The 72,089-nt window shown below is 34.9% G+C and overlaps 5 protein-coding genes across 15 annotated transcripts; 1 reads left to right on the forward strand and 4 right to left on the reverse strand.

Annotated features, from left to right (window-relative positions):
- Positions 1-6,344: 6,344 nt before the first annotated feature.
- On the reverse strand, positions 6,345-7,595 carry LOC108320945 (uncharacterized). Its single transcript, XM_017552541.2, has one exon. The coding sequence runs from the start codon at positions 7,593-7,595 to the stop codon at positions 6,345-6,347; it is 1,251 nt and encodes a 416-aa protein (XP_017408030.2).
- Positions 7,596-13,086: 5,491 nt separating this feature from the next.
- LOC108325246 (uncharacterized) lies at positions 13,087-14,687 on the reverse strand. Its single transcript, XM_017558285.2, has 2 exons — positions 13,980-14,687; positions 13,087-13,741 (listed from the first exon to the last, which is right to left on the reverse strand). Exons 1-2 carry the CDS (start codon positions 14,416-14,418, stop codon positions 13,500-13,502), a joined length of 681 nt encoding a protein of 226 aa, XP_017413774.1. The 5' UTR covers positions 14,419-14,687; the 3' UTR covers positions 13,087-13,499.
- Positions 14,688-20,971: 6,284 nt separating this feature from the next.
- Positions 20,972-38,230, reverse strand: LOC108326303 (pseudouridine kinase). 11 transcript variants are annotated; one of them, XM_017559718.2, is made up of 9 exons: positions 38,103-38,230; positions 32,395-32,520; positions 32,114-32,216; positions 23,565-23,612; positions 23,378-23,475; positions 23,115-23,229; positions 22,925-23,007; positions 21,827-22,388; positions 20,972-21,336 (listed from the first exon to the last, which is right to left on the reverse strand). In XM_017559718.2, exons 1-9 carry the CDS (start codon positions 38,151-38,153, stop codon positions 21,278-21,280), a joined length of 1,245 nt encoding a protein of 414 aa, XP_017415207.1. In that variant the 5' UTR covers positions 38,154-38,230; the 3' UTR covers positions 20,972-21,277. The 11 variants fall into 11 exon arrangements, 6 of the variants coding, with proteins under 6 accessions (XP_017415207.1, XP_017415206.1, XP_052730594.1 ...); XM_017559717.2 differs by having other exon boundaries at positions 23,378-23,478; XM_052874634.1 differs by lacking the exon at positions 38,103-38,230 and adding an exon at positions 34,064-34,347.
- A 6,635-nt stretch (positions 38,231-44,865) lies between these two features.
- LOC108325071 (glycine cleavage system H protein 2, mitochondrial) lies at positions 44,866-46,998 on the forward strand. The gene is made up of 3 exons (XM_017558067.2): positions 44,866-45,021; positions 46,190-46,449; positions 46,673-46,998. Exons 1-3 carry the CDS (start codon positions 44,943-44,945, stop codon positions 46,796-46,798), a joined length of 465 nt encoding a protein of 154 aa, XP_017413556.1. The 5' UTR covers positions 44,866-44,942; the 3' UTR covers positions 46,799-46,998.
- An 8,036-nt stretch (positions 46,999-55,034) lies between these two features.
- Positions 55,035-58,073, reverse strand: LOC108324492 (receptor-like protein EIX2). Its single transcript, XM_017557438.2, has one exon. It carries the CDS (start codon positions 58,071-58,073, stop codon positions 55,074-55,076), a length of 3,000 nt encoding a protein of 999 aa, XP_017412927.2. The 3' UTR covers positions 55,035-55,073.
- Positions 58,074-72,089: the final 14,016 nt, after the last annotated feature.

Consider the following 72,089-nt stretch of genomic DNA (forward strand, 5'->3'; position numbering starts at 1 on the left):
TTTTCTGAATTTCTTTGTTTTTTGCAGAACTAATGACGACTCCGGGCCCCCGCAAATCCAACTTCCTCACCATCAGAAAGAAATCCGGGGCCAGCTCGTCAACCGCCCGGCCAACTAGTGTTCCAAAAGTGCCGCGCCCGCCTCCTGCCGGCGCTTCGACTGGACGAGTCCCCCCCACTGATAAGGCCGGGGGTTCAGGCGTGAAGGTTTCGGGTTCTAGCCTCCCACCTGAATTGGCGGCCGTTCAGGTAGGTCCAACCTCTGGGGCGGCCATGACTTCCGCGGATCCTACTCGAAAGAGAAAAGATCCTACTGCTGAGGGACGCAAAGACAAAGAGGGTTCTTCGTCTCGGTCAGCTTCAAAGAAGGCCCGGAAGGACAAGGGCAAAGAGAAGGATCGGGAGAGGGTATTGGCCGTCCCCCTACCTGGCGGCGTTTTCAGCCCGGATTTCAGCATGAGCAACCGGACAAAATTCCACATGAGCTCTTCTCAACGGGCGCTCATTGAACCCCTCTCCGAGCTGGAGCTAACCAACGCCATGCTAGAGATGTCTACCCGGACGTCCGCTCTAGCGTGGTATCTGAGGAACTTTGCTGACCGCCCTGGAGTGGCGGAGGTCCGGGCCGAGCTTGACAAGGAGAAGAAAAACGCAGCCTCCCTTCAGGTGACTTTGGAAGAGATGGTCCTCAACCAAGATGAATATGATAAGAGGATCGAGCAGCTGGAGGCCGACCTAGAGAAAGCCAAAAGGGAGTCCGCCGAAAGGTTGGCAGCCGCCCGGATCGAGCAGGAGCGTTTGGCGGAAGAGAGTCGCCAGAAAATCGATCTGCTGGAGGCGGAGGTAACCCGCGTGAAGGAGGCCGAATCGTGCCGGGCCAAGGCTAATGAGGAGCTCACTCTTGAAGTGGCTAAGGCCAAGGAGCAAATTGCCGAGTTGGAGTCCACCATCTTGTTTGAACATGAGGAGGGCTTCAACAAAGCCCTTCGTCAAGTGACTCTTCTGGCGGGCGTCCAGGATCCCTTTGCTCTTGGCGTGGATATAGAGAAGGACATTTTTAACGGCGTCCTTATGGATTTGAATGTCGTCGCGGAGAACGAGCCGACTGTGGAGGCCGCCGGCGGGGGCAAGAATTAGGATTTCTCTTTGAATTTTTTGGACGTGTATCTTTCGACAGTCCGTCCAACGTTTGGGGTTGTCCAGATGTTGGCCGGGCGGTCTTTTTGTAAATCTTGGCGCCTTTATGCGCAAATGATTAATACACAGTTGTCTTTCGAATTTTGCATGTCTTTTTATGCGGCTTTACTCTTGTCGAGTTTTAATAATGGGCCGGCCGGGGTGGGGATTGCTCTTGCTTTTCCTGGGCGGATGGTCCTTCGCTTTATTGCCCGGCCAAGCTGAGAATCGTTCTCTTTGGAACACTCTTTTTCACCAGCTTGGTCTTACTGGGATGGGCGACCCTTCGCTTTAATGCCCGGCCAAGCTGAGAGTAGTTCTCTTTGGAACACTCTTTTTCACCAGCTTGGTCTTACTGGGATGGGCGGCCCTTCGCTTTGATGCCCGGCCAAGCTGAGAGTAGTTCTCTTTGGAACACTCTTTTTCACCAGCTTGGTCTTACTGGGATGGGCGGCCCTTCGCTTTGATGCCCGGCCAAGCTGAGAGTAGTTCTCTTTGGAACACTCTTTTTCACCAGCTTGGTCTTACTGGGATGGGCGGCCCTTCGCTTTAATGCCCGGCCAAGCTGAGAGTAGTTCTCTTCGGAACACTCTTTTTCACCAGCTTGGTCTTACTGGGATGGGCGGCCCTTCGCTTTGATGCCCGGCCAAGCTGAGAGTAGTTCTCTTCGGAACACTCTTTTTCACCAGCTTGGTCTTACTGGGATGGGCGGCCCTTCGCTTTGATGCCCGGCCAAGCTGAGAGTAGTTCTCTTTGGAACACTCTTTTTCACCAGCTTGGTCTTACTGGGATGGGCGGCCCTTCGCTTTAATGCCCGGCCAAGCTGAGAGTAGTTCTCTTCGGAACACTCTTTTTCACCAGCTTGGTCTTACTGGGATGGGCGGCCCTTCGCTTTGATGCCCGGCTAAGCTGAGAGTAGTTCTCTTTGGAACACTCTTTTTCACCAGCTTGGTCTTACTGGGATGGGCGGCCCTTCGCTTTAATGCCCGGCCAAGCTGAGAGTAGTTCTCTTCGGAACACTCTTTTTCACCAGCTTGGTCTTACTGGGATGGGCGGCCCTTCGCTTTGATGCCCGGCCAAGCTGAGAGTAGTTCTCTTCGGAACACTCTTTTAGAAATCTACAAAATGAAGTTAGTCTCATAGGAGAAAAATGGACATCTTGATTCATTAATCATGGGGGTGTAATACATCGATTCATTAACTGAAGTAAAACTTTAAGTGCGTGGCGTTCCAGGTGTTGGGGATTGGATGTCCGTTCATGCGTTGTAGCCTGTAAGCCCCGTTTCCCAGAGTCTCCCCTACGCGGAACGACCCTTCCCACTTTGCTGCAAATTTTCCGTGGGCTGGGTTTCGGCAGGCGTCCCCTGCTTTTCTCCATACTAGATCCCCCTCCTGGAAGCTTCTTGGCCGGACCTTGGAGTTGTACTTTCTTTCAACCATGCGCTTGCAGGCTTCGGCCCTCAATGCGGCCTGGTCTCGTCGTTCATCCAGGGAGTCCAATTCGATCCTCAGCTCTTGGTCGTTGAGGTTCAGGTCATCGACTTGACGCCTAAGGGACGGCTCCCCCAGTTCGACTGGTAACATGGCGTCAGTGCCATAGGTTAAGTTGAAAGGTGTTTCACCAGTGGTTCCATGGGGCGTGCATCTGTATGCCCATAGGACCTCGGGTAACTCGTCCACCCACGCTCCCTTCTTTTCTCCTAGGCGCCGTTTAAGCTCCGAGACTATGGTCTTATTCATTGCTTCCGCTTGCCCATTCGTCTGGGGGTGCTCGACCGAGCTGGTGACGTGCCTAATCCCCAGCCCTTTGAAGAATTCGGCCAGTTTCTTGTCAATGAACTGTCGGCCGTTATCAGTGATGATCGACCGAGGGAGGCCGAAACGACATACCAATTTCCAGCAAAACTTCTGGACTTGGGCGGCTGTAATGGTTGCCAGGGGCTCGGCTTCTACCCATTTCGTGAAGTAATCCACCGCCACCAGGAGGAATTTCTTCTGTGCCTGTCCTAATGGGAACGGTCCAACGATATCCATACCCCATTGGGCGAACGGCCACGGGGATGTCATTGAGTGGAGAGCGTGTGGAGGTAGGTGGGAGCTATTGGAATGCTCTTGGCAGCGAACGCATTTTTGGACGAACGTTTTTGTGTCGGCTTCCACAGTAGGCCAGTAGTATCCGGCTCTCAGTATCCGGGCTTTTAACGCTCGCCATCCTGTGTGAAGACCGCAAATGCCATTATGGAGTTCGTCCATAACGTAAAGTGCCTCTGCCTCTCCCAAGCATTTAAGGAGAGGGGAGGAGAATCCTCTGCGATACAGGTCGTCACCCACCTCAAGATATCGGGCGGCCTTCTTAGCCTCTCTTGGTCCTACCGTCCGCCCTTCATCCTGGCGGGTCATGATTTCTCGGATTTCTGCTCTCCAATCTTTTCCTCCGTCAGACACCGCCGAACATTCAACTGAAGGTTGGAGTAGAACTTGTCGCACGACAGTGGTTAACTGCCCCTTCTCCTTTCCCGAACTAAGCTTGGACAGTACGTCCGCCCGTGTGTTCTGTTCCCTGGGAATGTGCTGTATGTCCAACTTATCAAAGGCTTTCGCGAGGTCTGTTGCTCGCTGGAAGTATCTTAATAGACGCTCCTCTCGAACTTGGAAGTTGCCATTCATCTGACCCACCACCAGCTCTGAGTCCGTCCGGCAGGTGATTCTTCTGGCTCCCATGTCTTTCGCCAGCTCGAGGCCGGCCACTAAGGCCTCATACTCGGCCTGATTGTTGGATACCTTGAATTTGAAGATCAAGGAATGCTCCAGTAGGAATCCGTTGGGGCCCTCGAGTACGATGCCGGCCCCGCTGACCGATCGACCGGACGCTTCGTCCACATACAAACTCCACTCGTCCTGGCCGGACGGGGGTAACTCGGCCGCGAAATCTGCTAAGTGTTGACCCTTGACCGATCCTCTCGGCTCATACCGCAAACCGAACTCTGAAAGCTCAACCGCCCAAGCGACCATCCGTCCGGCCAAGTCCGGCTTCCTTAGGATCTTGGAGATGGGGAAATCGGTCCTGACTATCACCTGATGGCTTTGGAAGTAAGGCCGGAGCCTTCGGGAGGCGTGCAGCAAAGCTAAGGCCACCTTTTCCACCCGTTGGTATCGGGTTTCGGCGTCGAGGAGCGTGCGACTCACAAAATAAATTAACCTCGGCTGAGGCCGTTCTTGCATTAACACGGCACTAATGGCCGTCTCTGACACTCCCAGGAAGATGTGCAGATCTCCTCCTGGGACTGGGCGATTCATGACCGGCGGGTTAACAAGGATTGTTTTTACGTCCTGAAACGCTTGTTCGCACTCGTCGTCACAGGTCGGGCCGGCCCCTTTTTTCAATTTCCGGAGGACCGGTCTCAGCCTATCCGCCAGGTTGGGGATAAAGCGGGACAAAGCGGTGAGGCGTCCGACCAGTCTTTGGATCTCTTTCAGGGTTGTCGGACTTGGCATCTGTAATATCGCTTCGCACTTGTCCGGGTTGGCCTCGATTCCCCGGGATGTTAACATGAAGCCCAAGAACTTTCCGGCAGCTACCCCAAATGTACATTTGGCGGGGTTTAGGCGCATGCCGAACTTCCTTACTTGTCGAAACACCTCCTCAAGGTCTCTGATGTGTCCCTCTCCTTCCGCGGACCGGACGACCATGTCGTCGACATAGACGTCCATGCACCGGCCTATCTGGTCTCGGAAAATCCTGTCCATCAGGCGCTGATACGTCGCCCCGGCATTCTTCAGACCGAACGACATGACTTCGTAACAGAAGTTGGACTTCTCCGTTATGAATGCCGTCTTCTCGACGTCTGGCCCGTACATGGGTATCTGGTTGTACCCGGAATATGCATCTAGAAAGCTTAGGACCCGATGCCCAGAAGCGCCGTCCACCAGGGCGTCTATACTGGGTAGGGGGTGCGAATCTTTCGGGCAGGCTTTGTTCAGGTCCGTGTAGTCTGTGCACATGCGCCACTTTCCATTGGCCTTTTTTACCATGACCACGTTAGCCAGCCACGTGGTGTACGTGACTTCCCGAACAAAACCAGCTTTCTTCAGCTTTCCTACTTCCTCCTCGACAGCTTGTCGTTTTTCCTCGCCCATTCTTCTCTTTTTCTGTGCGACTGGGCGGGCGTTCTGGAAAAGGGAGAGCTTGTGGCACATCACCGCGGGATGGATGCCCGGCATATCCGCTGTCGTCCACGCAAATAAATCCCGGTTCTTCCATAGTAGTGCCCTTAGCTCCTTTTCCACTTCAGGGTTCAGCTCCCTGGCGATGAGGGTGGTCTGAGCGGGTTCCCTTCCTATCAGGATGGGTTGGGTTTCTCCAATGGGCTCCAGCCGGTCCTCGGTATTCGTCCTCGGGTCGAGGTCTGCCATGGCAACCTCGGAGCCGGCCGCCCTTCTTTTCACAGGCCGAGCGTGCAGTTTCAACCCCGCCGCGTAGCATTCCCGGGCCGTCTTCTGGTCCGCCCGAACCGTGCAAATTGCTCCATTTTCGGAGGGATACTTCATTGTGAGGTGAGGGGTAGAGACAATTGCCCCAAACGCGTTTAGGCACGGTCTTCCGAGCAGCACGTTGTACGACGTGTTGGCCTCTACCAGCAGGTACCGGACCCTCTTCTCTTCGCTAGAGCGTCCGGTTCCTAACCTTGTTCTTAACTCCACGTACCCCCTCGTATCCACCCTTTCTCCTGCAAAGCCTACTATCTGCCCATCATAAGGAACGATGAGGTCCTCGGAGATATCCATCTGCAAGAAGGTCTTCCAGTAGAGGATGTTGACCGAACTCCCCTGGTCAACCAGAACTTTGCTGATTCCATACCGCGCTATCTCTGCAGTGATGACCATTGGGTCATCCTGGTCAGGATCAGGGGCGTGGAAGTCTTCGTCCGAAAAGGTGATGGGCGGCATGGAGCGGCGAGGCTTGTCCACTAAATGCACGGACTGGAGGGCTCGGACATGGCGTTTACGAGCGGAGGAGGATGACCCTCCCCCCGCGAATCCTCCAGAAATGGTATTGATATGCCCTCTCAAGGGGCGTTCCCTGCTGCGGCTTCGGCTTCGGCTTGGTCGCCTCTCTGAGCGGGGTCGCTCCACCCTCGTGCTCGGCTTATCTTTTCGATAGGCCGGCCTCTAAGTAGGCCGACCGATTGATTGTGGTGGGTGCTCATTGCGGACGTATTTTTTAAGCTTTCCCGCCCGGATGAGCTCTTCTATCTTATCCCGGAGGGTCCAGCAATCCTCGGTGGTATGACCCATATTTTTATGGTACGCACAGTGTTTGCTCCAATCAGCATTCTTCGGAGTCGGGTTCGCTTCCCGCTCTGGTATCAATTCCGCACTCAGGGCCTCTCGGAGAATTTTCTCCCTCGAGGCATTTAGAGGTGTATACTGTGGGAAACGGGGCCCCTTTCTCTGCTCCCGGGGCCTAGGACCGGACGTTTTTCCCGTCGAAGAGCCGGGCTTATTACCGTCCGTCCTTGCTTCCCTGGCTTCTTGATTTTCTTTTTTGTAGGAGAGCTTCATCTCCTCCACCCTTATCTCATCTGCAGCCCGTTCCCTCAACTCTTCCATCGTTTTGGGCGCTCGCCTGCAGACGTTATCCTTAAACGGTCCCGGCTTTAGAGCCGGCAGGATGTAGTGAAGGGCGAGCTCTGGGGTCAGGCTTTTCACGCGCCGGACCGTCTTCTGATACCGGTCCATGAATGATCGCAGCGCTTCGTCCTTCCCCTGTTTGAGAGTCATCAATTCGAATACGGTCAGGTCTTGGGTACTACTGGCCGCAAATTGTTTAATGAATAGTTGCTTTAAACCGGTAAAGTTTTCTATTGAATTGGGGGGGAGGGTGTTAAACCATTCCAAAGCTTCTTCCTCTAGTGAGAGCGAGAACGCTCGGCACCAAATGGCGTCATTGCCCGTTCGGAACGCCATGGCGTTCGAGAACGTCTGGATATGGGACGCCGGATCTGTCGTCCCGTTATACATTTTGAACTGCGGAGCCATGAATTGCTCCGAGATTTGGACGTTCATTATGTTCTGGGTGAATGGAAGTAATAAAGTGGATGAAGGCTCCGACTTGACTACCATCCGCCCGTCCTCGGCAGCGCTCTCCGCATGCACCGATTTAACCTTGCTTTCTTCTGCCTCCGATCCGGAAGGCCTCCAAGTCTTGTCGCCCTCGGTATCTGGGGGCGGGCGTTCTCCTTCCACCCCCTTTCCCTTATCCTTCACTCGCTCTCCCCCGTCCATCCGTCCAATCTCCCGGGCTATCCGGGCTTCGCAGTCGGCCTTTACGGCCGCCATCTCTTCTTCGTGACGTTGCTGCATCTCGTCCATTTTTTGTTGTAGCACGCGCATCATCTCAGCGGGATCGTCCATGCTCATGTTTCTCGTGGTCACCATTGGGTTTTTTAAATCACACGGCCCCACGGTGGGCGCCAAATGTTTCGGATGTGTAGGGCTGTGCGGTTCTAAACCTTCCAGTTCTCCTTCGATCTTGTCTCAGCGGCGGATCTTCTTCCCAAGCTTTGACTTTCCTCTTGATCTGGAGGGGTGGAGACCTACAAAAGATTCTCCGATGCCAAAGTCAGTTTCAGAGCAATGGCTTTTCTCAAGGGATAGCAATAAATGTGCATTCAATGTAACCTATCTACCACTCACCGTGAACCTGTATTTATAGTTTTCGCTATGGGCTTTGGGATTAGTGAAAGGTTAATCACGGCCCAATCAGCCCAATAGCTCCTAATTTCTACTTACCTCTAAACCAGGTCAATTTACTTGAGCCACAGTGATTAGTGATTTGGCCGGTCAGTGTGATATGGGCGTCCGCCCAAGTGATACGGGCGTTCGTCTTTCCTATGGACGACTCGGGCACTACATTGGGCGGACGATCCTCTACGCGGTCGCCCGGCACTTCGTTGGGCGGACGATCTTCTATGCGGTCGCCCGGCACTTCGTTGGGCGGACGATCTTCTATGCGGTCGCCCGACACTTCATGATACCAAACGTTCGTCTCTCGGCGTCATCCTGTAGAACAGTTTTTGTGAGCATGGAGAGTGCGGCGCTGTCTCGTGGTGATGGAATTCCTTGTGAGTTCTTCAAAGTTTCTCTTAGAGACAGAGGTTCTACCCAGGTGGTCGGCGTAGGCACCGAGATGGTCGGCCGACCTCATTAGTGGGCGTCCATACGTGCGACGCCGGACATTAGCTGGTGTAGGAGAGTTTGTACGGTCTAGGTTCAATCCGTACCTACTTGGGCGGCCAAGACTTGGGCGGTCGAGCATTCGTCTGTGGCGGGTGTGACATGGGCGTCCTTTGGGCGGCGCCCGTCGCCTCACGGGCGTCCTTTGTACGGCGCCCGGCTCTCCCTGGTACAATTATGTTTAGACTAAAGTTTGTTTTTAATCTATAAAAATGTCATTTAACGGTAGAATAGACATAATTCTAGTTTTAGATCAAATTTCAACACCCTTCAATTTGATTTTAATTATGTGTCTGAAGTATAAAACATAATCTTATAGCCATCAAGTTTTGTTAAACGTAAATGTCTTATTAAGCTATTAAACACAAGTTGTAAGTTGTGTGGTTGAATAGACAATAGTACTTTTTTATTATGCTTTTCGCTTTATAAGTTTTTGTTTGAATATATATAAATTTATGAATTTATATATATGAATTTATATATGTCTATTCGCGAAATATAAATGTGTTTTTAGGCTTTTCGCTTTATATGAATTTATATTCAAACAAAAATTTATATATAAATGAATATATATAAGCTTTTCGCGAATATTTTTGGCTTTTAACTATGAATTCGCGAAAGACATTATATTTGGAGATGTTAAATTTACGTCGAATTTAAAAAATTCAACTTTAAACTTAACGTTGAATTTTTAATCAATTTTCTTAGTTTTATTTAATTAATTGTGATTCTTTTTACAACGACCTGAAAAATAAAAAAAAACAACAAATTTCAGTTTTTGGTATTTTATAAAGCATGAACTATGAACATGTAGTGTAATAACCAACAACACACAAGTTCAATCAAACAACAACAACAAACAAATTCAATCAAACAACAACAACAAACAAGTTCAACTAAACAACAAGAACAAACAAGTTCAACTAAACAACAACAACAAACAAGTTCAATAAAAAAACAACAACAAACAAGTTGAACAAAAAACAACAAACAAGTTCAACAAATAAGTTCTTCAAAATGAAAACTAACCTTCAAAAGGTGGGTTCTGTTAGAATAATTTCATCACAGCGAGAGAGAAAACAAAATGCGTCTATGAAGGACAAGAGCACGAAAATAATCGGTTAAAACAAACAAAAATAATACATAAAGTAATTAATTAATATGCATTTGTATCAAATGAAAGAAAGATTACATGTGATGCTCGTCAAACTTCGTTTGAGAAAAGTTTGAGAAGAGAAGAAGGTATCGCCGACTAAGATAAAGGGAATGAATTTTCAATCTCCCGTTCAAATTTTTATTAAATTCACTAACCTTTTGACTTCAAATTTAAAAGTCATTTGACGTTTTATATCCTTTTACGTCGAATTACAATGCATTTATTTACAAAAAAGTCACCGCTCATTTTTAACGTTGGTTATTCAGTGGTTAGACGTTGAACGCGTGACATTATATGTTGTTTTTGTATTAACGGACTCATGACATAATATATATATATATATATAGTATGAAGGATAAATTATCTCCAAAATGAAGTGTGTGTCTCATCTTCCTTAGATATTTATCATGTTTTTTTTTTAAAAAAATGATCAAAATCGTTGAAAGGAGTGTTTTCTATTACAATTGTGATTTATTATCAAAATACCTTACAATTTTTTGGTAACATTAATCATATTGAACATTACACAATATACGTGAATGCATTATATAGCACTGCAGCAGAAAGTGTTGAGTGTACAATTTTTCTTTATACCTTTTGTTCCTTTTGAACTGAATCTTACCCGAAAATTGTCAAAACAATTGAATCAGATAGATAGAAGATGTTAAAAAACCCGAGCAAAACGGAGAAAAAACTCTACTTTTTGCACATAAAGTAACTGCAATAATGCCCTAGATTCTCTGTATGGGACCTCAATGCAAGAGAAGATTGTTGTTTTCTCATGAGAGGGTTTATGCTCCCACAATCAAAATTATAAATTATTTTCGACTTACAATTCATGATGATGAGATTGTTGCTTTGTCCTCGTATATCTGTTAACATTTGAAATCAAACTGGGTTCAAATGTCTTTTCAAATATTCAAAATTTTACATTGCTTTTGTATTTTTTTTTTCTTTTTTCAAAACCATGCAGTTCAAGAGTTTTTTTTTTTCTGTCACGAAATTATCTAAATTTATTCAACCAAATATTAATTTTACAAGCCTTTTGCACTCCATAAAAGCTAAACACAATTGTTTAGCCAATGAAATCATGGATTCATATATAGATATATTACATTGGATTTTCCATACTTCAATGGCTAAATAATTTACAAAAAAAAAAAAACAGTTCTTGTTTAGTTGTAATGATTAACATTAAAAAAAAAAATCATGATTAGGTTTTCTCTCTTTCAACCCCTTCCCATAACTTTCTACAAAAGGGAACCAATATTGATGATGAGAGTGATGAAATTTTTCTACCAAAATGTCATAGATCACGGATTCAATCTATTATTATGCAAAATGTCATACATCTTGTTTTTCTTTTTCTAATTTTAGGTGTTCTTATAAGAGGGAACGAATGATTAATTTCTTAAAATATTGAATTTATTTAAATACTAATTAATTTTAATCTCATAATCACATATTTAAAGAATAAAGTTATTTATCAACTTTAAAGTTTCGATATTTTTCTTTGAGTGCATGCTTACCTTATTTTATATGATTAAATTAAGTTAATCTTCATCTTAGAGCTATAAAATAAATAAAATATTCTTTAGTGGAAATACTTTTTTGTTGTACTTTTCCCTTTAAGACGTGTCTCTAACTCAAAATATAAGTTGCATTAAACATGTTCATTCTCAAAAAGGAAAGTTCTTGGTATTATAACTTTGATGTATTACACTTTTTTTTTCTTATTTCCTTTATATATTTATAAAGTGTGAATTGAACATGATAAGAAGAAAGACATGTATAGAAAAAGATATGATGATGGACATAAAATATAATTCTTTTTTCACTTTTGAGCTTTTTCTTCTTCATGTTTTCACTTTACCAGAAACTATATGAAGTGCGTTCTTGAAAAAGATAGAGTATATTAAATGTATTTTATTTTTATTTTTTTACTTTTTTTCACGCATCATGATTTTTGAGTTTAAAATAAATTAGCTTAATCCGATTTATTTTTTATAGATTAATCTATGTAAAAATATTTTATTTTTTAAATTTATTTTATGTATTTATTATAGTACAATCAAAATAATTTAGTTTTATTTATTATTTCATAATATTATTTTATAATAGTATAATCAAAATATTCATTTATTTTATCAAATATTATTACAAAAATATTCGATAAAAATTAGAATATCAATTTATTTAATTTAACAAATAAAATATATTAAACATCTAAATTATTTAAACATTGGACATCGTTATAATATTTTCAAATTATCAACCTACATTTAAAAATAATGAATAATTATAATAAAAAATTGTGAAGCAGGTGTACTGGTTTACATAGGGATTAAACCTCACTGATATCTATAAGCAAAATATAATTAAAAGTATAGTTGGTTCTCATGTAGGGTTTTTGAAAGAGACATTTTTTTTTTTAATTGAAAAGAGAATCCAAAAACAACAGTACTCATGCAAATTTGTCCAGATTTTGGCAGAAAATATCTGCTATAACTTACAACTAATTACATTATTATTTTTACGAGAATTAGAAAAGGATATATAATTACCTCTCTAAATTATGTGTATTAATCTATTTATTATTACTACTGTTATATATATTATATATATCTGTGTGTGTGGTAAAATAGGTAAATTGAAATAAATTTAATTAAATAAACAAAACTGAGCAAAAAAAAATACGTTGGCAAGACTGCTGCCCTGGTACATTAAATATTAATTATTTATTCTGTGATCCATGCCTGTAATTACTTAGTATAAACAAAAAGCCAAACCCAAAGTCTATAATACATTTGTCCGTTAGTTAATAAAAAACTGAAAAAGAATGGCTTTTGTAAAGCATAAATAAAGAATATGAAAAAACACTTCTTTAATTTATTAAAAAGTTTTAAGAATTATTTATTTATTCTACCCTTAATTTCGACCAGGGTTACTTTTTTTCCCCTCTTTTCATAATTGAATCAAATGGTTCATCTTATTCATTAAATAAGCCACTGGTTTTTATCAACTATGCTATTCATTTAATTATGAAAAATAAAAAGTATTTCTAACACGTTTTTGCATTCATTTAATACATTATTCTTTATTTTTCTATTACAAAAATTATATGTAGATGTGTAAACCTATCATTGTCATATCTTGTACTAAGTAGAGTCACATGGTGCTCTTGTCTTTTGATATTTGCTTTAGTTTTTTTTTTTCAATTCATTAATGAATTTGATTTTTTTTTACTTTTGAGTTTTGATGCTGTTTTATTTTTTGTGAACTTTTAAAATCTACTAAAAAAATGTTAAATTTAATATTTTTAAATATATTAAAAAAATAATATAATAACATCAATATATTTTAAAAATTGAGCAAAATAACACCAAACATTCAGGAAAAAAAATCTAACTGATATTATGTATTTTCTGAGTCAATAGCTACTAATTGAAGGAATGTGTGTGACCAATGACTGAGTAGGTGGCCACCACAGTCTTTTGCATTGAAGGGAAATACACCAAATAAGAGGAACAGAAACTTCTATTAGAAACTAACTTTAATAATGCAAACAAAAATAGGTAAGTAAATAAATAAATAACCATATTCTCTGTATCTTTCCTTCACTAGTCCTTAGACTCTGCCATATTCAACACCTAAACTAGTCCACAAGGAAACAAAAAACTGCTACTCTTCCTCTTTGTTCTGTTTCCTGCAATGGTCAAGAAGAACATTTTTTTTCTTCTGCTTGTTTATTTTTCTACAGAAAAAGAAGGGAAGAAAAAATTGAAAGAAAAATAGGTGCTTTTGAAAAATACAAACAAACCCACTAACCCAGTATACAATAATAATAATAATAATACATACTGAACCACATTTTTCAATTTTGGATATGAAAAAACCTAGGTTTTGTGTGCAATGTGTTTGCATTTTCATTTTCATTTTCCCAATTTGCTCCTCAAGAGACTCTCTTTGGTTTGAATTGAACTCTTCTTGCCATTCATAATCCTCAGGCTTTGCCTTAACAGGTCAAACTCCCTCTCCTTTTTGTTCTTCTCTTTCTCCATTGCAAGTAATTGGAATTTTAAGACCTTCACAGTTTCCTCCTTTTCTTGCAATTCCTTTCTCAGATTTTCCATTTCTATGTCATTTTCCTCTGCTTTCCAATACAAACCATCCCCTGTCAAAAACCATATCAGAACTTCACACATTTGTTTCAAGCTCATTGGTTACTTAGTTATACCAGTTTCTAAAGAACAAAGTAAAAACTAACTGAACATGTTAATTGGACTCTTTTAGGACACTAATAGCATAATTGCATAAAAGCAAATGGTAAAATTACTATGAATTCATGTTCTGCAACTCATAAGTTTGCTAAAAAAATACTATAAAAAATAATGAGAGAGAAAGAGAGAGACCATCGTATGTTCTTTGAATGAGTTCATCAAGCTCATTCTTGATTTCAAGATATAGTTGCTTCCACTTCTCGACAGCTTCATCTCTTCTTGCTCTCTCCTCCTTCATCTGTTCAACCAAGAGCTTAGTTCCCATCAATTCCCACTCTTTCTGACTGTTCTTCTCCATCAATCCAACCTCAATCTCTCTTATCTTCTCATCCTTCTCTTCTACCAAACTCCTCAACTGCTTCACCTCTTCCCTCAGCCTCTTACCCTCTTGCTTCCAATCTGCCTCCTTGAAAGTGAACACCATTATGTCTCTCTCATAGCTTCTACTGTCCTTCTCCCTCTCATACATCATCTCCTTGATCTCCTCTTGCAAGACCCTAACTTTCTCCTTCAAATTCATCACATATTTCTCAGAAGAACTCCTCCCACTTTTGCTCACTCTTCCACCCATGTTTGCTGCCTCTGGGTCGTGTGTGGTGAAGTTATTATAATAGTGATGATGATGATAACGGTGGAGGATGAATGGTGGTGTAAAACTTGAGTACAGGGTAGGCTATAGGCTCCTGAATATTGATAGAAAACGCACCAAGAATTTTGGCGTATTTTATGAAAACTGAGATAAGAGTGATAGTTGTACTAACATTTCAATAATGGAAGTGGTGAAATGAGACTCGTGAATAGCACTTGACAAGTTGTGAGAATTTACATTCGACACATACACACCACATGTTCTGCCTGCATACCAATTATAAATAGGAATTCACCTATTCACATGCAAATATTTCTCCCCCAATTATTAAACAACATAATTGCCTAATTCCAATTCCTCACACCCAATTTTTTTATGCTTATATTTGCTTCCTCGATTGAACTTACCATATAGAATAACATGATTTAATTGTTAGGATACAAGTCCCATATAGAATAAAACAAATATAAGATACCTTCTTTAATAAATTTTTTTTTTAATGATATCAAAAACAAATCCTTGAGAGTTTAATACGGACTATATCTACCACTGTGAAGAAGATCTATGTGTGTTGAATCTCTTAGTCTAACTAAATATTTAGATCTAAAGCATATCGAACTATGAGTCAATTCATATATACCATCCAAAATCTTAATAGATTTTTTTGTAAGTCTTTTCTCTTATACCATCTTACTGTCTTCACTCAATTGTTGAATTCCTTACACATTTGTCTCTTAAATAAGTTATAAGAAATAGTTAACTATATGTTTAACAAATTTAAAACCATTTAGAGAGAAAAGACAAAATAAATGCCAACATTTTCAAGAGATAACATTAGCATCCTTGTGCTGTATTCCTTCCCACATGGCTGGCCCTAAACATAACTCTCGTGAAGTTTTGTGACAGTTTATTGAAACTTAATCATAGTAGGGTTTATTATTTTAGATCAGAAAATTCAGAGACAAGAAAGCAATGGAGAAAAAAAATGTGTACTTACTAGATGACAATTTGGGCAAACAAAAAGTCAATGTTGATCAGACTGAAAAAAAGCAAGGAAAACTCATGCATGCTTACCTTTTGCAATGGGAAATTCCCCTCTATAATTATCAGCGTGTAATATAAAAATGTTTTCAAGTTTTCCTGAACAATAGAATAAACTTTGTCCCATAAGCCACATGAGTAACACTTAAACCCACATAGATGTGTATTTCTTATATAAAAAAAATGGTAGAAAAAAGCATTGGATGGTCCATAGCAGATAGCAGATAGCAGATAGCAGCAGATTAGAAGAAGAAAGGTTGTGATGGGAAGCACATTTAGAGAGTGTGACAACAATATTCTGAAAGTGAGACTCAGCCATGTTGGAGAAGCATCCTATTTTTTGCAGGCATTAATGATTGTGTTTTGGTTGGAAAGAAACAAATTTTCAATGTGTGATATTTGTATATTTCCCAATACGACATCATAGTGCATGCTGGTACAAAAAAACATTAATAATGGTATGTGGATGCCACCTTTGGATTCCCTGCATGAAAAGGACTTGTAGCATTCCTGTGATTATGGCCTTGTAGTGTAGGTTTTCCCTGCAAGGTCAATCACTCAGCATCATTAAATTGCTCTGTGTTTTTCTTCATCTTCTTTGGTATGGTATTTAAATCTTACTGTCCTTTCTACATGTCAGTAGATTTATATTTCTGCCCATGCTCTCCTTATGCTTCCAAATCAGTGTACAAAACTCCTTAAATTGCAAACTAAAGTGGTTAAAAAGTTATCCAGTAGATATGTTAAGTGTCTTGTTTACTCTCATATTTATGGTTTCCACTTGTTAGGAATACACAAAATTTCACATTCAGAAGGGCTAATCACAAAATTCAATAATACATAACAAAAATAAATGCCTATAAACTTCCAGTACTTTAGGTTAAAAATGAATTCCAAATATTAGAGTCAAATTCACCTTTTAAAAGAAAAATTTTATGGATTAATCGTATTAATGCAAAATTGCATAAATCATTCCGTTTATATATATATATATATATATATATATATATATATATATATATATATATATATATATATGTATGTATGTATGTATATAGTGTTATTTATTTTTATTTTAACTCTTTAAGTTTTTTATTCATCGAGTTGAGAAGATATTGGATGTATATTTATTTAAGATATTATTATGGTTGTCTTATAATATGGATTTTTTGCTTGGAAAGGAAAATATTGATAGTGGAGAGATAATTTATTTTAGTACTGTTAAAACATGAGAAGGTAAAGCGATATTTCATGAGAATTATTTATAAAATTCAAGATCTCATATTTATGATTTGAGAAAATTTGATGTTTCGAAACTTTGAATGAAATAATTAACTATGACATAAGAAAATCAAAGAAGTTATAAATAAAATAATTCAAAAAGACAATGTGAATAATTGATAGAACAAAATTAGCATGGAGAAGAAAGTAGTTTATTTTTCAAAAAGCATGAATACACTTTGTAATATAAAATCTATATGTAACATGCCTAAGCATAATGATAATGTTAGGAGATTATGTAGTGGTAGATCAAATATCGATTAAGTCTAATAGTCACGCTTATGTTATAAGCTAAAATAAGTGAGGAAATAGTTAAAATAAAGTCAGATGAAAGATGAAAAGAGTTTCCATACGAACAAAAATACTTAAATCACTAATAGAATCTTTTCCTAATGCAGATGGGAGCCATCACTTAGTTGATAATGATAAAAAAGATTATTTCATTTAAAACTAATAGTATTGTTTAGAAGGGTAATATGAATTACAATTTTTTGTTAATGTTTTTTTGTTCGTACCTATTGCTATAAAAACCAGTCATAATGGATCAAAAGTCAGACAAGTGTTGGAAAAATTTATGGAATCCGTGTAATTTTATTTTTCTGAAATGAGTAGATTTTGAAAAAGTTATGGATATGGGTAAACAGTGATTGCAATTTGGAACCATGACTTCACACCAAAGTTCTTACTTCAATCACTTTAGACTTTTTTTTTTTACTCTAATTGTATTTGTATTTACAAGAATAGTTAACTTTTTTTTAGTTGAAGATGTATTTGTACTTGCAAGTTGGACTTTATTTATTTATAATTAAAATTGTATTTGTAAATAGGATTTTACTTCTTTTAATTGAAGCTGTATTTTTAAATATGACTCTTTTTTTTTTCTCTTTTCTAATTGCTGTTGTGTTGAAGAGTATGACTTTTTTTTTTTTAACTGAAGAAGCCGTGGTTGGAAGCATAACTTCAGTAAAAGAAATTAAAAAAAAAATATTGGAGCATGATATTTTTATTTTAAAGTTAAAGTGTGAGAAAAGAGAAGTGAAAAAGTAAGAACTTTTGACAACGACTACAATTTGTTAGGATATTGTATTGAAAATAATTTTTTTATTGTAACTGATTGCTCCAAATATTGTTCTTTTATATAATTACAATATAGAGTTTTTATTATAAACATAAAAAAGTGATAAAATGTATGTATTATTTATAATTTTAATTAGAAATTAAATTGTTCACATTAGTATAAAATAAAATGATTATATTTTTAAATTGAAATATTTATACAACTTCATAAGTAAATTATCTATAAATAATTGATATAGTATAATTATAAATTGAAAGAGTTAAAATGGTTAGTATAGTCAAGAATTAATTTTTCATCTATAAGAGGTAGAACATGCATAATAGGGACACATATGAGGTTAAAGAAAAAAAAATGATAATTCATTAATATTCTTTGAGCAAACTAAATAATAACAATTTAATAATGACAAGTTACCATGTGAGGTTCAGTTCAGCTGTTCCATAAAAAGTTCTTAAAATGAAAATTAAGCTTCACTTGTATGTTTTAATTTACTCATATCATTGTATATTTATTGTAAAAACTGAACGAGTCGAACTTAAAAGACTGTAAAATTAAATATCTACAGAATTTCACACTTATATGTGATCTCAATTTTCAAATTCAATCTTATAAAATTGTTTCTTCTCAATTTGATGAAATTCAATCTCATAAATTCCGCTAAGTTTCTTTTTTTATGTGAAATTATTCAAAACATTTCATACAGATTATGTTACTATCATATTTTATACGTTAATGTACCATTTAGTGAAAATAAAGTATTCAACTAGAGAATGTTTACATTTTTTAGTAAATGTATTTAAACTATTTAATTTGTCTTCATAGTTCAAAATTTATATTTTACATTGATGACAGGTATTTTATATAGATGGTAAAACGGATTAGACTTAACGGCCAGTATAGTCTATTCGGCCCGATGTATTTAGTCCATTAATTTGACATATCAAATGTGAGTCGGTCCATTGTTTTTTTTTTAAATTAAAAATAATTTAATAGATGAACTTTTTATGTTATATTTTTTAAAATTTTAAATATATAATTTTATTATAATTTAAATAATTAACATTTACAAATTAATTTTTAAGTATTAGGTATAATAAAGTAATTTAACCTGAAAATACAATAATTATTTTACCTTATCTAACTAAAATATTAACTAATCAATTAAAAATTTTAAAAAAAATTATATGATTAAATAAAGTTTAATATTCATTTATGTGTACATATAAACAAATTTAGAAAAAAAATAAAACAATTGAAAGATTCATTATTAGTCTGGCACAAAGGATTGTAGTGACCAGTTTTTGTTTGACGGGTTCATTCGGCCCAGTCAGTTTTTTACGAGTCAACAACGAACCAGACCAGTTTTGTCACTCTTAATTTTATAAGTATATTTATAAGTTTATTGTATATAACAATTTTAATATATTTTATTTTTCAGATTTTAAATTATTTTTTAATAATAATAAATTGGATTCATTATACATAATTATTTTAGTTTTATATATTTTTGTAGTCTGATGTACTTAGTGTTTTAATTGTAACTTTTATTATATATTACTTTTTTGGGAATTCAGATGTATTGAATTCTAAATCTTCAAGGTATAAAAAATTAATATATGATTACTTGATTTAGAGGTTTTTGTTATTTCTTAAGATTTTGGAAAGTTAAGATTAGAACCCACAATTAAGTCATGTTCACAACATATTAAATTCCCTCTGGTGACATATATTGAAATAATTTGTTCAGTTTTTCACTTTTAAAAATTTTCTCATTCTCTCCCTTTTTTACTCCATTACCAATTATCTCTTCATCTTCTTCTCTCATCTTTCTTTTTCCTTCTTCATCCGTGGAAAAATAAATCTTAAGGTTCAATTCATGGAAAGAAAAATATATAATCCGAAATAAGTTTTGAACCAATGGTTTAACACTTTAAGTTTGTTATCGGATAACATAATCTTTTGATTTGATCTGTTTTTCTTAATTAGTTAATTGAACTGACTAATTATTCAAATTTGAATTCAAATCTTTTGAGAATCAAGATAAGAATCCTTTGAGAATTTAGATAAGAGGAATTCCGTGAATCTTGAATTTGTAAATTGATATTTCAATTTTCAATTTTTTTTTCTAGTTCGTTTTGTTTTATCTCCTACTTTTCATTTTTACTGTGTTCAAGACAAAACCCCAAAATTAAATTTTACGAAAAAGAATATTGGGGATGAAAATTGAATACAATGTGCATGTGTACTCTAGATTATACTCTATGAAATTGACCTAGATTATACTCTATGAAAAAACTTGGATACTTTAATTTTAAAATAACATTGAAAATAAAAATGACGTTGTTGTTAGAAACACATTGTTGTCTTTCTTTGTAAATTTCTGTTGTTATTTTCATAGATCTTAACTTTATTTTAGTTTTCTTCACTTCTATATCAATTTGGAAAGAAGTAATGTGTTTCTGTTTTTTATTTTCTATTGTCTTTTTTATATTTTGTCTCTGTTTCCATCACTATTTTTAGTGTTTGCTTTTCTCTGTTGTTACAGTTTCGTATCTTGTTTGATTTTTTAGTTTAGTTTGTCATTGTTTCTCTCTCAATTGTTTTCATTGCTTCCATTTTTTTGTTTTCCATCTTCGTTGCTTTATTTTCTTTGTTGCTTTGTATTGTATGGGTTGTTGTTTTATCGTTTTACTATTCACCCGAATTAAAAATAAATAATAAAACAGTTGGAGATGAAATTGTACCCAAATTTCTTGTGGTAACTTTTTTGTGTATATCTCATAGTAGAGTAATTGATTTTCCATATTAGACTGAATTTTATTTTATTTTGAAAAGTTCAAACAATTATATATTTGAGTAGGTAACTCGAAATTAGGACTGTACGTCGAAACTGCATAGCAAAAACTTGCAAAACAGATTGTTGATTCTCAGCATTGTGAAAATCCCATGTTTTCGTTGGCCACTTTTCCTTTGAATTTAGGAAAACTTGTGTGGTGTTTTCTTACACTGAAAGGAGACTTATTATAGTCTTACATCATCCAAATTTCATACATTTATCATTGGAAGAACGCAAACAACATCAGTTATCATATCCAATAGTCTTCTTGAGAAGAACTAAGAGGAGCTGCTAAGTAATGAGCTGAAAATTATGTTAGATTTGTGTAAAAACGTAAATTTTAGGGGGAAATTTTTCACCAGAGAGACAGAGATCATGACATGATCAAGTTCAGTATGCCAGTGCAGAAGTGCATACCAATGTTAAAAAAAAGTGCATCAACTACAATCCTATATCTAAAAACTTTAATAAAAATACAAAAAATAGTTGTTAATTTATATTTCAATGCGATAAGCCTTTGGATGGTGTGACCACTTTTTTCGGAGCAAAGGAGGTTGCTATATCACAACTCAAGCTGTTCATCTACCACAATCCTAATTCAAAATTTACAACATCGATTGGTGGAAAAGAACTTTGGCACCGGAGTATACAGATTTAGCATCATCTGCACAAGACAGAAAAAAAGAAAACAGAGGGTCATGATTGAAAAGATGATCGCATCATCATGGTTGTAAAAGCACCGACAATCAATAAACAAAACCATACAAAATCTTAATCCATAATTGAAGAGAAAATACTATTGATTAAGTAGTGTACAACATAAAATTTTGCCTAATCAAACTCTTCTCGTTTTTGGTTAGACCATGGGATATTATATCAACATCTCTTTGCAGTGCATTTACATCTTAATCCATAATTCAAATAAATACTTATTAGGCTTCATATGAATTTTTCATTTCTCAAACACTGATTCAAGTCAACATGTAGGCTGCCAATTTCCAAAAAGAAAAGCAATAGAGTTAACAAAAATGAATTATTTGTCACCAGGGATGCTGATAAGTTCACTACGTAACTTTCAAGCATGTAACAGAAAAATAGCAACTAGATATGCGTATGACCATGGCTATGACTAAAATACAAAGCTAAAACATTACCTGCGATAGCTGATAAATTGAAAGCATTAGGGACATTAGCCTCAGCCTCAACAGCAGCTTTAGCCACTGCAATGCCAACTGACACACTTTGCATAATATCTAATCCTGCACAAATTGATGTGAGTATTCCACCCACTAAGCAATCACCAGCACCAGTAAGCCTCACAACTGACGCAGCAAGAGATGGAAAATGCACAGCAAAAAAATGGGAGCTTTTATTAAGTTCTGAAAAGCCAGAATAGCGACTAGGAGGACATTTTTGCATGAAAGCGTTGAATAATTGTCCACCAAAACCACTCCGATTTATTTTCTCTGTAGGCTTTTTAGAGTGGCGAGGCCCTCCTTTATGGCATAAAAACACTCCTTTAGAGCCAACGGTCACTAGGACCACTTCAATGCCATTTTCTAACAAAACCCATATTGCTGGTTTCAGCAATTGAAACAAAGACATTACTGAAATATTTTTCTTCTGACTTTCTTTAAGTGGTTGAAACTTATCACAACCAGATAAAGCATTTGCCATCGCAATAAGTTCATCTTCATTCGGTGAAACAAAAGTCACCTACACAAAATATGCACAAGTGTCAAGAACAACTTTTTACAAAAAAACACAAATGCTATCCTATGACATCGATAGAGTTAAATCATATGCACATTGCACAATGTAATATATCTAAAGAAAACTAGTCATAATGGTAAATATTTAAATTTGTGCATATTATAACATCATTATTAAGATAATGAATATCAAGAATTCAAGACAAAGTAAGGAAAGTTGATGACACAAAACAAATATTTACAACGACAGTTAGGGATTATGTAAGTATTGCAATCAGGTTTATTATGAAATACTATGAATTGTATGTATTCATATAATTATGGAAATTGTTATCCACTCTATTTAAAACTTGCATTATACACAAGAGCCTCCACTATGTAAATTAAACGCATGGAATTTATCTGGTCTCTCATTCTTCTCTCTCTTTCTAAACAACTACTTCAGACTACTGCAATCCCCAATTAACCACAACCAACTTTAACAAACCATGAGATAAATATAATAAAGAATATCAAGTTTGTGTAAAGCAAGGCACTCACATACTCAGCAATAAAACTGATTCTTCGGGATTTAGTAACTGATACTGGCTCAAACCACACAGGACACTCCATGTCAGCCGCCACTGAGGAATGTAGATATTTATTTATTCAATGGAAAACAACATATGTAGTGAGTTCATAATCCAGCAGAGAGGGAAAAAGAGAATTAAAATGTTAGCATGAAATGTACTTTTACAAGCAGCTTCAAGAGCAGGAAGACTCAGATTGGCATCCACCATTAACACTGGAGCAGAAGGCAAAGCATTTCTAAAGTGCAAGATCCAGTCAGGTGTCAGATATTTTTCCTGCAACATGATGATTGTATTATATATGTTTTCCTTGCTTCAGTCTTTTACAACAACTGTCATTACAAAAAAAGTTTCAAAATACATATTTTAGCTTGCTTAAGTTAGGAGATTACTTGATAGCTTAGTACTTGAATGGTCAACTTACAAGAGCTTCCACACTAGCAACACCAGCGGCTACCTCCCCATTAATATCAAATAAATTGCATACGACTGGAGTTTCAATATCTTTATCCTTCAAAATACCTACTTAAAATTCAAAAACATACAAAAATATCATTGTTTTACAGCTATGGCATATCTAATGATGAAGCCACCAAGAAAAAATAGCTTACCTTCTGCAGATAGGCCAGCAGATTTCCACTGATTCAACAACAGATTTCCTAGATGAAGAAAAAATACAGTAGAAGAAGAAATTTATTCTCCAAATGTCATTTTCATCAACATGTCTTCTGGTACAGTGAAGTCATTGTAGAAAATCGGCAGATGATTCTACTTAAGATTGAAACTGTAAAATAATTCTAGAGGGCTTGATTGATCCCTCTCACAATCTTCTATTTATAAGAATAAATTGATACACAAGTACATGATAAATAGGATAACCCTAGACACAATATAATCATGATAAATAGGGTAATCCTAGACACAATATAATCATGATAAATAGGGTAACCCTTGACACACTATAATGATGATAAAATAGGATAAATATCCTAATACTCCCCCTCAAGCTGGAGCATACAAATTGTATGTACCAAGCTTGGAACAAATAAACTCAATCCGAGGACCCCTTAATGACTTGGTCAATACATCTGTGAGTTGATCGTTTGACCCAATAAACTCAGTACATATTTCTTTGGTCAACAACTTTTCACGAACAAAATGACAATCAATTTCTATATGTTTAGTCCTCTCGTGAAACACTGGATTTGATGCAATGTGGAGAGCAACTTGATTGTCGCAATACATCTTCATAGTATGGATGTCACAAAATTTAACCTCTTGAAGGAATTGTTTCACCCATATAAGTTTACATGTTAGTGATGCCATTGCCCTATACTCGGCTTCTGCTGTTGATCGAGCTACTACATTCTATTTCTTACTTTTCCATGAAATAATGTTTCCTCCCAGAAAAACACAATATCCTGTAGTAGACCGTCTATCAATAGGTGAACCTGCCCAATTTGCATCACAATACCCAGAGACCTGAATGCTTCCTTTATCTTCATATAACAAATCCTTGCCCGGGAGCCTTCTTTACATACCTTAGAATGCGAATGAGAGCATTCCAATGGTCAACACATGGAGCCTGCATGAACTGACTAACCACTCCAACTACAAAGGATAGATCTGGCCTTGTAATAGTGAGATAAATCAGTTTTCCAACCAGCCTCCTATACCTCTCTGGATCGGAGAATAATTCACCTTCTTCTGTCCTTAATTTCTGGTTTGGGTCCATGGGACTGTCTACCGGTCTACAATCAATCATGCCTATTTCTTGTAATATATCAAGAGCATACTTCCTTTGGGAGATTACAACTCCATCTTTTGATTGCGCTACTTCAATGCCTAAGAAGTATTTGAGACTTCCAAGATCCTTGGTTTGAAAATGTCTACACGAGTACTCTTTTAGTTGAGATATTCCAACAACATCATTTCCTGTAATATATACTATTAAGTAAACACATTTCCCAAGAGAAGAATGACAATAAAAAACTGAATGGTCTGCTTCACTGCGTTTTAGCCCAAATTTTTGAACAATGGAGCTAAACTTTCCAAACCAAGCACGTGGGGATTGCTTGAGGCCATATAGAGATTGATGCAATTTGCATACCATACCAGACTCCCCCTGAGCAACAAACCCAGGAGGTTGCTCCATATAAACTTCTTCCTCAAGATTACCATGTAGGAAGGCATTCTTGATATCCAATTGATGAAGTGGCCAGTGACGAATGACTGCCATGGCAAAGAAGAGACGAATAGTAGTCATCTTGGCTACAGGAGAGAAAGTGTCACAATAATCAAGACCATAAACCTGAGTGTAACCTTTTGCAACAAGTCGAGCTTTGAGCCAATCAATTTCACCATCAGGGCCAACTTTAACTGCATACACCCATCGACAACCAACCGCCTTTTTTCCTGGGGGAAGGGGCACCAGCTCCCAAGTATTACTGTGGTCAAGAGCCTGAATTTCTACAATCATAGCTTGTCGCCATCCAGGATGATCAAGTGCTTCTTTCACATTCTTGGGTATAACAACAGAGGACACTGAGGATAAAAGAGAAAAATAGGAGGGCGACAATCGATGATAGCTTAGAAAATTATAAATGGGATGAGGGTTTCGAGTGGAACGAGTACCTTTTCTGAGGGCAATAGGCCATGCTGAATCATTTGCACCAGGAGGCGTGGGAGGAGGTGACGAGGGAAAAGAATCTGAAGTAGGAGATTCACCATTGTCTTGGGGAGGTGGACTATCTATTGGGGCCCTGTATGGGATGATCTCAATATGTGGAGAAATAGGTGTAGAAGGATTGTGATCAAGACTTGGAATAACAGAGACAGTGGAGCTATTTGACTCAGCCATTGGAATAGGAAGGACCTGCTGGAGGATAGAAACATCCTGAACAGATGGAGAGAAGTAAGGAGTCTGTTCAAAGAATGTGACATTGGCAGACATGTAATACTTCTTAGTTTCAGGAGAGTAACACCGATATCCTTTTTGAAGTCGAGAATAGCCTAAGAAGACACATTTGAGAGCGCGAGCGGAGAGTTTGTCTAGACATGGAGACATGTCATGAACAAAACATACACAGCCAAACACTCGGGGAGATGTATGAAAGAGAAGATCATTAGGAAACAAAATGGAGAAAGGGACTTTATTATTAAGAGAGGAGGAGGGCATCCTATTAATAAGATAACATGCAGTTAAGATGACATCCCCCAGTGATGGACAAGAATATGGGCACCAAGCAAAAGGGTACGAGCAGTTTCAACCAAGTGTCTATTTTTTCGTTCTGCTATACCACTTTGCTGTGGTGTATGAGGACAAGTAGACTGATGTAAGATACCATGGGAACTCAAGATGGTAGAAAAGGAGGATGAGAAATACTCTTTTGCATTATCACTTCTTAATATTTTGATTACTTGACCAAATTGATTCTTGATTTCATTCAAAAAAGATGTTAAGATAACTAACAATTCAGAACGATTTTTCATAAGATAAACCCAAGTACATCTTGAATATTCATCAATAAAGGTAACAAAATATCTAAAACCAAAGGAGGAGATACGACTAGGTCCCCATATATCAGAATGCATGATGGAAAAACTAGAATTACATATTGATTGAGACCTTTTAGGAAAGGAAGATCTAACATGTTTTCCTAATTGACATGACTCACATTCTAAGGTTTGGAGACCACTAAGTTCAGGACACATCTTTTTTAATTTAGACAAATGAGGATGGCCAAGTCGATCATGTAGCACTTTAGGATTAGCAGCAGCAACACAGGACACCCTTGGACGAGATCCAAAATGGTATAATCCACCAGCTTCATATCCTTCTCCAATCTGTCTCCCCGAACCACGCTCCTGTATAACAAAAGATTTATGATCAAAGGTTATTGAACAATTTAACATTTTAGTCAACTGACTTAAGGAAATTAAATTAAAAGGACAATTAGGGACAAAAAGGACTGAGTTGAGATTGAGGGAGGGAGATAAAGAAACATGACTGACTCCTTTGGAAGAAGTTTTAGATCCATTTGCAAGGGTTATGAAATGAGGTTTTTCTCGAAAGGAAATAGATAAGAACAAAGAGGTATTACCAGAAATGTGATCAGAAGCACCTGAGTCAATTACCCATGAATTTTGACCTTCCATAGATTGAGAAACGCAGGTTGTTGATGTATTGGGAGATTGAGATGGTTGTGCCAAGCTGTTAGACTTTAACATTAAATACTCTTGATATTCATCCTCAGAAAACATAGAAGTGGAAGTTTCAGTCTTCGAAGTGGAAGTTTCAGTCTTCGAAATATTGGCGGTTTTGGAAGGGAAACCATGTAAGGAGTAGCAATTCTCTTGAGTATGACCCATCCTTTTACAGTATGTGCATTGAGGACGTCCCCGACCTCCTCGTCCTCCTCCTCTAGTGCCACGTCCTCCTCTTCCTCGTGTGGCAACCATGACAGATGGTTCCACTAGTTCATGCGCTTCTTGAGTTTGAGGTACCGGGACACGCAGAAGGCGAGTGGTCAATGTTTCCATAGAGGGGACCTCATGACTAGTTAGAAGTTGATCTCTGAGATGATCAAAATCGGGATGTAGGGCACGAAGGATCAACACCATGTAAAATTTGTCTAGTTTCTTTTTTATATCCTCTAATGGATCTACTTCCAAAAACATCCTAAGTTCTTCGACAGCAGATTGGGCTTCAGCCATGAAGGACACCATATCACGGTCTACCATTTTAAGAGATGCAAGCTTGTTCGTAGTGTCATAGAGACGTTGAATATCGTTGGCATAAATGCTTTGGGCTTTCTTCCAAAAGGAGTGACAAGTTTTGAAAGCCCTCAAAGATACAAGAAGTTTGGGTTCCACTGATTGCCATAACAGGGCACACAACTGGAAATCTACTTGTTTCCACTGATCAGCTTTTTCAGTAGGCACATGGCTTCCATCTCGCTCAAGGTGGTCATAATGCCCTTGGCCAAGGAACCACATTTCAACGGCAGTAGACCATGATAGATAATTTTTTCGATTTAGCTTCTTGGAGGTAATTGATGGACTTCCAGAGAAGGAAAGAGTACTGCCAGACGCCATTTCTGAAGAAGACGAATAGTACTAGCGAGGAACAAGAAAACCCTAAGGGTTTAGACGAAGGAAACTGTGACAGTGATGGACGACGGTGGCCGGCAACGGCGGGCGGTGGCCGGCGACGGACGACAGTGGTCGGACGGTGGTCGGCAACGGACGACGGTGGCCGGCAACAGACGACGGTGGCCGACGGTGGACGGTGGCCGGCGGCGGGCAGCGGCAGATGGTGGCAGGCGACGAAGAACTGTGGTGCCGAACAGATATATATTACGAGACAGAAACTAGAGCGGGATCGACCCGCTCTGATACCAACTTAAGATTGAAACTGTAAAATAATTCTAGAGGACTTGATTGATCCCTCTCACAATCTTCTATTTATAAGAATAAATTGATACACAAGTACATGATAAATAGGGTAACAGGGTAACCCTAGACACAATATAATCATGATAAATAGGGTAATCCTAGACACAATATAATCATGATAAATAGGGTAACCCTTGACACATTATAATGATGATAAAATAGGATAAATATCCTAACAATTCTTAACACATTGGAATGACATATATATCAGTTGGCATCCTTGGAGGGGTACATTCTATTAAGACAGCCACAATGTTACTCTTCCCTGCTTCAGATGTGTCTCTGACACAGACACATGAACTCATGTCAGATACACTATTCAGTTGGACACGGTTATGTTCTTGGGCACAGCAGCAATAACACAGTCCACTACTTGGACACATGTATCATACCCGATTTAAGAGAAACAAATAGGCACAAACAATCTATAACAGAATTGATTCACACAAAAGAAGAAGAAAAAAACAAAATTTTGAAGAGAAGAAGAATCGTTTGTTGTGTTGCAAAAAAAAATGTTGCATACCTGCAGAAATGAGGAAGTGGGAAGAAGCATAAAGGAGGGAGACAGGTAGACCAGGAGTGCTAAAAACAACTTTTATTATTATATTCAAATCCTTTAACCAGTTTTCTATTATATTCATCTTTTTATATTATTTTATTTGTATAATTTGTTATATTGTAAGATTACTTTTTCGTATAATTTATTTACATTATGTTTCTTTTCAATTTAAAATTTGAATAATGATTTTTTATTTAATTTTATATTTGATTTTCATATTCAAGTGTATTTTTTATATTTAATTTATTTTTGTTATAGAAAATTAGGATGAATCAAGTTATGGAACAAAAGGATGAAACAAAATCTTTGTAGATATCCGTTTCAAATTTAAGAAAGACTACTCTTAGTGAAAATAATATGATCAAGTATAGTTTGTGTGATTTTTCATTCCATGGATCTTATACTCAAATAAGAGCTCATTTGTTAAAAATTAATGAAAGAGTTGGAATTTGTCCAAATGTCACCCCATTAAAACATGTTGAGTTTAGAAAGTTATACAATGAAGCAAACTTGAAAATAGAAAATTCAAAAGAAAAACGAGGTCCCTCCGCCACATACATGTATTTGAAGAAAGAAATCAGACAAACAATGGTGTTAACCCAAAACTCAAAGGTTCTTTACAAACTTCTTTCAATATTCAAGTTAAAGATACTCTTGATTGTGAAAATTTATGTTTAGCAATAAAATACTAGTCTTTTATCTCACCTAATTTATCTATTGACTTCCAAATCATTGGTCCACCCTAAGTGATAGTCATGAAATTTATAAGTAATCTTCTTTGAGAATCAATCCACACATCACTAACAATCGTTATACATTTCTGATTTCATGAATTTCTTATAGGTTGCAAAAGATTTTCTATGTTACATCGTTCTTTTGAAAGTAAAGGATCTCTCAATTTATTATATGTGGTTATACATATCCACTAAAATTAAAAGTATTAGCATCATAAGAAAACATCCTCACAATTTGACAATCAAGACTATCTCTAGCTTGAATATTGAAAAAAGTTTATAAACATGAGTTTTGAATTAAAACCATTATTTGTAAAGGGACCTTTCTCTTTCTTTGAATTTTCTATTTTCAATTTTGTTTCATTGTCTAACTTTTTAAACTCAACTTTTGACGGGATTATATTTAGACAAATTCTTACTCTTCCTCCAGTCAATGTTAACAAATGAGCTTTTACTCGAGTATAAGGTAGTAACCTTCGTTCATTTATTTCCACCACCAAAAGTCTATCTTGACTTTGAAACATATCTCCACAAAAGTCTTGTTTCCTTCTTCCATAACTTGATTCATCTTAATTTTCTATAACAAAAATAAATTAAATTTAGAAAATTTACTTTAATATAAAAATCAAATGTAGAAATTAAATAAAAAATCATTACTCAGATTTTAAATTTAAATTGGAAACAAATGAAATGTAAATAAATTATAACAAAATGCAATAGAACAAATTACAATAAAATAGGAGAACAATGATTAAAGGGTTCGAATAAAATAATTATAAAAAAAGTTGTTTTTAGCACTATTGATGTACCTCTCTCCCTTTTTCATGTATCTTCTTCCCTTTTCTTCTTCTTTTTGTAATTTTCTTGTGCAACAGCAACACAACAAATGGTTCTTCTTCATTTCAAAATTTCGTTTTCTTTTGCAATTGCAACACAACAAACAGTTCTTCTCTTTTACTTCAAAATTTACTTTTTTTTCTTCTTCCTCTTTCTTTCTCCTTCCTTCGTGTGATTCTTCTATGAATCAAAATTGCAATCTATAGTTTGTGCCTATTCGTTTCTCCTAAATCGAGTGTGTACACGTGTCCAAGAAGTGGATCGTGTCACCATCACAGTGTCCAAGAACAGAACCATGCTTGACCCAATAGAGTGTACCTGTTAGGTTACTTTATGCAAGTAACCTAAATCTGTGCTCTCTTCTCACTCAAACACTAGAACAACAAAAATGAAAGTATAGGAAATTACAAGTGTAATCTCCCCCAAGGAAGCCTATCTTCCTCCACTGGCAAATATGCCAGTCTATACTCAAAAATGAAATAAATCCCCTTGAATAGAGTTACAGGAAGACTATTTATAGTGTCTCATTCTCGCGCCCTATCCTTTCTGCTAACCCAACCTGCTTCTACTAAATACCATTCAGTACTAGCGTATATATATCGTTTGGTACTAGCGTACATATACCGTTCAGCCTTTACTTCCCTCCTCCCTTCTGAATATGTTCGGTCTATACTTCCCTTCTCCCTTCTGGCTACTGTTCGGCCTCTACTTCCCTTCTCTCTTCTGGCTACCATTCGGCCTCTACTTCCCTCCTCCCTTCTGGCTACCGTTCGGTCTCTACTTCCCTCCTTCCTTCTTGCTACCATTCGGTCTTCCTCTTTTATTCCTGACAGTATCCGACACCATGTCGTGAACATGTCGATTCCATGTCCCTATCGGAGACATATCTGAAGCCAGGAAGTGCGACATCTTAGTCATGTCAGAGCTTCATAGGTTCCTACTGTTTAAATTATTAGATTCTTTTGTAACATAATGGCTATTTTTATGTATTCAACTGGTGTACAAAGTCTAATATTGTAATCAAGGATCTAAGTAACTAAAGGTAGTCAAAAAATCAAAGTGTTAAGCATCGGACATCAATCATTAACCCACCACGGATCAGTCAAATCTAGAAGATTATTGGAGTTAATTAGTAGGACTTGACATGTAATATTGATCTGATTAATGAAATATTATGAGTAAAAGCACATTGTATATCTATTTTGTAGGAGGGCATTCATTGTAATTCATTGTATATTTGCAGGATTGGGGATTGCATAATCTTTATAAAATTTCCATCCAAGAACCATTTCCAATCCTTTCCTCTCATTTCTAGGACTCCAGAGATTCCAAAGAATATTGTTTTATACCACATTTTGCTAAAAACAATAATAGTACATGGCTAAAAACAATACTACATCTCTTCTTTACTCTAAGTAGGACATAAACATATATCCAAATTTTGAACAGCCAATAGATTTCAATAGATATCAGCTGAAGTTGCCATACAGGGTGCCTCTTGACCACAATAAAAGCTTGAAGTAAAAAGAATGACAACATTGCAAGAAAATGCTTGGGGATAGTAATTATTTACCGGCCATGTCAAACCCAATAGCACTGATCATGAATGGCTTAGCTCCGAGTTTTGACATGCACTCTGCTACATTCCTCCCCACACCTCCTCTAACATAATAGACCTGAAATTCTCCAGTATAAGAATAAGAAGATAGATACAAACATGAAAAAGATAAAGAATATTCAATCAGGGCAACGACTGCTTATGCTTGTCACATCATTAACACAATTGAGTTAACACAAACAGAACCCTATTAGGTTTCTTTTCTTCTTTCCTTTTCAGATAAAATAGATTACAACCTTGCCAGGGACAGTTGTTCCAGAATTTGCTCTCACTGAAGGTGTAGCGTGAATGTCCAACACCATACCCCCAATTATTACTACTTCTCCATCTCCATGCTCCAATTTTTTGCCTCTGAGTGCAACCTTACCACCATCAACAACAACAAACAACCATCAAGTAAATTGGCACAAAATGCAATGAAGTTAGAAGAGATAAATAAAACAAAATAACATGAAAAAGAACTGCAGTGAGTAAACAATTATTAGCAGCTAACATGACCTTTAACTTAGAAAATAAAAAAGAAATATTAGCATGAAAAGAGCTTGCAGGATGCATAACCATTTATTAGTCTCATTTCACAAAACTTCATTTTTCCCCTAATCCTACTCTCGATTCCTGTTACTGTATTTCTCTCCACTCCTACACTGGCACAGAACCAATCAAGTAGCAGGTAATTATTCAAAACTATACAAATCTGTCAAAGTATATTCAAAGTCTGTTGTCCTTCATTGATGAAAATAAGCAAATATATATACAAGAAAAGTAGAATCATTCTAGCCTACAATTACGGAAATGTGGTTGGCACTTTGCAATTTTCAACTCACAGATTTGCACTCCAGATTTGATTGCTATTTTCTAATATGCACATGGAGACATAATCATGGCATAAGGTCCTACAATAATATTTTATTCTTATTACCCCCCCTCAAGGTGGAGCATGAGGGTTATGAATGCCCAGCTTGTCCAAAAATGAGCCAAATTGAGTGACGCCAAGCGGTTTGGTGAAGAGGTCAGCAAGTTGAGAATGAGTGGATACATGGGTAGGTTGAATACGATTTTGCTGTATCTCATCACGAATAAGATGACAGTCTACTTCAATATGCTTCGTCCGCTCATGAAAAACTGGATTCTTGGCGATATGAAGGGCAGCTTGGTTGTCACAATAAAGATTCATGGGTACGGAGTGGGGAATACCCAGACTTAAAAGAAGACCTTGAAGCCATTTCAACTCACACGTTGTGTTTGCCATAGATCGATATTCTGCTCCAGCTGAGGATCGAGAAACTGTGTGTTGTTTCTTGGTTTTCCATGAGATTGGGGATTGACCAAGGAAAACAATCCACCCTGTTATAGAGCGACGCGTGAGAGGACAAGTAGCCCAATCAGAGTCACACCATCCATAAAGACGAAGGTCACTTTCCCTTTTTAAAAGCACACCTTGACCAGGTTGACCTTTTAAATAACGTACCACACGTAGTGCAGCACGCCAGTGCTCCTGTCGTGGTTGTTGCATAAACTGAGATAAAACATGAACACTATAGGATAATTCAGGTCTAGTAAAACACAAGTAAATAAGGCGCCCAACGAGGCGTCGATACTGGCTCGGGTCAGAGAGAAGATCATCATTAGCCAAGGCCAATCGATGATTTTCTTCAATGGGAGTGGGCACTGGTTTTCCCCCAAGCAATCCTGTTTCAGCGATGATGTCCAAAGCATACTTCCGTTGACACAGGAAAAGTCCTGTAGAAGACCGAGCAACCTCCACCCCAAGAAAGTATTTTAATTTACCTAAGTCCTTCATATGGAAACATTGATGAAGATAACTTTTGAATTTTGCAATCTCTTCACCATGATTACCAGCAATGACAAGATCATCCACATAAACTAACACAACTAGTTGTATACCTTTTTTTCGAAAAGTGAACAAGGAATGGTCGGATTGAGAGCGTTGAAATCCGTATTGGTCAAGAGCATTTGAGAGCTTAGCAAACCAACACCGAGGGGCCTGACGAAGCCCATAAATGGACTTGCGGAGACGACATACCAAACCATTTTGTGACACCAAGAACCCTGGTGGCAGTTTCATATACACCGCTTCGTCTAGATCTCCGTGCAGAAAAGCATTATGAACATCCATTTGATGAAGTTCCCAGTCTTTGGCAACAGCGACTGCTAATATTGTTCGAATGGTGACCATCTTTGCCACTGGGGCAAAGGTTTCATCGTAATCAATCCCTTCAACTTGGTGATTTCCCAAGACAACTAGTCGTGCTTTGAAACGTTCAATACTCCCATCAGAGTGATATTTAATTTTGTAAATCCACTTGCATCCCAAAGGCTTTTTCCCTGCCGGCAAAGCTATAATGTCCCAAGTTCCATTGTTTTGGAGGGCATCAATTTCATTAGTCATTGCATCCCTCCACCGAACATCCCGAACTGCTTCGGAAAAGTGTACTGGCTCTCGCTCTTCATGAAGGGCTGCAAGAAAGATTCTGTGTTGCAAGGAGAATTTGTCACAATTAAGATAATTTGTCAATGGGTAAGACATACCTGAGGAAACTGAATGTGGAGTGAGGATTGATGACTTAACTTGGATGGTGGTGTTAGTGACATAATCACGAAGCTTCACCGATGGTTGTCGTACACGGTGACCTTTCCCGAGTGGAGAAGACACAGTAGACATCTTGTCAACCTCGTTTTCTATTGTCGAACTAGAAGTTTGTTCTGGTGAAGGAACAACTTGAGATGCGAGTTCTAGATCATGGCTGTTATCTTGAACCCCATTGAACTCATTTGTGGTCACTGTCTCGGTCGTAGGGTCATTTTCATCAATTTCCACAATGTGTTCGTCATGATTTTCTACACCAGCATTAATGAAAGGCAACTTCATTTCTGAAGGTTCCTTATGAATGAGAGAGGCAAACGGAAATTCATTTTCAACAAACTTGACATCTCTCGAAACCCAGAAAACTTCTCTTTCTAGATCAAATAATTTCCACCCCTTCTGTCCAGCCGAATATCCAACAAACACACTCTTGCGACTTCTACTTGCAAATTTATCACCATTCCTATCTTGGTTGTGTGCATAACACAAGCATCCAAACACCCGCAAGTGATCATAGGTAGGCGGGTTCCCATTAACTATTTCATATGGAGTTTTTCCTTGGAGAATTGTTGAAGGTGTACGATTGATCAAGTAACCTGCAGTCAAAATGCATTCACCCCAGAATTTAAGCGGAAGTTGTCCTTGAAACCTTAAAGCACGTGCTACATTTAGAATGTGTTGATGTTTTCGCTCAACTCTTCCATTTTGCTGAGGTGTTCCAGTACATGAAGTTTGATGTAGTATCCCATGTAGCTGAAAATATTGTTGAAGGCACATGAACTCTGTTCCATTGTCACTTCGTATCATTTTCACTTGTTTCTTGTATTGCCGTTCTATTAAAGTGATGAAATTCATTAAGGTTTGCGACACACCTTTCTTACTGTTCAACAAGTATATCCACACAGCTCGAGAACAATCATCAACCAAGGTTAGAAAGTAAGATGCACCACATGAAGAGAGAGTTCTGTATGGACCCCATAAATCACAATGTATTAAATCGAAAACATTGGATGCTTGAGAATCACTTAAAGGGAATTTATTCCTACTTTGCTTTGATTTTTCACATACTTCACACACTCTACTTGTATTCTTATCACCACGCGTGATTGTCATATTCGGAATCTTTTCAACAATTTGGTAGGCGGGATGTCCCATTCGCTTGTGCCAAATCTCAAGTTGACTTTCTGTATTGATATGATGAGCTTTTACGTCACTCACACCACGATACCAATAGAGTCCATCTTTCCGTTCACCCGCTCCAATCAGCATCCTCAAAGTGTGGTCCTGCATTGCACAAAATTTATCAGTAAAATGCACTGTACATTTTGCTTCATCTATCAGTTGTGACACTGAAATCAAGTTACAATTCAACTTCGGGACATATAGAACATTTTCAAGTTTTAGTCCTCCATCAAGAAAAACTGATCCTTCTTTGTCTGCCAATACCAATTCACCATTTGGCAGTCCCACAGGGCATCCTTCCAAGGTTCGACTCTCCCACAAGTTGTCTAGCGTTCCTGTCATATGGTTAGAGGCACCACTATCAACAATCCACAAGTCACGTGATTTCTTACCAGTCATCTTTTCAGTTGTATTTGCTTTATGAGAATTCAACATGGTTGCGAGGATCTCCCACTGCTCATTACTCAGTCCTGCTACTTCTGGTTTCTTGGTATCTGACTTCGAGTCACTACTACTTGTACTAGTATGCGCTATATTGACACGAGGTGTTACTCCTTTCCCTCGGAAGAACGTTGTCCTTTGTTGATGTCTTCCGCCACTTTTATTTTCATTTCGTGGCCTTTCTCCCCACCAGTCTGGATAACCGATGATCTCGAAGCAATTTCTCTTGTCATGTCCTGTCCTTCCACAATGTGTGCACACAATTGATTTTTCTTTTACTTCATTGCGTAGCTTGCCCTTAGTCTCTGTTTGCACAACCATTCCCACTATCATTCCTCGCTCTTCTTTGGATCGAGTGATCGTTCTCACTCTTTCTTCTTGCACCATAGTGGCATACACCCGGTTTAATGAGGGTAATGGATCTGTTGCCAAAACATTTGACCTTGTTGTTCCATAGCCCTCGTCATCTAGTCCCATCAAGAATTGATGAACTCTTTCTTCTTCTCTTCGTTTCTCGAGTTTGGTCGCAATATTACACTTGCATCCACCACATTTACACTGTGGGATTTGCTCATAATTTGCGAGTTCATCCCACAATATTTTCAGCTTCCCATAATAGGCAACCATCGTCATTCCTTGTTGTTTGCATTCCGCCAATTTTGACTTTAGTTGTTGGATTCTTGGTCCGTTCACGATCGAGAATCGTTCTTTGATGTCATCCCAGAGGTCCTTTGCATTTTCCATATAGGCAATAGTGGAACGCAAATTAGGTTCAATGGTGTTTAATATCCAAGACACGAGCATTGATTGAATTGTCCACCAATCTTCTATCTTGGAGGTGTCTGTTTCAGGTTCCGTATGAGTCCCATCTATGAAACCCCATTTTCTTCGAGCACGTAAAGAGATCTTCACCGCCTTAGCCCATTCTTCATAGTTTTCTCCTTTTAACTGTACCTGTGTAATCACATTTCCAGGATTATCACTGGCACTCAGATCATAGGGTGATGACATTTTCTTCACCACCTCGCTTTCACTCTTCTCTCCTTCTTTTGCCATTTTTAGTAGCTACGTTTAGAAGAGAGGGATATCAGAAATGAGGCTCTGATACCATGTCAAAGTATATTCAAAGTCTGTTGTCCTTCATTGATGAAAATAAGCAAATATATATACAAGAAAAGTAGAATCATTCTAGCCTACAATTACGGAAATGTGGTTGGCACTTTGCAATTTTCAACTCACAGATTTGCACTCCAGATTTGATTGCTATTTTCTAATATGCACATGGAGACATAATCATGGCATAAGGTCCTACAATAATATTTTATTCTTATTAAAATCCATATGAATGGCATGTCTCGATAGTTCCTCAGTGAAAACCTATACCTTTGTACTTGTCCTTATGAATTTATACCAATAAACCGTATGCTTTCATAAGTGAAAAATTGTCCCCAGTTCAAGAATTGTTTAGGAAATTGGCTTCTCCAAGTAAAAATGCACTAAATGTAATACAGTACTTGAAAAACATCAAATAGACAGAGTGGAACAACCAATCCTGAAGAACAGTACTGAGGAATTTCAAAACTGTTTGTGAAATAATAGCAGGTTTATTCTAATCAATGTATCATGTATCAACGATTATGAAATATACATATAACTCCCTAGTGAATTACTGAAGAAAGAAAGAAACAAAACGCAAAAAAGAGAAGCAAAAGGAACCTCGGAAGTAACGGATCTTTTGGCCCCCTTAGGGACGGTGGACTCCGCCATGCAGTCCTTCTTCACGGTTGGAAACTTTGTTAGAAATGAACAGAAGGTGAGTTTACTGATTTCACATATACCAGTTTTAACCTAAACCCAAAATTATAAAAATGATGTTTATATAACAGAAGTGCAATTTATGAATTTTCAAGATTTTTATTTTTTTTTGTGTTTCTCAACATTTTTGTAACTTCCAAATTAAGTCTATTATATTGTTCGATGATGATAATTATTATATTATGTCGTTATTTTATTACTTACTTTTATAAATAAGAGAATATATAAAATATATTGTAATTAATATGAAAAAATTATTTTTATTAATACTGAAGTTATAGAAAATTGTAGTTTAGATGTTAAAAGTAAGAGTAACAAAAAAAATTATAGTTTATTATTTTCATTGTAATTGTTTTATATTACGGATAAAATTAGAAAGAAATAATTGATGATTAAGATCATGTCATCTTAATATTATAAAATTGATACAATTTTTTAAAAAAAAAGATATTATTATTATTATTCGTCATATTTATTATTAATGTTAAAGTAGAAAATCATATCTAAAAAATGTTGTATTTAAACAATTAGACTTGATTATTTTAATATTAAAAGTTTAAAATTTGAATAGAACTTTTATAATTAAATTTATTATGTAAAAATGCATTATTTCTTTAAATCCTTTTTTTATATAGCTCTTAATCTTTTCTCTCTCCTTCTTAATCATCTTATCATTTGTTTGAAGATTAGAGAACGTTTGAGTGATTCTTAAGGCGAGATCATCAACTGTATCTTATTATTTTCTGTAAAAGAGTAAGTTGGTTTATACTCTTTTCCTTAGTATATATGTTTTTTTGTGCATGTGAGTTACTTTAGCTTGCATGTGACATTCGAGTCTTCTATAAGACTTTGTTGATTAATGGTGTGTCCTAATCATGTTTCTATTGTTCGTAAGAGTAAATGGAGTTTCTTGAGGTTTTGGAGTTGTTTTAGAATCTTTAGAGTTATTTGATCATCCTTCAGGTAATGGAAGCTAATGACATTGATTTTAACTAATAGACAACTTATAATAACTTATTGTAGGTTTGTATGATAGTTGGTTTGTCAAATTGAAGTGTATGATGAATTATGACATGTTGAGTTGAGTTAGGTGATTTCAATCGTCTTTTAATAACATTGATAACTTTTGTATCACTTATCCATCTATAAGATTGGAATCTTTAATGGATAAATCTGCAATATTTTGTTTTCTTGAAGTCTCTCCTTTTTTTATCCTCATCTACAATACAATAAAAACGAGTGTTAACTAATAATATTGAAACAGAAAGAAATAAATAGGTGGGTCGATGAGCAGGAATCAAATTGGACTATATCGAAATTTCAGCGAATTTGCTATCAGGTACTAGTCACTAAGCGAGCAAGTCTTGTGGTTGAGCGAAAATACCAAAACTTTAACTAAATTTACATATATCTCTTATGATGGGTTTAATGTGTGTGATTATGTGAATGTTAAAACAATGATTGGTTTATAACATGACATGTGAATGATTGATAAATAATCCAAGGAGGACTGATGATGCTTAAAGTAGTGTGTATATTGATATATGGATCCTGTATTAAGAGTTATCTTACGCTTAATAATCATTCAATCTTAAGTAGAGAAGGGTCAGGTATGTGGTGAGAGGAGTAAAAGGTCCTAGTACAAGGGCCTTGGCCAAAGGTGTTAACGAACGAACCTTGTGTGTAGTAGGGTGAAACTCATTAGCAATTGCTCTGTAGAGCAATAGAGGCCACTATAAGTGCATAACTCGTCCAAGTCTAATATTAATACATGTATCCGGATGGTCAAGTCTATAATGAATGATTACACGCCTTAGGATTGGTTGATATAAATCTGTATATGTGTTGCCATCTATATAAATGTTGTATGAATGTTGTTTTGGTACATTAGCCTTGTAACATCCCAATATCTCACACTGGATAATTCATAATTTATATATTGTAACATTACATTTACGGTAACATCCCGTAATCTCACACTTAAGAATTCCTAGTTGATATATGTCTATACAGGTTTTAAACTCAGATTTCAACTATAAACTCATAAATATGATTCGAATTCTTCTAACTTATTCTTCGATCTCTTTCTTCATTGGTACTGGATCAGACGACATTCCTTCATCTACTCCCGTATAACGAATTATACGATCATCGTACATATCCAAACACAAACAAGTAGGGTGAGCTAACATGCAACAAATCATTTATAAAACATGCATAATTGCTTTGATACTAACATCATATAATAATTATGTCATATACCCTCATACCATCATACCACAATTTCTATTAGACATTCGTCCCACAATACCCAATAAACACCACAATACCCAATAGACACTCATTCCACAATACCAATTTGACACTCATTCCACAATATCAATTTGACACTCATTCCACAATACCAATTTGACACTCATCCGGATGATACGTTGATGAGCGGTCACGAGAGGTTATGCACTTGTGATGACTTCTGTTTCTTCTTACAAATACAGTTCCAAAAATACTCCATACCATTCACAAGGTTAGTCCTCAACACTATGTCCAAAACCGGCACATAGACCAGGACCTCCTGCCCCTCTCACTACATAACTCACCCTCTCACTACATAACTCATCCTTCTCTACTTGAGACTGGATGATTATTAGAGTATCAGGATAACCTCCAACTATAGGACCCTCAACATCAACATATACACAATTACCACATCATTACAAAATCTCTCCACGAGACTCATACAATGCTCACATTCCTCAACTCATATTATACCATTACGAAATCTTCCCATAATACTCATATCATGTTCAGACGCATAAATTCAAATCCAATATAATAAATTACAATCATCACAATTAAAATTCATAATTTCGTATCTACCACAATAACATGAATTCATTCCAAAGAGGTATATTGCTCAATAGTTTAACAGTACATAATTTGTTCAACAAGATTTAAGTTAAAAGCTTGTCGAGTAGACTTCCAGGAAAGAGAGGTGCGTCACAATGGACAACTTAAGTACCAAGTCTTTCCTTAGCCAAAGTGTTCCTCAACTAGTTTTAACAAATTTCTTATTTACAGATTCAAAATAACAGCACATAATATTAACACAGAAATTCAATATAAATAAATATACAGTAAGCATTAACAGTATTCTCACATAATTTCAAGACATGCATACTAATAAACAATACTAAATCAGAATATAAAAGCTTAGAAAGGTTAACTCCCCTACCTCTATTCCAGACTTCTCTTGCTCCGAATTTGTTTTCCCCGAAAACTCTTCAGAACCTCTACTCTTCTTGCAACTAAAAATTTCTCCCTAACTCTTTCTTCTCTATTTCTCAAGCTCTCACTTGATTCTTCTCTTCCCTCCCATGACTATTTATAGGTAAAAAATTTTTTACTATTCATTAATTTTTTAATATTATTTATTATTTTAATATTATTTTAAAAATAATATTTTAATCATCAACTTGATCAAATTTGATCCTAACTCCTTCCATGCTACATAGGAATTCTTATCCTTTCAATATTTTTTTTTTGTTACTATTCACTGTTTACTATTCACTATTCACTATTCACTATTCACTATTCACTATTCACTATTCACTATTTACTATTCCTAAATAAGTTATCAAAAATTTGAAACTCTCCTTCTAGAATTACTATAATTTTATATCAAAAATTTTAATTTTTCTACCATAATTTTCTATTTAATTATATTTTCTATCCATTAAAATTATTATTACTAATAAAATGCTAAAATTACTATTATAGATATTTTTCATGGATCTTACAAGCCTACCCTTTCTTTCTGTGTGTTTGTTTATGTTTCTTCTTGTTTGCAATGATCACCTAAATGGTGTGAGTAGATGAGGATGTTCCAGTTGATTAGGTGCAGGGTGAGGGAGATGTTGCCGCTTAAATAAGATTGATTAAGTTTTTTGTATAAACCTTTCTTTTTTGAAAAATTCTAGCTTCTAATGGTGTGTATGTTTGTCTCGTCTGCTTGTCGATAATCATTCTTATAACTTTCATTTAGTAGTTTTACACTATTAAAATGAAATGTTACATCGTTGGTATCAGAGGAGTTGTTCCTTATGAAACCTGTTGGTTAGAGTGTGCTTAGTTTCTATTGTGTACTCTTCATTATGTTTGGTTAGTATAGTTTCTTTGAGTTAGATTAATGGCTTTTATCTGTGTAGATAGAGTTATGGTACCTAGGCCATCACTTCCTCCCCCTCCAACCTCGAATATACCCAACCTAGCAAGGACAATCGAGTCCATGGCAGCAGCCCTCCAACAATAGAGTGTTGTCATGATGCAACAACATCAAATGACCTTGCAACAGATGGAATCTGATAGGCTCTCTTCTGAAGCCACCTAGTAGTAGCATGTGGAGGTTTTGAGACAGTTAAAAGAACTTCTTACAGCATCATCTGACGAAGTTTGATGGAAAGACCCCAGTCCAAAGGGGTTTGATTAATGGCTAAGAGATCTGAAAAGCATCTTTGACACCAAGATGTGTCTGGGTGAGAATAGGTTGCCTTATTTAGAGTATTAGTTGTCTAGAGAAGTAGTTCACTAGTGGGTCTGATGTTAGAGGAAACTGGAGAAGATATCATATAGGAGCCCTTCAAGAAGAAGTTTTATACCAAAAATTTTCCTAGCACTACGAGATATGCGAAAGAGGTGGAGCTTTTGAAAATGGTTATTTTCAAACCAACTTATAGAGATTATTGAATTTTATATACTTTAAAAATATACAATTATTTAAAATGTAAATTCAAATAAAAAAATATTAAAATATGATGTAATATATCAATATAAATAAAGTTTAATGTAAAATATAAAATTTAACAAAATAGGAAAAGTTTATAAAGTTATATTATTTTATGAAATATAATTGATAACCAAGTTTAACATAGTTGAAATTAATTTTAAAGTTTTCTTTATTAACATTATTTTCTATTAACAATTTTAAAATAATTTTAAATAAAATTTAACGTAAAAATATAAATTTAAATAAACTTAACCTTATTAAAAATATTTAATACAAATATCAATTTTAATACATGTTTATATAAATACAAAGACCAAATTGAAATAAAATAATTATACTAACACTGACACGTGACATGTAACACTAACACTATCACATTACATTACTACTATTACTTGAAACAACATCAACTTCACATGTGATAATTTTTTTATTTTTTAAAAATAAAATAAAATAAAAATAAAAATAAAAGATAAAAGCTTGACACCTATTTAAGACACTTAAAATAAACTTAATTGAGATTTTTCAATAAAAATGTGTACCAAATACATAATTTAACTTTTTTTAATTAATTAAATTGTAAGCGACCAAATTTATTAAAATGTTTTCTATTTTAGCTTTTACAAGTGAGTTAACTATTTCTAACTTGATTTCTTTTATTTTAACTTTGAAAAAAAGAAACAAAGACAAATGAATAAGTCAATCGAATTTTAGTAGATGATTAATGACTATTTTAATTTTGATCACTAAATATTTTTTCCTATTTTTATTTCTAATTGAGATATAAACTAAATTTTAGTATTTAACAACCGAAAATTTCCTTCCTAAAATTAAACTCTTTTTCAGTGTTTAACATGTGCACTTATACGCTACTTTTTGCAAAACTAAAACCTTTTTTTTATAAACTTTTAAAATCTAATTTTAAGATAGTTATACGCTAACTTTCATTTATAAAGAAATTTATTTTAGTTTTTTTTAAATGATTTGGGAAAATTTATTCAAATGAAACCCTTGTGAAGATCGTTCTTACATAATTCAAGATAACTTCTATAATTTACATACAACTTTGTAGAATTTGAAACTTAAGAAAAATATGATTAACAAAAAATGTTTAAATAATAATGCTTTCATGTAAATATTTATTATCTTTCAATGAATAACATTAAATATTTTTAAAAATAATTAAAAGATAATATTTTGCAAGTTAATTAAGTCATTAGTTTTATTTAAAAAAATTTACACGACAGAGGTCATAAAATAAAATATCATTATATAAGTTATATGATTATTTTATTTTAGTTTATAAAAAAAAATATTACTTTTAAATCCTTATCATTTAAATAAAAATAATTTAAAAGTTATTGTTAACATATTAAATTTAAAAAAAGTAAAGTTAGATGCAGTTATTTTACTTGTAAAAGAATAATAAACATAATTTTTATTTTAGCTAAAATAGCAGAGTTATTTTAATTAATTTATTTTTATTTTAGTTAATAATTTTCAATTTTAGCACCAAATTAACTGTAATAAACTATAGACACTAAAGAAACAACATTAAACAAAGGTTGGATATTTAAAAGTAACAAAACTAAAAAGAAAACTAAAAGGCAATATTTACAAGGCTATTTTTTATTTTATTTTTAGTACTGTATTTATTCTTATAATATAATAATATAATATATTATTATAATAAGCTTTTGTAGTAGTGTTATCTGAGACACTCCATGAATCCAATTGAAACGCCACCAAATAATTAAAAAATAAGAGAGAATATATCTTGTTTTAAAAAAAGATAAAATATTTTCTTAATTAAAAATAGATAGTATTAAGGAATAAGGAATAAAAAAAGAAAGAAAACTTTCACCAACCCTCAGCAATATAAATAAGTGGGAAGTTGTCTCTTCATGATCACCACAAAGCAAAAGTGTTGAACTCACAAATACACAGAGAAGAGAGAAATGGCTTGCAGGCAATTATGGGCTTCAAGGGCTGCTTCTTATCTCAGGATCTCTGTCTTCAACAGAGGCTTTTCCAATGGTAACATGCTTTCTCCTTAACCCTTTTCTTCTCTCTCTGTTATGCTGCGATCTGCTTTTTATTTTTTTTCATTCATCATTCAAAATTTATTTTTCTTTTTTTGTGCTATGATGTGGATCTTGATCTATGTATTTGCTTTAATGATCTGAATCTAGGGTTTCTTCTTTTCGAGATTGGAAATTCATATTTCTTTGTACGATTTCTGATGTATGAAGTGCATTCATCATTGTGCTAACTTATAGTGCGTGGATTCAGATCTCTGAATTTGATGGCACTGTTCACATTTTTTGTTTTTTTGCACCGTTTCCTTGATGTTATTATCTATGCATGTACTTTAATGGCACGGAGCTTTCTAACGGTGGTGTGGGGAAAGTGCACCCACCCACCCTCCCTGAAAAGTAGCACACAAATAATGCGTCTAATCTTTTATAATATTATCTTCACATTCTTAATGGCAGTATTATCTGTGACCTATAGAATATGTTGCGTTCTGAACCTGGTATGATCAAACAGGAGGATGACAAGGGTGGAGCTGGTAATAGATAGTGTATAATGATAGAAGGGGTAAGAGGGATTTTAATTAGGATAAATTCCATTAAAATTTAAAACACTTGACATTTGTAAGCGTTTTCAGAGTTTATTAATGAAAGTTCGAAACATGGGTTGTAGCTATGCTGTTTGCTAGATTTAATACTAGATCAGAGAGAAAGGATTTTTGTTGTTTTCTAGTGCATTTTGGAAATTTGCTAGAAAATAATTTTGGGTGTTTTGGCTTTTTGAAGTTAACCATTGCCTTTTTTCGGCAATGCATTTTTGGGATACATTTATCAATTTCTTGTCGTTGAGTAATATTTTAAATTTTACCTAACTTGATCCTTTATAATCATTCATCCTAATTGGCTGGGTAAACATTTCCATCACACAACTGCTTAGTTTCATATCGTAAATGTAAACATCTCAAGGGCTTTGATGTTTTTCTGACTCTTATCCACATCTGCAATTATATGTCAAATGTAATATTGCATTTGAACCTGTAGGATATGGAAATGTTTGGTTGTTTTCGCAGTAGTTGCAAATAAGATTTATGTAGTTCATCTACATAAAGGCTTCCATATATGAAAAAGAACATCTAACTTGCATTGTTGGCTTCGTCCATGTTTACTTGCAGTTGTTAAAGATCTGAAGTATGCTGATTCCCATGAGTGGGTCAAGGTTGATGGAAATTCTGCAACCGTTGGCATAACTGATCATGCCCAAGATCATTTGGGTGATGTTGTGTATGTTGAGTTGCCTGAAGTGGGAGCCACCGTGACACAAGGAGACAGTTTTGGTGCAGTTGAAAGTGTGAAGGCAACTAGTGATATTAACTCTCCTGTTTCAGGAAAAGTGGTCGAAGTTAATGAAGAGCTTAGTAGCTCTCCTGCTTTGGTGAGTTTTTTTGCCTAATTCTTAAAGAACAACATTTTACATGAAAGACAAAATGTGTATGCTGAGTTTAGAGGCACTGACTATTCTCCCCCCTTTTTGTACTTTGTTGTTTTTGTATGCTACATCTTGGATCACTACGCCTATGTATCAATGAAGTATTGCAATGAATACTTTTTCTATAAACACTAAGAGTTTTCATGTTGTCCTACATTTCTTCACACAGGTAAACTCAAGCCCTTATAAAGATGGATGGATAATTAAGGTTGAACTGTCCGACAGTGGCGAACTAAACAATTTGATGGATTCAGAAAAGTATTCCAAATTCTGTGAAGAAGAAGATTCACATTAAGATCTTTCAGCACTCTTCCATGGTGTTGTACATCATGTTCATGTTTTAATTGGGAAAGCTAAGAAGGGCTTGTTCCCTTTTCTACATGTCATGTCTTTACTTTTCTATTTTTATTTTTCCTGAAATTCAGAATCAGTGAGATGATTTTTCACTCTTTGCAATGGAAATATGAATTTGATAATGTGGTAAATTCATGATTAGTTTTCTTTATTAAGGTATATCAATTTTGTTAGTTGAATGTAATAATTGAGAAATAAGATGAGACATTGGTTATCAAGAATTGAAGATGAATTGAAATTTCAACTTCCATATTCTTTACACGCCATAGAAACCATTTTTGATATAGGAAAAATCTGTTCGTATCGGTGGTTTAAAATGTATCCCATCTCACTTAATTCTTGCATGATTATGTAGGTGCCTTGTTCCATACATTTCAGAAAGCATTTAAAGGGAAACCTATGTGTATTCTAAAATAAGATAAGACTAGATCTGAAAAAAGTATAGATTATTATGGCGCTAAACGGAGTTTAACTGATGTTACATTTCTTCACATCAGTCACCAGTCAATTTTTGGTGCCATATTCACTATTTGTGCGCCATGTTCAACCATATCTCGATGCTGTAACAATTTAATATCAATATGCAACTGGAAAAGTAGTGTAAAACAGAAAATAAAAATACTGGTATGAGCCATCAGGAAACATTGCGTCAATAACCAGCGTAAGCTGTTCTTGCTCAGATCTGAATAATCTTTGTCATCATAATAGTTGTTTGTCCTTTTTGTACAGATCAAGAGGGGTAACTTCAGGGTTTTACTTCCTGTAGCCTGACAATTTCTTCATGCACTCCTTCAAATTTTTAAAATGATATTTTATCTTTCATAAAGGTCATTTTTGGATTATACATTTCTTAAACAAATTTTCAAAAAGAGATATCCAAAATAGAATTGTTGAACCAGATTTTTGGAACAAATTTTGGAAATACATGAAATGCATTCCGAAACAAGTTTTCTAGAATGGGATTTCTGGAACAAACTTTCCAGAACATATAATGTCATTTAGAATAAATTTTATGAAACAATCCTATATGAAAGGTCTTCTGAAAAAAAGTTTTTCAGAACACATGGAATGAGTTTTGGAAAGAGTTTTCCGGAATGAGTTTGGAAAGAGCTTTCTGGATTTTGTTTTTTCTTTTCCTCCTTTTCTTCTGCTGTGATGATGGGAGCGGCTGTGGTCATATCAGTAGGGGTAGTAGTATGGTACAGTGGTGAAAGATGATTAAGTATTTTCCTGTCGTGGGTATGTAATGAGTAATTGTGGGAGTGCAAGAAACAATAGCCATACGGAGAAAGTCCAACTCGACCACCATTGGACCTCTAAGAAATTATAAAACTCATTATCTAGATATTCAAACTTTCTAAAAATTATAAGGATTGTCTGGAAACTAGTATTGTAAGGACTGTCTTTATGAAAAGAATCCAGGTTACATTTAATCCAAGTAAGAGGAGAGGCGTTGACTAAAATCTCCTTTAGGAGCTTTAGAAGGATGAACCTCAATCTTAAAGTTTTTAGGATTATAAAATGAGTATACAACACTATAAACTCACACAAAACAGATTTCCCATCTATATTTTCTTTCATTTTTTTTGAAAAAGCCATATAATGTGTTTGGACGAAATTTTTTCAAAGATTAATTTATTTTTATGAACTTTTTTAAATACTTTCTAAAAAAGTAATTGATCTATAGACAATAAATTTTAAATTCTAAAAATGGAAATTTTTCAAATACTTTCTAAAAAACTCTCTTATGCTCTTTATGACTCCGACAATAAGAGGTGAATTTTAGTCCATACTTCTAACATCTTATTTTAGTAGAATAAGATTATCAAAATAAAACATTACATAGATATTAATTTACCAGAAACTACAAACTATTGATGAAAAAGATCTTACACTTGGAGAATAAAACCCTATTTATGTTGTTGCTTCATTCTCAACCTCACACTGAATGACTGGAAAGACGTCCTCCTTAAGCTCACACCATTTAAGATAATCATCGCAAAAGAAAAAACACAAACAAACAAACAAAGACAAAAACAAGGGTAAGCTAGTGATACAAAACATTTTTATAATACATCAAAAACATATTAAACATTTACTTAATGATACATATCTCACACCAAATCAACCAAACACTTTATGCATGACAACTCTTTGACTTGACCATCCAGATTAGTATGAATATTGAGCTATGACAGTTCGGGCACTTGTTGTGGTGAAACAGTTGGCCCACCCCAAGCTATCACACAATGTTAGTTCGTTATCATTCGCCTTAGGCCAAGGTAATACCCCTAGATTAGGACCTCCTGTTCTTCTCATGACATGCCTCACCCCTCTCTACTTGAGAATGGGTGACCATTAGAATGTCAAGATGAGAAATAGAAACACCCTTACAAGTAATTAGAAATCACATAATAAAACAATTTTTCTTTATAGCATCTTGATACCCACATTAGGTAAGGAAAACAGCTTGGAAACTCTCACCAATAGCTCCGAAAGGGTCCAAAACCTCCAAAATGACCTAAAGAACATCCAAAATTAATATCCAGAACCCTAACACCCCCTCCCCTAAATCTGGTGCAGTGGTGCCTAATGTGCGCTTAGTGGCACTCGAGCGCTCAGTACCCTGGCCACTGGAAACAAGCGCTCAACACCCAGTTTGGGCACTCAGGTGAGCGCTATCAAAAAGACTCTACACTTTTTGGATCCTTTCACACACTTACCCCACAACTTTGAATGGTTCCTAGGACCTTCTAAACATTGAAAAACCTCTGGAAACACCACTCTAACTCATATTGAACACTTGAAACCAAATCACTCCTCTAAGCTATCCAAACTCCATTCTACTTCTTCCATCACCTATATCAGCATACTAACATCATGGAAAAGTCATAATACATTCAAGAATACACCCTAACACCTCAGTTTTCTTCCAGCTTTACTACTTTCATTTTCCAACAATTTAAACCCCCCAAAAGTACTAAAAGTAACTAAGAAATCACCCTCTTCTAAAACTAACACTTCCACGCAAGATTTTACTAATTTAGATGCCTAGAAAAGTCACAAATAATCTATTAACAGACCTCAAACTTCTCAATACAGTTTATACCCCTCATATCAAATTCTCACTATTCAAAACCCCAATTTTTACACAAAAAATCTCTTCAAACTTCCATTAAATACTTCCTATAACAAGTCTCAAATCACTTCATAACAACCCTATGACAATGGTTTTCTCACCTCAGCCCCTATTTCTCAAACTCACCCATCAAAATCTTTCTTTTTACGTTAAAACTCAAAAATTTGGTTAATCTTCACTCCAACCACTTTGAATTCAATACCAAGTATCAATACCCTTCATTATACGCAATCATAACAATATCATTACAAACACACCATATCAAACATTTCAATCCTCACATAATCATTAATCATCATTTAAACACTATGAATATTAGTACAACCTACAATTTCACTCGAATCAAGTTATCATACATGCAAGCACTAAATTTACACAAATAACATAATAGAAAAACAAACACTAGCTTCCCTTACCTTACACCGAAGCTATAGAGCTCTAAGAATGAACACGCTTTGCTTTCCGTACAAGGAATTCTAAAAACACCTACGAATAACCAAATTGTGATAGGAAATAGTCCTTAAGACCACAAATTGACAATGAATCAAGAAATGAACACTAATGATACATGCGTCGGGGTTTCCTAAGCATGATCATAAACAAAGAACGAAAGGAAAAAGAGGTAAAAACTTACTTGCTCTAAACAAAGAACTGATAGGTTAGAAATAGAGATTACTCATATGTGATCTCATAGGAACTTCCTGATCATCAAACAAATGATTCAGGAGTTAGAATTTTTAGAGAAAAGATAGAAAACTCTAAAAAAAGTAATTTCTAAAGAGATGATATGTTTTAAAATAATCAAACTCATTTATAACAAAATTATTTATAAATAACTCATTTAATATTAAAATAATTGAATTTCATTATTTTTAAACTATCACGAATTTTACAATATTTGTTACTTTTGAGCTCCTACTCTTGTAACAACATCTTGTGCACATATTATTACTTAAAATTATATAATTTTAAATTTCATTTACAAAGTAAGAATTTAAATTGTTTGGTATTCTTCTTTCTCACCTCAATTCAGTCTTGGTCAAGGCATCATTTGTTGAATTTGATAATTTTGCTTAGGTTAGAGTTGATCAGTTTACTTTTTAACAAACATCATTAAAATATGTTTTATCACTGATGTAATGAACGTATGCATTGGTTAGGTAATTTTGGTCAATATCAACATTCATTATTTCTTTTACCCACATCAATATTATTTTTCGACTTATATCAAATATAATTTTTTCAATTGATGTTAGTTGGAATCCGTTCAACTAATACTGATCGAATTTAGTTTTAGGCAAACATAAGCATTTTTTCTATCGATGTCAATGAGGGTTTTCTCGTCTATCAATCCTTATTAATCTTATAAACATGAAATTTTAAGCTTACACGAGTTAAAAAAAATAATCCTAAGCAATATCAATCATATATAATAACTACACGAACATAACTTTGATCGATATTAATTAAAAAAAAATCCTTATTAGCATTAACTAAAAATTAGTAATTTATAAATTGATTATCACTTTATTATTCTTTTTACAGGATATGAGATTCTCCCAACCTACACTATACGCTTAAATATATTATCTATATAAAATTCAGTAGATCTTCATTTCAAAGGTTCTTACTTTTAAATGTTATCTTTGCCTTTTTCTCAATTTGGAACATTGTTTTACACAAAAGTCAAGCAACGATGATAGGTTATCCTTTTTTTTTTCGCAAATAATACTGATTTTAATATAAATATATCCAATGAAATAGACTAATATACGACCAAGTGAAAATTGGACTTCTTAGAGACTAAATTTTCAAACTTTTTATTCTTTTTTAAAATTCCGGAAATGTAACCTACCTTAAAGTCAAAATCTGAAGGAGAAATTTCATATATATTTTTCCTTTGTGTACTGGAGCCATCTAGCTGTGACGTTTTTAGTTGTATTTTTTTTAGTTACAGTAAACAGAAGAAGTCAATTCATAAATATTTTATTTGTTGTAATGATATTAGAAGTTTTATTTTGCCATTGAATTAGTGTTTTTGCTTCCTACACGTCTATGATTTCTTTTTGTATGTGTTACTTCATTTTATTTTAAAATATCGGTTTAACCTTTTTATTTTATAACAACTTGTTTAATTTGAAAGGTTTTTGAGTCAAACAATCTCTATTAATAATTTAAGTTTAAGTATTTTTGCGAAAATTTTACATTCAAAAGGATTAAGTCTATTTTTTTTTAATTATACATTGAGAAATGCATAATATAGAAATATATATATATATATAATAATATAATATATATTATCGAACAATAATATAAAAAATAATTTTTATCGTACAATTTTAAAAATATTATTATAGAATTCGAAAATAAAATATTATTCTTTTAATTTTAAATATTTTATTTCTGCATTATACATTCATAATAAAATATTTTATTCTTTTAATTTGAAATAAGTTTATCCAAAATTTTGTCTTAAGTTATATAATCATCAGCCATTATAAAATATTCCAAAAAAATAAGAAAAGAAAATATAATAATAGAAATAATTTGGATTATTTTCTTTCAAATTTATATATTTGCTTGAAATTAAATGTAACATCCCAAATTTAAGCAGCTTTGGATATAAAATTGATTTAAACAAAATAATTTATCATCTATTAGTATTAATACAATTTTTTAAAATAAATAACCATAATAATAATTATATCTAAAAGACTAAATAATCAAGAAGACGTTCTACAACATCACTGCTCTCTACTATGATACTTCAACACCTATCTCTCATATGCTCCCACTAATAAGATGATCATCACAAAAGAAAATAAACATCACACTGATAATGCTAATTCTTACCATTCTCTAAGCATGAATTTAGTAGCAAAATCAACTCTTTTCTAGCTTGTAACTTGCTTAATCCTCTATTTTATCTTAGTTTTATGAATAATTATGTTTTGGGCTACTTTGATGTAATTTCATCTATAATCCCTTTATTTTGTAGCTAATAATGTGCTTGGAAGAATCTCCAACAATGTAGAGAACTGAACCAACCACAAAAGCAAGCAAATTTGCAGAAAAACCAGAAAAAGAAGTAATGCTGCTGAACCTAGATGGGCCCCCCTGGCTCAAGGGCGCTGAAGCGCCAGTGCATCATGACTGTCGTGCGCTTGAGCCCCCCTCACACAGGGGGGTTGGAGCGCCATTTTTTGCTGACATGGTAAATTTGTCTTTTTAACGCAGAAACGCGAAGGGTTTTGGGTCTTTGGAGGCGCGATTTCACTGCTGGAGCTCATGAAGGGCGTGAGGAGCTTGTGGGAACATCTCCTTCTCTTCCTTTGTGTCTCCTTCTTCTTCCATCCATGTTTGTAAGCTCTAGGGTTCTCCATGGAAGTGGAGAACCAGATTCATCTTGTTAGGGTTAGATGTAGCCTATGAATTCTTGTGTAATTGATGATTGATTTGATTATATATATGCCTTTTCTATCAATTGTTAGTATTCTTGTTTCCAATCTTAAAGCTTGCATGTAATAGGAATGTTCATGACTTGAATTTGGGGTTTCATGGATTATGGAGATGTAAGATGGAACCTTGAACTGAAACAAGGGTCCTTGTGGTCATTGATTCTAGGGATGGAAGATGATTCACATGTTGTCTTAAGATCCTAGCTCTTTAATGCTGGTTTGCTTGTTAGATTTTCCAAGGTATTGGAGTTTAATAAGGAAAACCTAGGCTCTTTCACCTAAGGGATTAGGGCTAGAATGTTTTTGTCGATTGACTTTAGTAAATTGATGGAGAGAAGATGAAATTGGGTAAGCACAAGAGTGAAATAGGTGAAAACTAACCTTAACAATGTCATTTTATATCATTTCTAATCTTTTCCATATCTAAGTGCCTTTAATGACCAAATTCCAACCATTGTATATTTGTGAATTTATCTTTGCACATGCTTGTAAATGAATGTTGTTCTATTAAGTTTAAATGAGTTGTTAATCGCACAATTCTCTAGTATTACGAGTCTCTTGGGAAAACGATATCTGGTCTTACCATGGTTTATTACTTGAAGCGATTCGGTGCGCTTGCTGAAATCACTCAACAAGTTTTTGGCACCGTTGTTGGGGACTCGTGTTAATACTAGACTTTTGTGAGGTTTTTAACTTGTGTAGACTTGATCTTGTATATAGAACTAACTCTTTTGTTGTAAATAGATTTTTACTTTTAATTGGGCTAATTTGTGGCTTTAGCCTAGTTGTGTCTAAGTGTATGTAGGGGGATGTTCATATAAGGAGGACTGTAGCCTCAAAAGCATCGTGTAGACCTTGAGATTAAAGGACTTTTAGGACACAAGGAGACAACTAGATTGAGCACTACAAGCTGCCCCAAATTCTTCCTTCCTTGAAGATGCTCCAAGTGCTAAGTGAAAGATGAAGAAAAAAGGAAGAAGGAAAAGAGAAAGACTAGTCACCACCACCCTTTAATGAGAGACAAGGAACTCAAGCCTAGCAAGCCAAAGTTGATCAAGAGGATTAAGTGTTTGAAGATGTCAAGGTAGTGGAAGGGCTAAAATATTTTTGGGGTAAGATGGTTGTATATAAAATTTAAATTTAGTTATTTTGAGATGACTGTAAAATTTTTCTTTATATTATGTTCAATAACTGTTTTATCATATTCTTGGTATAATAACTCTTTTATATAATATTATGCTATATTTTAGGATGTTACACACAACAGTGGTACTGAGAAAAACTCTTGCAAAAGTCAGAAATATGAAAACGTATTTTGATTTTCTTCATGTTCAAACTAAAAATGAATAAAAATAATAATAATAATAATAATAATTATTATTATTATATTTCTCAAGTAAAAAAAACATCAACCTTTCTCATGAGTGTAAGGGAGGTTGTATGACTCAGATTATTTGGAGAAGGATACACTCTGCAATATTTTAGCAATTATTAGTTAAACTAGAAATTCTACAATGCGTTTATTACTATTTTACAAAATCCTTACTTATTAAACAAAATAAACGTGAATCCTCCAATAACATAAAAGAGACAGAATGGATAAAGATTACCATAATGTGTCACTCAGCACCACGATTCACGATTCCAGTCAACCTTTCCTTAAAAGTTGCTAAGTGTATTGCCAATGATACATTTATCCTCTGTGTAGACTCATCAACATATTGAAAGTAAGCAAGTCTCCAACTTCTCTTCAACAACAAGCTTCCCGTCACAGCCCAAAATCCAATAAAATAGCCAAGTGCAATGACACAGTAAAACCACAGTTTCTCTACTTTATCCTCTTTGTGATCTTTTTCTTCATCTTCATCACCTCCTTGGAAATCATCATGAAAACACTTATTCGGCAGTGGAGGTCCACACAGAAATGGGTTGCCACCATAAATAGAAGGATCATCAAGGGTTGATAATTGAGATCCTTGGGGAATTGGTCCTGAAAGGTTGTTGTAGGACAAATTTAAGTGGCTTAACCAACTTAAACTAGATATGCTTTCTGAAATTGCACCAAAAAGTTGGTTATGGGAAAGGTCAAGAGATTCTAGTGATTTCATATCTCCAATTCTTTTGGGGATATGTCCTGACAAACGATTGTGTGATAGATTTAGGCCATGCAATGCACGCAATGATGTTATTCCTTCTGGAATAGATCCAACCAAATTGTTATTTGACAAGTCCAAGTTTACCACAAGTTTTAGATTTCTTGTATACTCAAGTTCTCTTCCTTTCATGACCACTCTAACCTCTTGTTCATACCATTCAACAGTTCTGTTAGATTGATTTACAGAAATATTCTTTTTTGAGGCCATACCTGTGAGATTTCCTATGCAATGAGGGATTGGACCCATCAAGTTGTTGTTTGAAAGATCCAAAATTTGCAGTGCAGAAAGTTGGCATAGTTGTAAAGGAATTGTTCCATTCAACCTGTTCTGCCGTAGCCTTAGAATCTGCATCGAGGAAAAAATATTCCCCATCCATGAAGGGATAATCCCAGACAAATGGTTCTCTCCAACATCCAAAATTAAAAGTTGATTTAAATTTTTCAAAGATGATGGAAAGCCCCCATGAAGGCTGTTATTGTTCAAATGTAACCATGCCAACGTGGGTAGATTACCCAGAGAGCTAGGAATGACACCTGATAATTTGTTGGATTGCAAATTTATGACACCGAGTCTTTGAGTAACATTCCAACAATTAGGAATTTCACCAAATAACATGTTTCCTGAAAGGTCAAGATTGTACAAGGAGCCTATTCTGCACAATGAGTTTGGAATGGGACCGTTTACAAGGTTGTTTCCAAGAAGCATGTAACCGACATTGGGCAAGCTATCAGAAATATTTTGGGGAAGTGACCCACTGATACGATTATCGGTGAGATTTAAGTAGACAAGTTGCCTGGGCCATCTTATGTCAGACACCAAATTCTCCAAATGATTTAGGGATATGTCTAAGTTCTGAAGGTTTAGAAGCTGGCTAAGACTGAAAGGAATGTTTCCGTGTAACTTATTTTCAAAAAGATAGAGGGTCGACAAATTTTGAAGTTGACCAATATTGTGAGGAATGGTACCATTTAAAGAGTTTCGTGAAAGATCTAAATCTGTTAGGCTTACAAGTTCCACTAAACTCCTTGGAATGACCCCATCAAAATGATTGGAAGCAAGAATTAAAATCTTTAAACTGACAAGTTCCCCGATACAGTCAGGAAGAGAACTGGTGAAGTTATTGTTGGAAAGCACCAAAGTCTTCAGATTGACAAGTTTTGTTATTATAGCACAAGGAAGTGATCCCACCAAGTTACTGTCAGTCATAATCAATGAACTTAGATTTTCAAGCTGTCCCAACCATGCTGGCAAAGGACCATTACATTCGTTGTGACTTAAATCCAAGTACATTAAATCGTGCCTAATGCATTCAAACTGCGTATGGTTTCCAAGTGCATCACTTTGAATTTTGTTTGTTGACATATCTAATTGTTGAAGATGGCAACAGTTTCCCAGAAGAGATGCCAGAGATCCCTCAATATGATTGACATCGTTACTTGAAAGATTGAGGTATTGAAGACCCTTTAACTCACCTAACCAACCCGGAACAGAATCAAACTTGTTTTGTGAAAGGTCGAGAGAAACCAGGGAAGTCAGATTCTGCAAAGCAGATGGAAGTGAGCCATAAAAAGCATTACTATAAAGAAATAGACTGTCGAGGTTAGCACATGTTTCCAACCAGAAGGGAGTGGAATTCAGGTTGTTGTGAGAAAGGTCAATGACTGTAATGGAAGTCATATTTTGAAAAGCATCCAAAAACGGAGTCTGAAGTCCATTTTCTGCTAGATTGAGGTATTCCAGTCTGGAAAGGTTTGTGGTGCTAACATGTTGATGGGTGTGCAATTTATCAAGTCCACAATTTCTCAAATCTATTTCTATCAAAGAAGGAAGCATGTTGAGTGACTGCAACAAATTTTGTGCTTTATCAAGAATCACATCACTCATGTATAGGTATTGGAGAGATGAAAGTTGAGAAATCCAGTAGAAGTCATCCGCATACAAAAGAGCATTGAAGCTCAAATCAAGAACGAGCAAATTTGTGAGGTTCCCAAGATTGTACGGGATCCTACCACTAAAATGACTATCAGAGAGATAAAGGGCTTGCAGATGCTGCAGCTTTTGAATGAACGCTGGTATTGAACTATTAAGAAATTTGTTTCCACTCAAATCTACATAAGTTAGATATGTAAGCTGCAATATAGAAGGGTGAACATGTTGAGCTTCGAGGACATGATCGTAAAACTTACAGTTTGGTTGAAAATCTCCTTGTAAGGGATAACAAGGATTTCTGAGATCTAGCTTGACAACATGGCCTGTAACATTATTGCAACCTACGCCTTTCCATTGGCAACAACTAGTTCCTTCCCAAGATGAAAGGCTTGAAGGATCTTTGAAGCTTCCTTTGATCCTTAGAAGAGCTTTCCTTTCTTCTTCATTGCAACCAAGTGGTGCATGGCCACATGAACATAACACCGCAAATGCTGCAGTCAAAAGGAAAACAATAGCAAAAGGCAACACCAACATGTCTGCAGAGAAGAGTGTCAGAATACAAAGAACAGAGTTGGCGAGGATCAACGAAGTAGACAATATATAGGCGTCACTTGGTTTATCATATAAAACTTTGAAAACAGGAAACTGAAATATTGATGACTCGGCACCACTAGTAAAGTGGTCAAAGCCGGCAATTTTCTTAATAAAATTTAAAGTCTAAGATAATTCTTATGCACAGGAAGATACTGATATATATATATATATATATATATATATGGAGGATATTACATGTAATTTTATAAGAGTTTTATTTTATTTTTTATAACTTTATGCTAGACATTCTTTTGAGTATGGTCAACCTAATTAAGATGTCGTGCTTCGATAATCATATGCAACATATGCAATAATCTATTAAAAAGAGAAAAAAATGAGGATAAATTACATTTAAATTTAAAGGTTAATTTAAAAATATATCACGTTTGTATTCGTTTTCGCAGTTTATTACTGAGAGTTCGAAGCATTGGTTTAGCGATGCTGTTTGTTAGATTTAATATTAGATAAGAGAGAAAGGCATTTTCCAGTTTTCTAGTGCATATTAGAAATTTGCTAGAAAATAATTTTGGTGTTTCGGCTTTTTTAAGTTAACCATTGCCGTTTTTCTATAAAGCATTTATGAGATACATCTATCAATTTCTTATCGTTAAGTAATATTTTAAATTTTGCCAAACTTGATCCTCTATACTCATTAATCCTGATTGACCGAGTAAACATTTTCATCACACAACTGCTTAGTTTTATTTCTTCAATAATGTAAACATATTATGGGCTTTGATGATTTCATAACTCTTTATATACATTAAAACTGAAATTAGTATTCTCTTAAATTTTGATATATTTTAGTCTAAAAACATAAAAAATAAATATATATAATTATTTTAATTTAATGACGTTAAATTTTTTATACATATTAAATGACGTTTCAAGATTGACATTTGAATTTAAACATATTAAATAAAGTAATAACTTAAGATGACATGCGAAGGGACACTATGTAAGAAAAGACTTTTTATACCTGTTAAAAAAACTTTTTATATTAGTTTTTGAGTAGGTATAGAAATGAAGGTATAGAAAGTTTTCGTTTTTACACTAGTACTAGATAGGTATAAAAAGTTTATCCATCGGTTATGTATTTATCAGGTATAAAAGAATGAAATTTATATCTGATAGTATAGGAGCAGGTATAAAAAGGGCGTCTCTCTTATTTAAAAAAACTCATTTTTTATGTCTATTACCACGAGAAAAGGTATAAAAGAACCTCACTTTTATACCTGATGTTGTTTATAATCAATGTGAAAAATAAGACTTTTTATACTTGATCTAGTTTTAATCGGGGTACATAGTGATATTTTTTTTTAAATATTGGATTTGTATGCACTACTATCCATATCCAAACCTGCATAAAATCTAATCATAGAATACAGTTTAAATAATCAATAACAAGTAAAATAATCAATATTGTTTCTATTAACACATCAAAATGTAATATTTACTTAACAAAATTTTTAAATATATTTACCTAACATAGTTACTTAACATAGTTACACATATAATAGTTCCTAAACTCAAAATGTAATATTGAAACATTTTATCATGTACAAATGTTTAAAAAAAATACAGCCTACTGCTCTCGAACATCCTTTATGATATGTTGCTCCATTGGAGACGTGACATCAAATATCTATAGAATGAATAATTTGAGTCAAGTTATAATATTAATGACTTAAGATCTTAGTTATAAAATGTTCACGTTACCAAATTCCATGAGTCAACGACATTTGCGGATATAATTTTCTGCATGTGTCTTATGACATAATATCTGCACTCAAAGCTTCCCGGTTGACGTGAGCATTACAAGTTAAATTTATAAAGTATCATAAAATTTATAATTGTATTTATAGTTTGAAAGATTAACTACTTACAATTGGTGTAATGAACTGCAACTTCTTTCTAGACACGATATGTGTTCCCTACAACCTTGAATATGTCTCAACAACTCTATAAAGTTAAATGTACATTGAAATGAGTCCTAAGGAACTTACTAAAATTAGTTATATGTACACAACAAATAAATTATTAAAAAACTTACGATATTAGTATACTTTTAATTTGCAAAGTGCGAGGTTTTTTATGCAATGAACATAAGAGAACTGCAAGAAACTATTGAGGAAGAATTAGTAACAATTATCAGTGACCCTTACAGATTCAAACAATAATATTGTTAAATAACATTTACATAAATAGAATTTTATTAATAAAAATTATATACTTACGGTTGCAAATAAGATGCTAAGTACACTTTCTTTTTTTCATTTACAAAAGCCTCTAAGAGGTACTTTTGGACCTCTTCACCTTTATTCCCAACTCCTTGAATGGCAACAGGGTCAATAAAACCATAAATGTGATCATTCTTCCTTTCAATACTCAACCGATGTAAATACCTTAAACATTGAAAATGAAAAATGTTAGAATAAAATATTGAATATATCTAAACTTCATAAATGTAGAAATTTAATTACAACAACCAAAGTTGTAGTACTGATATACATAACATATCAATGCCAGAGAGAATTTAAAAAATATCCCTCTGACATATGATGAAAGAGAGCGAAGATGTCCTGTTTGTGACTTCAGGAATCATTTGCAACTCTATAGGAGAAAGGGAGATCTTTACTGCCAACACACCAAGTTGTTATAGAATTGTTTGTTGTGGCGGTTGTGGCGGTTGTTGAAGTGATTCATTCATATCTTTATGCCCTTGTGCTTCAACCTGGTATACTTATTTAAAAACTTACAAAAGATTAGTATTACCAATAAAAACAACAAAGTGCATAATTAAAATAATTACCTCCTTTACAATTGCTCTTGATAATCTAACGGGCCAAAGGATAAAATTTCCAGGGGCCTGTCCCACTGTCTGAACCTCTTGAGTGGGCATAGGGACTCGAGTAGTACCATTCATACGTCTACAATCACCACCCTCATCATATCAGCTGTAATGGTTTCATGGTGTATGGTTGACCCCAATGTATACATTTTACCAAAGTTATCCAAATAATAGTTGTAAAATATATCAAAGAATATAACTCAACAAACAAGTACATCTAGACAATATAATAAGATAAATTACCTAAGGCCACCAAGCATTGTAGGACATCATCACTAAACAACTCGTAATCTGCATAAATAGTGGGAGAAACGTTTTGAGGAGAAACATCACAACTCTGCTTTGTGCTTATACAAATATGAGAAGGTTGAGGAGGATTCCTAGGCTGGCTTGAGGGGGAGGCTAATTCTGCTCGCACATCTGCTAAAAATTGTGCCCGCATATCAGAGTACTCATTCTTCAATTGTGCCCGCATATCACCGTACTCTTTCTTCATCTCGCTGATCTCCTCCCTCATTTCCTCCCTCATCTCTTGTATTATTTCTTCTCTGATACCCTTGAGGACCTCCTCACTAACATGGGCTTTGCTATGATGACTTGTTGGAGGACCGAAGAATTGACGGATGCCAATAAATTTACCAACACCTCGAACACGTCCAGGATGCTCTGGACGACCAATGGCAACTGCCAATATGTCCTCACGGCCCTCGGGAGTGAATGTACCTTGTGTGCTCTACTCAACCAACTCATCCTTCAACCAAACATCTAAAGTTATGTTAATCACATATGGGAGATCATATGTTGTTAATATAGGGACTTACAATGCGCCCAGCTATGGTCACTGTTTCCCTATATATGTACTCCCCAGATGGTCTTTGGCGAGCTCTCTTCCATGTAACATGGCGTGGAGGACGTGTTATGGTACTCGTATCGGAGGCCCCACTAGGATTAGAGGCAGATGCCTCTTTCAACATCTTCTGCTCCAATTTCTCATAACCCCCACGAGACAATCTGTGGGGGTGGACATTTTTCTTTGCGATCTCTTGTGTAGCTCTCCTCTTAGCCTATGACATCAATGTATAGATAATTAATTATGTTAGCAATATGTTAACATAAATAGTTAAACTATGATATAAAATGAATTTACCTGAAAGGAAGGATCTAATCGCTTCAACTTAAAGGCTTGCCATGTTTCCTCAGCAAGAAATTGATACTTTTCACAAGGGCTTTTATCACTTTTGGAACCATAAATATAATGAATTGTAAGCATAGTCTTGAAATTCTTCCATCTTTCCCCAGCATATGAAATCCATTTTGTCCTCAATAGATTAGTGTTTTGGACGTCATATGTGACCTGTGCAATAAGAATGAATGACATGTTAAATATGAGTTATATATGTTAATTACACATTATATCAAAGTTAAGATTTCATACCAAGATGCTTTGCCATATTTGGTTCTTCACATTCTCTAGAACATGATCCCAATCATCACAAAGAATAGATGACTTGCTTCTATTGAGCAAGGCCACATAACTGATGAATTTCGTGCTATTTTCTCCCAAGGGTTTACAGGTCTGCATATCAAAACAATGGGAAGCCTATGATCAGCGTTGCGAGTGGTTGCCAACTCTCTCAACCTAGTCCCAGACCTACCTTTTTTATGGGTAGGCGTATGAATGTCGTCTGCACCTTGTGAAGGTGGGAGGTCACCAGATGGTGCGTCACCAGACATTTTCCTACATAAATAATTAAGTGTTAATAATAATTAATAAATATAATAACAAAGCAAAATATATAATACATCTAAAATTTCAATTTATACATTGTCAAGTTGCAATGTTCTCCCACAACCCTTCGTGGTGATCATCACGTATGGCATGGACGTCGTCTACTTCATTATCGACATTCAAGGTTGGCATATTTGATGAGAAAGATGGAGTTTCACTAATATTAAGAACGACTTCATCATTGTCATGAGTATAATGCATTGTTCTACCTTGGAGCACCACTGACCATCTATTGTCTTCGGGATCAGTGACATAAAACACTTGTTTTGCTTGAGACGCCATGATAAATGACTCTTCAGTATAACCTTCCTTTTCTAGGTCAACCAATGTAAAACATAGATCATCAGTCCTCACGCCAGTATTACCATCAACCCACTTAAATTTAAAAACAGGTACTCTGAAACTTGTGTAATCTATCACCTAAATATCTTCAATTACACCAAAGTAGCACATGGATGCCATCATAGGATTTTTGTCCTTTGAACTCGAGAAATGCATTGACTCGGCCACAACCATTACTCCACTTTTTGAGTGGTGCTTTTTTCATCTTCTTTTTATGTATGAAATGTGTATTTATTTATATCATACCCACTCCAACATATGACATCAAAGTTTGGCTCACTTGATAGCCAATTTAATGTATCAGAAGTTGTACAGTCAGCTTGAACTTGTTGTTTGAACCACTTTAAAAAGGTTATGTTGTGTTCATTAATGACCCACTTTTGAGACATTCGTGGATTATTTCTCTTAACTATATCTTTATGAGCACTTAAGTATGGGATGACTTCTTCAATGTTATTCAATATATACATATGTGCTCGTAGAATTTCAGCTCTATTTAGGGTGACAACTTTTGCACTTCTAGTACCCTTACTGACACCTTTTCTTCCATGGTAACGAGACCTAAGTACCCCTATAGCTTCAACATTTGATAAATAGTCTGTACAAAACTCGATAGCTTCCTTAGCAATATATCTTTCAACAATTGATGCTTCAGGACGATATTGATTCTTTACATAGCCTTTTAATATCTTCATGTATCGCTCAATAGGGTACATCCGTCGTAAGAATACTGGACCACAAATTCTAACTTCTCTTACTAAATGAATAATCAAGTGCACCATAATATCAAAGAATGATGGAGGAAAATACATCTCCAACTGACACAATATGACCACAACCTCGTTTTCTAATTGATCCAACTTCTTAATTTCGATAACTTTACTACATATTGCATTGAAAAAAAAAATACAATTATGTTAATGTGTATCTAACATTCTTAGGAAATATTCCTCGAATAGCCATTGGTAGAAGTTGTTGCATCAATACATGAAAATCATGAGATTTTAACCCAAGTAATTTATGATCTTTCATGGATACAACTCGTTTAAAATTAGAAGAGTAACCTAGTGGAACTTTCATACCTTGTAAAAACTCACAAAAACTCCTTTTCTCTTGTTTACATAATGTGTGACATGCTGGAGGCAAGTATGTCCGCTTACCATGTGATATTGAAGCTAATTGTTCTCTTATACCCATTTCAACCAAGTCCAAGCGAGCATTGAGTCCGTCTTTCGTTTTCCCTTGACTATTAAGGAGTGTTGCGATAATATTGTCATAGACATTTTTCTCTACATGCATAACATCTAAACAATGTCTGACATCAAGCACCCTTCAATATGGGAGATCGAAGAAAATTGACCTTTTCTTCCATATGTTGCTTTAAGTGCCTTTTTTTTGCATCTTTCCAAGAACAACCCTAATGATCTTCACACGTTCATACACTTGTGATCCACTTAAAGCCATTGGAGCTAATTCATTTTCTTGACACCCATTAAATGCTTTCTTTAATTTACGATATGAATGGTTTGTACTAAGAAACCTCTGATGTCCAAGGTATACCGTTTTCCTTCCATGGTGTAGTTGACGATGACATGTGCCTTTTTCACATATAGGGCATGCTTTGTGACCCTTAGTGCTATAGCCACTTAAATTACCATAAGCTGGAAAGTCATTGATTGTACAAAATAACATGACATGCAACTTGAATGAATCACCAGTGTACCCATCAAACATATCAACACCTTCCTCCCATAACATTTTCAAATCTTCAACTAATGGGGCTAAATAAACATCAATATCGTTTCTTGGTTGTCTTGGACCCGAGATCATCAAGGATAACATCACATATTTGCGTTTCATGCACAGCTCAAGTTGCCATATGGATTCATTCCATATGTAGCAAGTCTAAACCTAATGTTCCTTGAATCCTTACAAAAATTAGGGAACATGGAATCACTATTCTTCCACTGCATTGCATTTGCAGGATGCCTTAAATTTCCGTCTCTTATACGTCCATCTGCATGCCATCTCATGAGTTTTGCATCATTTGGGTTACTGAATAAGCGTTTCAACCGTGGAACAATAGGAAGATACCATAAGACTTTTGCAGAAGGACTCTTTCTATCACATTCAGACTCACCCTCTTTTTGTTTGTATCGTGATACTCCACATTGTGGACATTGGTGTAACTTGGAAAACTCGCTCTTGTACAATATACAGTCGTTTGGGCATGCATGAATTTTTTTATACTCCATACCCATGGGACACAATATCTTCTTCGCATCATAATTGCGTGTTGGCAATGTGTTACCTTCTGGAAGCATATCACTCAACAACTCAAGCAACTCTGTGAAGCTTTTATCAGTCCACCCATTTCTTGCCTTCACATTGAACAATTTTAACACAGTTGACAATCGAGTATACTTAGTGGATTCTGGATATAAAGGTTTTTCTGCATCAGTGCACAAGTTGTCATACAAATGAGCACGTTGGAAGGAATCAAGTCCGACATCATGTATCATGTCCTCTAACCGATCACCCATCTCTAAATCAACTTGTTCTGCTTCTTCCTTAGAGTCACTTAACTTGGCATGTCTATTAATTCACCAGGCCATGTCCACATTGTGTAGCTCTTTAGGAATCCATCACATAGAATATGCTCTCGAATAACTTCAGCGGGTAGTTTTCGCTCATTCAAACAATTAACACATGGGCAATAGAATCTTCCATTATTATCTGGAACATTCATCTTTGCAAATTCAAGAAATTGTTCTACTCCACTCTCATATTCATTTGTTGTGCGTATCAAATTTATCCAACTCCGATCCATTGTTATCTGAAAAAGCAACCACCTCTACAATAGTCAAAAGTAAATGCAATTTTTTTCTTTTCCCTTTTTTTCAAACAAAAAAGGTAAAGAGCAAGAGGAATGAGAGTTTTTGATTGAGAAGAGTTATCCCATATAATAAGAGGGTGTTAATTATAATAGTAAACTTGAACCCTAATAATTATTATATAATTTAAAAAGAAAAAACAAACCATACCTGATAGCTTGGGTAAAGAATGCTTCTCTATGTCAAGAATCCTTACAGTTTAAAAATGTCTTCAAAAAAGAAGAAAATAAAAATTAGAAAATACAAATCAACCCCTTTGTGGTTGTTATTCTAATAATTGGCATGAAAAATTATACCTACTTGAATGACAGAATAAAAATAGATGTATATGTAAAATTCTCGCATTATAATATATGACAAATCTCTACTTGTAATAATACTTAGCATACTTAGCATAACTAAGCCAGAACCAAAAGTAAACTTAAAAAGAATATAACATTTTTCAACAAAATGTTAAAGTAATAAATATTATTAATTATTCTTTAACTAAATAAGAATACTCAAACAGTGGAAGTACAAATTTGCCAACAAAGATCACGGGATGTTACTAACATTAACTAAAGATGAACTAAATGAAAATTGTTGCTTAAGAATGCAAAACTCCTATTATAATCACACAAAAGGTTCCAAACAAAAGGAACATGTAGCTGAAGTGTTCGAAAGATTATTTGTCTTATCTTAATGTACTTGTATCATCAATTTGATGATTATGTTACACATCAACTAATTAAATAAAGGACTTTTTGTACTGCGTTTTATTTTTTAGCTTTACTTTTTTATATACGTTAATTCAATTATTAATTTTTTAGCATTTTTGGTCCATTAGTTCTTGTTCATTGAAGAATGGATGCATATCACAACAAATTGCATGTACAAATCAATTCTTACTCATGGTACATGATTATTGGTCATGTGGCTGTTACTAAGGACTTTGCTTCTTGACAGCAAAATCTACAAGTAAAACAAATGAATCTTGTTCTTATTTAATTTAATTAATTCACATTTTATAATATTTTAACCTCTAGAAATTTATTCACTATCAGGCCTTCGTTGTTATGATATTTTATACATTAGAATTATTTTTTCCTCCGTGTTAAAACTTGACTAATTGTACAAGTTAATGATCCAATGAAAATTCAGTCAAAGATGATGGGGCTTTTTTCTTATGAAAGAGGAGAATTAAGAAAAAAATGTAAATTGACAATATATGTTTGTCCTGCAAGTTGATTATTATTATTATCCCTGTTTTGGAAAGCTCTTTTCCAGAAATTCCAGAATTGAGAACTTGTCAATGGTTATTTAATGATAAAGTTTTAGAAGTATAATAATTAACAAGGGATAAAACGTTTGAAAATAAATTTTCAATAAGGATATAAAAGGGAAAATAGAGTGATTGCCCCTTTAATTGGTTGTAGCAAAACTTAACAATTAGGAAAAGAGGTCATGAAATGCTTCCTTTTCTAGAGCATTGATTGACACTTGGAATGCAACAGATAGAAAAAAGAAAATAAAATAAATACATCTAATTAAATTGCAGTACTGATTTTATAAGAGTCATGGATGACGAGTGAAGAAAGAAAATAAAATAGAGGGTGTGGAATACCTGTCTATGGCCATTCAAAATTGATTTTATTTTTAAAAAAATATTTTCCAACTCATGCTTACGGGCTTCACTTCCTAGTGTGCATCTGGTTTGTGAATAAAATAACTGCATAGGAAGAGTGGTTGTAAAATAAAATCAATGGCTTGAGTTAGTTGTGTGCTTTTGTGATTTTTTAACATAGTTCAATGTAGAGAAAAATTCAACTAAGTGGTTGTGTAGACGATAACTGTTGTTTCAGTAAGAAAGATTTGAGAACTGTTAGAAGAATTTGACCTGGATGGTGTTTGTTATGGCTCTTCTGATAGAAGGATCATTATATTTTTTGGTGAAAGAAAGATTGTGATACTATGAAAGACTTCCTGTAATTGACTTTCCTTGAAAGGTTTTATGTTTAGAAACCTGTCATGGGAATGGTGCATAAAGTCACCAAATACATTCAATAGTTAAAGTATGGAAATTAACCAGGAGATGAACCTTAAACATATGATATTATCTTAATTTTGAGTGTGAAAGCATAAGTAGTGAGGGTAGGGATCATTACGGCAATATCAATTAAAATAGTGAAGACCATGTCCAAGATAGGGTGGTACATGTAGAATGTAGAAGCAATTGCTTGCTTTAATGGCTCCAATTGTGGTTCCAATAGTCTTGGCAAGTATCATGTTCAAGCTCCTGAAACGTAACACAGGGAAACTGAAATGAGTCATCATGCTTCTGTCCAGCAAAGATATTAAACTTTTACCAAGGAAAATAGACTTCGATGATTTAATTAGTTAATAATGCATATAAAGCTATATTTGATACAAAAACCAAAGCACCTTCATATGATTTGGGTTTATTTTCTTATCATCTAACACATCTAATATATGCTTTAGAACTTAATGGTAACATCTCATTCTCTATGTTTAGTGCTCATTATTTTGCATACCAGAGTCAATAATTATGTCGTTGACTTGCAACCGAGACATATAAAGAAAACAAAACAAGGGTTACCTATGCATGTTTATATGTGAAAAGATCTAAAGGATACAAACAATTTGGCTAGTTTTCCATCCAAACTTTGCTATAAATACTTCTTTGGATTTTGATTCAGTCTTATTTGAATTTGAATCCCAATCATTGGATGTTGAATCATTCATTACATCAGAATTGTCTTCGAAGATAACTTTAAAATCAGAGTTAAGTACGGGGGACATTTCCAAAATCAAAATTTTCTTCTTCCAGCAAATTGTCAATATCTTAACCCAAACATGCATCATATTCTTCTTCCTCATCAGTATGACCTCTAACAAGTAAACTATAAACATCTATCCCTTTAATTTCACTTGATCTTATTTGCAATTATACATAGACTACAAAAGCACATCTAGGATCAATTATTACAACCTAACAGTGACAATTGTAACAAACTACTCTAAGAGAACACAATACATAATGATGGTTGTAACTAACTAACTAATTGATAAAAAGATAAGTCCAGATTGAGTGAGTGTAGTAGGGAGTTCAATGATCTAGTTAAGTGTATTCAAATTGGTTCTAAACAAAACTACTTTGAATATGATGTAGAATGTGCAAAACGTGTATATCAATATATGCTTGATTGTCTAAATTTCTAGATATGAATTGTCTAGGGTTTTGTGCAAGTCTAATGATTATATGCATGTGGGATAGACAAAATACAAATTGTATTGGTCTTTGTCTGACACTTATCGACAACCATTATTCTTCGATAATTATCGATGAATATATCCACCACTAATTACCAACAATCTATATATGTCGATAATGGTTACCAACAAAAAAATTATCGATGGATATTTGACTATCGGTAAACCGCCGATAATATTATCGATGAATATTGGTTGTTATCGACAAATATTGGTTTGTTATCGACGAATTTTTTCCGTCAGTATTTTGTGTTTTTTTTGTAGTGTCATTATTAGTACAATTTGCTTAATTTAAACTTTTATAGATCTCGACATATAGTCACATTATAGATTCTCTTATAACTATATTTTATTATGTGGTCTGAAGTTGTAAATTGTTTGTATCATCACAATTACTTTGCTTTGTTGCCCATGAGAAATTGCATAATATTAAAAGTAATACACTACATGATATATCTCTACCTAATGGACATATAAAAGTTAGTGTAGATATTGCTCTAGAGCCAAATGCATCCTTACATGTACCTAATGTTGATGATGACATCATGACAATAAGACAAGCAATAGGTACATTCGTGGCATGACCAATCAATCTCTTATAGTTTATTAATGTGATATGTTTATACAACTATTTTAATTCATAATTATTTATGAAAATATTCTATCTATTAGCTAACTTGTTTAATTGATGATGTTTTAGGATTCCACTCTATCTAAAAAGAAAAATATCAATAATACAAATGAATCTGTCACACCTAAAACAAAATGTTAAGGCAAAAATTGTCATTCAACATACTCCTCGTAAAGTGATTCATCGCAATCTTCTTGAATGGTTCAACTACCTCTCTTCAAACATGCAACTAAAGTAATCAGAGTCACTTTCCCCAATAGAAATGGGGAAAGACATATTTGGACTAGATGAACATAAATAAATCGTTAATGTAAAAATTATGGAGAAGTTATTGAGTATGCATAGCTTGGTGTAACTACAATTTCTATATATATCGACTACAATATACTACTTTTTATAATTAACTTCATTCTTTGATTACTAGCTCTTATCATATTACTAATATATTCTTATATTTTTTCTTTTATAAGGTATCTATATCAAAATTTTATAAAGGTAAATCATAAGGAGTTCTTCTTTTCATCACCCCAAATAACAACACATGAACTATCAATAAAAGAGAGAATGCAAAAAATAATCATTATTTTTCTTGATAATAGGGTGATTGATAAGTTTGTTCTTGCATCTATCAATACAGGGTAATGCCTTTCGTTCTAATTTTATTAACAATGTATTATTTTCAAAGTTAGATGCATGAATTCTAATTTTGTTTATTCAATTCAAATTTTAGCCATCATTGGATCTTGCTTGGAATCAATCTTAAAATGAAGATAATTCATTATCTTGACCTATTGCTGAAAGACATCAATATGACCCAAGATTTAAAGAGGTTGTCTGACATGTAAGAATATACGTGATTCACATATATGTACAATTTTAGTTGTATATTTTTTACTCATATATGGTGTATTTTTATTTATTAACTAAGGCTATACAAACCTACCGAGCTCAAAAAGGATATATGGTTTCAAAGTTCAAGTTAAACAATATCAAGTGGATACCAATTAAGGTAGATTACAATTGTTTATTTCAAGATCAATTGATGTTGTTCATACCAATTATATTGATGTTTCTTCTTTCAGTTTTCTAGTGTCCAAAATAAGTCAACGACAAAGATTGTGAGTATTACATTTGTGACAATATAAAGGAAAATATCACCTATTATGAAGTAGGAACAATGTCAATCGATGTAAGTTATCTTGATTGTATATATAATTAATTTGTATTAGAATTTTAATTGACTAATTTTATATTATTTTTCTTTATTATAGTATTTTCCTAATTGTATATGTCAATAATATTTTGGAAATAAAATAATTAAAGTTAGGGGAGATTAGTGTTTTTATCTCATTAGTAAAAGTTTATTATAGGTTAGTATGTTATGCTTGCATATTGTCTTATAAAACTATGTCATTGGTCATGTTGATTTGAATCTATACATTTCATTTTAATGCTTATATATTTCCTTATAAAATTTCATTGGACTCTAAGAAGGAGTGAGTTCAACAATGAAGTCATGATACACAATGGACTTTGAACAATTTAAACTTCACTTTTGACGAAATTGCGCAACCTACAAAGCTATACAAAGCTATGTCTAACTACCAACATGTTAAAAATAGGAACTTATTGACAACATGTTAAAAAATTATATTTGTTAGCCTTGCCATTTATGTTATTTTCCATATGTTTTGTTTATTTTGATGTATTTTGGAATACATTTCTGATAATGATTTTTATTGATAGATTGAAGTAATGAGCCTTCATTTTGTGACATTTGTCTTTTTCATATTCTTCCTACTACTTTATGTTTTCTATAAACAATTTTTTGCTCACAGCCTTTTGAGCCTTTCATATTCATAACACTTTTTGATTCATGAAGAAGTTAATGAGACTTCACTTATTTATTGTTATTGTTTTTCTTAAAGAAATTATGAAACCTGAGAGCGTTGAATAAAAAATTAAATAAATCATTAAAAAAAATTGAAACAACAGAAAGCGCTTGTTTGAAAAAACGTTGCTGAAGCAGAATTTATTATCTACCACAAGACTAATAGAAAGCACTTTTTGTAGGAAGCGTTATCTATTTAAACCATACATAAAGAGCACTTGGAAAAACAAGTCCTATCTATAAGTGGTCTGATAAAGAACACTTTTTGTAGAAGTTGTCTTCTGAAAA

This window comes from Vigna angularis, chromosome 3 (assembly GCF_016808095.1).
Source record: "Vigna angularis cultivar LongXiaoDou No.4 chromosome 3, ASM1680809v1, whole genome shotgun sequence".
NCBI classification, from domain to species: Eukaryota; Viridiplantae; Streptophyta; class Magnoliopsida; order Fabales; family Fabaceae; genus Vigna; species Vigna angularis.

Bases quoted from the DNA above. Each gene is read 5' to 3' on its own strand.
- LOC108325246 (XM_017558285.2), bottom strand. From the start codon at position 14,418: ATGGGTGGAAGAGTGAGCAAAAGTGGGAGGAGTTCTTCTGAGAAATAT. The intron at 13,742-13,979 runs GTCTCTCTCTTT...GGTTTTTGACAG, and splicing joins CATTCAAAGAACATACGATG to GGGATGGTTTGTATTGGAAA.
- LOC108326303 (XM_052874633.1), bottom strand. From the start codon at position 34,210: ATGGTTTGGTATGTCGTCTCCGCAAGTCCATTTATGGGCTTCGTCAGG. The intron at 23,008-23,114 runs GTACATTTCATG...TACATTCCTCAG, and splicing joins TCTTGAAGCTGCTTGTAAAA to TGGCGGCTGACATGGAGTGT. The intron at 21,337-21,826 runs GTAATGTTTTAG...TGTCTTGTGCAG, and splicing joins CAATTTATCAGCTATCGCAG to ATGATGCTAAATCTGTATAC.
- LOC108324492 (XM_017557438.2), bottom strand. From the start codon at position 58,073: ATGTTGGTGTTGCCTTTTGCTATTGTTTTCCTTTTGACTGCAGCATTT.
- LOC108320945 (XM_017552541.2), bottom strand. From the start codon at position 7,595: ATGAGCATGGACGATCCCGCTGAGATGATGCGCGTGCTACAACAAAAA.
- LOC108325071 (XM_017558067.2), top strand. From the start codon at position 44,943: ATGGCTTGCAGGCAATTATGGGCTTCAAGGGCTGCTTCTTATCTCAGG. The intron at 45,022-46,189 runs GTAACATGCTTT...GTTTACTTGCAG, and splicing joins CAACAGAGGCTTTTCCAATG to TTGTTAAAGATCTGAAGTAT. The intron at 46,450-46,672 runs GTGAGTTTTTTT...TTCTTCACACAG, and splicing joins TTAGTAGCTCTCCTGCTTTG to GTAAACTCAAGCCCTTATAA.